This window comes from Microtus pennsylvanicus, chromosome X (assembly GCF_037038515.1).
Source record: "Microtus pennsylvanicus isolate mMicPen1 chromosome X, mMicPen1.hap1, whole genome shotgun sequence".
NCBI classification, from domain to species: Eukaryota; Metazoa; Chordata; class Mammalia; order Rodentia; family Cricetidae; genus Microtus; species Microtus pennsylvanicus.
In genome coordinates this window covers 119,973,280-120,045,368 of record NC_134601.1, presented here as the reverse complement: position 1 = coordinate 120,045,368, position 72,089 = coordinate 119,973,280, and the positions used below count along the sequence as shown (strand labels likewise).

Below are 72,089 nucleotides of genomic sequence, written 5' to 3'. Positions count from 1 at the left end.
TAATCTGTCCCACCAAAAATTAAAACCAGAAATCATAAGGCAAGGCTAAGTCAGGTTCCAAGACAGCCATCAGGCACTGGGCCTTGAAGGCAGAGCACCCTGGAGAGCTCCACAGGGCTCGCATGACCTCTTAACAGTGATGGAGAATCTCTGTACAAACTGTCAAGCTATCCAAGAGAAGTGGAGGGGTGTGCAGTGCCAAGCAGCTAACAAATTTCTTAGTTTTTATTTAACAGATGTGAAAGGAAAGGGGAGGTCAAGAGAGGAGAGAGAAAATTCTAGGGCATTAGTACAGAACGGGACTGTCTTTGTACATCACAAATAAGTGTTAATATTTATGCGCAAGATTCTATGTGAAGCATTTTACAATCATGCTATTTTTTCTGTTCACCAAAAGCAGCTTCTTTATTAACCAATAAAAGCAGAAGCAACATATATACAGAATGACTTGCCACACCAATATTCATTCTCTCTCTCTCTCTTTTCTAAACTGAACTCCAGGAATGTAACAGACCATTGGAGCAGAGATGAAGTAACCAAGCCGGGCCCATCCTAGACCAGCTAGCCCCTAGTCTTCTTGTACTCTGATCAGAGCTACATGGAAGAAGTCAGACAGTCCAGAAGAGCTTCTGCATTAATTTCAGACCAAACTGTCAACCCACAGAATTGTGTGCTGAATTCATAACTGTTGTTTCAAACCACAGATTTGAAAAGCTAGCTGATGATACGTGAATAACTTTACTGAAATCTTTTGGTTTGTTTCTAAGACAGGATCTCACTATCTAGCCCTGACTGTCCTGAAACTCACTACAAAGATGGCCTACAGAAACCTGCCTGCTTCTGCTTCCCAAGTGCTGGGATTAAAGGCATGACCCTCATCTGACTCGGCAAACGTTTTAATGAAGCTTTTTACTTGGGATGCTTTTGAGATACAACTAAAGAAAAAGTCAAAACTGACCGAGTTGAGCTATAAAAATAGCTATCATAGCCGGGCAGTTGTGGTGCACGCCTTTAATCCCAGCACTCGGGAGGCAGAGGCAGGCGGATCTCTGTGAGTTCGAGACCAGCCTGGTCTGCAAGAGCTAGTTCCAGGACAGGCTCCAAAGCTATAGAGAAACCCTGTCTTGAAAAACCAAAAAAAAAAAAAAAAAAAAACTATGAGTTCACAGGAACAAGATACCAGATACCATGATACATTAAATCAAAAGTTAATATAGAGGCTCTGTGTTATCAAAGACTCAATTCTCTTCCATCTTCCTGCTGTGCCACCTTCCCCATGTTGACTTTGATTCTGATGAAAAAGCTCCTATAATTGTCATAAGACGGCTGCACTGATTTCAGGTGTCACGTGCATAAATGGCAGTACCGAGGAGAAACCATTTCTTCTCACAAATCCTGTCCTTTCAGAAAATTTTTGAGTAAAGGAAGTATTTTAAGAGAACTAAAATAATTTGATATTAACCAAGATTTCCATTTGATTCATGATGAAGTGTGATAGATATCTAACTAGATCTGGTTCTGTCTTTTATATTCTTTGAAAATATTTCATACAAAATAATCTGATCACATTTTGCCCTCCAGCTCTTCCCAGATCCCCTGCCCACTTCCAACCCACCCAACTCCATGCCCTTTCTTTCTCTTTCTCTTTAGAAAACAAACAAACAAACAAGCAAATAAGACAGACAAACAAGCCAGATTTTAAAAAAACACAAGGAATACACATATATATAAAAAGATAACTCATAAAAACACAAAATCAGAAACCATGACATACAAGCAAAAAAAAAACAGTAAAACAAAAAAGGCCCAAACAAAGTAATATGAGATAAAAAAGTCTACAAACGTACCACTGAGTTCATTTTGTGTTGACCATATACTACTGGCCATGAGATCTACCCTCAAGTGTGCTTGCTATAACCAGTGAGACTCCACTGGGGGAAAAAATCTAATTTTTCCTTCGCAAACAAATGCCAGTTGGAGATAGTGTCTCCGTTCCAGGTGGGAGTAGTTCTTTTTTAATGTGTTTGTGTACCTGGATGGATTTATTTGTACCATGTGCATGAAGGTCTTGATGGAAATCAGGAAATGGTGTCAGATCCTCTGAAAGTGGAGCTGCAGGCAGCTGTGAGCTGCCAGATGGGTTCTGGGAACTGAACCCACATCCTCTTCAAGAGCAATAAGTGCTCTTAGCCACGGAGCCATCACTCCAGCCACAGCCTTGGCTCTGTCTTAAGGAAACAGAAAGGGATGTCTTTCATATAAAGTAGTATAAGGAATCAACTTCTTGCACCCACTGTATGAACATTCTGAGGAACCGCTTCTACAGAGACTATATCCCAAATTTGCTGTCAGGGTTCTGGAGAAGTTCAGACACACAAGGTAAAATGGGCATGATCAGGTCTGTGACTTTCACCCCCACCCCGGGGCTCTTCCGCCTTAGTTGCATCAGCATCATACTCAAGCCTCTGCGTGCTCACTGAATCTGATATAATCAAAAAAGAACCCGGTAAGACAAAGCTCTGGCTACAGAGCACCATCCAGTTGTTTCCCAGGTGTGCCAATCCCCCTTCCAGTGCGTGGATCAGCACTAATACTCGCAGTAGATAAGAGAAGAGAAAGCACACAGAACAAACTGATTCTGTTGTTGGAAGATTGCTTTCAGATGATGGAGATAAAACATGACGTGGCTGAGCTCCGATCTGTATAGTTACAAGACCTTCCCTGATAGAGTATCGGAAGAAGTTGAAGGAGTCAAATAGATTTTCCGAGGGAGATGAAGAGCTGAATCCCACAATCTGCTACTGCTGCTGCTGAGAACAGTAATGCCCAAAAGCCATTGAGTGCTTGCTTTGTGCCAGATCCTTTTACTGCTGTTTTAGTGTGTGTCAATCAATGATCCCTTCCTGAGTGCTCCAAACTGTATTTTAATGTTCGACATTTTGGTTAGTACCTCATCTGGGTGACCCGGCAGGGGAAATGAGCATCAACCTCTTCCTGTGGAAGGAGGTGAGAGACTCAAAAAAAATGAGTATGATTTTTGAAGGAGAAAATAAGTATAATTAAAAAAAATAGATGGAAATAGCATTGGACTTTTACTTTGGAGCTTGCTGACGTCAACACAGAAAAGACATTGACCAGATCCCGAAGCATCTCTGGAGACAAGAACAGGAGGAAATGACAGAGAGGACGCTGCACAAGCTCATGCTGAACCCTGAGGGAGACTCACTTGACAGCTGTAAACACTGATACACATTACTGAAGGAGGTCGTGGACACTGCCTTTCTGGGAGGTTCCATTGGATTGCTCCTTGGCTCAGAGGGTTTGAGTACAGCTCTCATTAGAGTGAGAGAACATGGAAGGCCAGAGTCCCAGATAAATAGTACTCTAATCTGAGCCCTGACAACAGTCAGCTCTGGCTTCCCCCCGACCCCCCCCCCCCCCCGCCTCATGTGCCTCTTCTATTGCTAGTATAAGGACATTAATTCCCCAGGCAACCAAGTCCACCCCCATTATAATCTATAACATGAGAAGAGTGAAAACCTCTGTCCCTGGCTCCCAGCCATCCCAGAGGGCAGGTTCCCTTAATCCTCTATCAGGTTACTTTAGAGTGGCTCAGTGAAGACAGTAACTGGGCACATGTTTGTTATACTGATGGTCTACCTTTACCCCGTGGGTCACCATGTTTGTGCTGTGGAGAGAAGAGTTTATAGGCATTCAGAACAGACAGTGTGGGACTTTCGCACCTTTGAGGTAATTGGGCTTCTTCCATGGGAGAAATAAATGGGGCATGTTTGAGAAAGGGAAACGACATGATCTAATTCTCGGTTTTAACAGGAAACAGGGGTTTTCTTCTTCTCAACTGGTCTTGGTTCCAGAATGAGGAGAGTTACACTTCTGGAGGTGGCTTTTCCAGATCCTCTGAGGCACACTCTGCACCAAGGACAAGAAAAGCCCAAGGGAAAAAGCCAGGACTCCACTGACTCACCGCACAGGAATTTGTAGCAGGCAGTTATCCACAGGGCTATCTAAATTCTCAAGCAAAACAAGCTACCCTTTCAACCTCTCCGGTTGTGAAACACACCCCAACTGTCGAAGATTCTGCATGTCCTCTGCACCACTGCCTGTGGTGTTCAGGGCTGAGCTTGGCTTGCCCCGGCCGTCATCCTGGCAACCACCCCAAACATTTTTCAGTCACCCCCTCCCGGGTCCTGCCCTGTCTAGAGTGCACACCTGGCATGATACGCTCCAATTATTCCAGGAAGTGAAGCTGATGATGAAGCATTTTGAACAGGAGTAAGATAAAGGGCGAACCAAAGTAATCAAAACAGAAACGAGACAGGACGAGGTGACTTAGCTTGCAATGTTAGCTATCGAGAGACAGGAGCAGGAAATTAGCAGTTCAAGGCTGGCCTCAGCTCACGTAGCAAGTTCAAGGTCAATTTGGACTACAGAGACTCCCATCTCAAAATAACAAAATGATAGTTGTTAAGATGGCTCAACAGATAAGGGCACTTGCTGCCAAGCGTTATGACCCAAGTTCAATGGTTCAACGCCTGAGACCCTCACTGTGATAAGAGAGAACTTGCTTCTGGAAATTGTCCTCTGATAATTACATCTGTTCTCTCTCTCTCTCTCTCTCTCTCTCTCTCTCTCTCTCTCTCACACACACACACACACACACACACACACACACACACACACACACACATACACACACATACACACACATACACATACACACACAAAATGGATGGAATTTTTAGATATTTATTTAATTTCTGTGTATAATTATATGCCTGAGTGTATTGCCTGGAACTGGAGTTACAGATAGTTGTGAGATACCATGTGGGTGCTGGCAACCAAATCCAGGTCCTCGGAAGAGTAAGTACTTTAACTGCTGAGCCATCCCTCTGGCCCTAATGGATGCAATTTTTAATGAAAAGCATGTATGTGGGGGTGGGGGGACTTGGAAGTTGGATGAGTGGATAAAGCGCTTGCCGCACAAGCATGACGACCTGAGTTCAGATGCCCAGCGCCCACATAAAAGCCACGTATAGCCATGTTCACCTGTAATCCCAATGCTGGGAGCAGAGGCAGGGATCCCTGGCGCTTAGGACCAGGCAGCCTAGCTTTAAAAACAGTGCTGAGTTCCAGGTCCGGTGAGAGGAACAGGGTAGAGAGTGATAGCACAGAAGCCCCCTATGTCCTCCCCTGGTCTCCACATGTGTGCATAGAGGCACAAGCACCTGCACACGCATGTGCTCTCCCATACATAACCCACATGTGACCAGTCACTATTAATCCTCCAACATAACCCATGAACGTGTTTTAATGCTATGTGATTTGGGGCAAGATACTTAAGTCCATAAACCTTTATTTCTCCCCTTTTGTTAAACAAAATCAGTTATATTTTTGCCTTATCCACCCAAAGGGCTCTTTTGTTAACTGGGTGAAAGAAATAAGGAAAAACAGTAAAACATGAGGGGGTCCTGAGGCTTTACTCTTAGCAGAGAGGTTATTAGCACTCGCTGTTTGCCGAGGGAGGGAGAGCCGCTCATCTTTAGATGGCAACATACCCGTGTCCATACGGGCAACACTGACCGGACTCAGGAGGTCCTTAGTGACAAATTAGAGAGAGGAGATAAAGTTGCGAGGGTGTGAGGTGGGAGCACTAGCTGGAGGAGGGTTAAGATTGGAATGATATGATCAAAATACATTGTATAAATATGTGAACTTTTCAAACACTAAAGTTTTTGAAACAAGGTCTCACTATGTAGCTCTGGCTAGCTTGGAACTCACTGTATAGACCAGGCTGGCCTCAAATTTACAGAGATCTTCCTGCCTCTGCTTCCCGAGTACTGAGATTAAAGGTGTGCACCGCGATACTCAGCCAGAAGAAATAAATATTATTAATTTTAAGAAGAACAGTAAAGGTCACCCTGGCCTAGTGAGTTCCAGGACAATCAGAGCTACATAGTGAGATCCTGTCTTGAAAACAAAACAAAACAAAGAACAGTGAAACTCGGTGAGCAAAATAAGAGCGTGAATAATATTTTTATATGAGATCTAAAAAGTGACATGGAAACCGTCCAACTTGAATCCACAAAGCAAAACAAGGAGGTGCTTGTTTAAGGAAAAATTTTATGAGACAGGTTAGTATTCATATCCTCAATGAGTAAAACTTTTCTATATACATTTATTTTTTATTTCTTTTACATCCTGGCCACAGTTTCTCTTCCCTCCCTCTCATCCCGGTTCCTCCCCCGACACCTCCTTCTGTTCCCACCCCCCAATCCACTCCTCCTCCATTTATGTTTAAGAAAGGACAGGTCTTCTTTGAGTATCAACAAAACAGGCCACATCAAGTTGCAATAAGACTAAGCACCTCCCTTGTGTTAAAGCTGGGCACAATGACCCAGTATGAGGAGCAGAGTTCCAAAGGCCTGTAAAAGATTCAGAGACCAAGGCCCTCCCCACTATATCCAGGCTGAGCAAGGTATCCAACCAGAGAGAATGAGTTCCAAAAAGCCAGTACAAGCAGCAGCGACAGATCCTAGCGCCACTTCCTTGGAGTAATGTGCCTTGCCCTCTCTGGGAAGTGGATGGGGGTGGGGTGGAAGGAATGGGAGGAGGGGAGGGAGTGGGAACTGGGATTGGTATGTAAAATGAAAAAGATGTTTGTTTTCTTTTTTAAAAAATGAAATAAAAAGTTACCCATAAAAAATTTTTAAAAAATGATTCAGAGATAACCCCTGTTCCCATTGTTAGGAGTCCCACAAGAGGACCAAGCAACACAATTGTCACATATATGCAGAGGGCCTAGGTCAGTCCCATGCAGGCTCCCTGATTGTTGGTTCAGTCTCTGTGAGCCCCTGTGAGCTCAGGTTAGTTAATTCTATGCATGTCCTTGTGGTATCCTTGACACCACTGGTTCCTACCATTCTTCCTCCCCCTCCTCTGCAGAATCCCCTGCAGAACTCCACCTACTGTTCGACTGTGGGTCTGCATCTGTTTCCAGCAATTGCTGCATGGAGCCTTTCTGATGACAGTTGGGCTAGGCAGCAATCTTATCACAGAAAATGGCCAGATCAGGCTACGCGTCTGCTCTTTCGAAGGGAGTCTTAACTGGGGTCATCCTTGTAGATTCAGATTCCTATCCTCATCTGTTCACAAAATCCCTTCGATTTCTCCTTCCCAGGAAGATCTAGATGTTCCCCTATAAATCCTCCTTGTTACCTAGTCTCTCTGGGTCTGTGTATTGTAGCATAGTTTTCCTTTATTTTATAGTTAATATCCACCTATGAGTAAGTACATACCATGTTTGTCTTTCTCAGTCTGGGTTACCTCACTCAGGATAATTTTTTTCTAGTTCCATCCATTTGCCTTCAAATGTCTTGATGCCCTTGTTTTTAACGCTGAGTAACATTCCATTGTGTAAATGTACCACATATTCTTTATCCATTCCTCAGGAGAAGGACATTTAGGTTGTTTCCAGGTTCTGTCTATTAGAAATAAAGCTGCTATGAGCATAGTTGAGCAAGTGTCCTTGTGATATGATTGAACATCCTTTGGGTATATGTCTAAGAGTGGTATTGCTGGGTCTCAGATAGATGGATTCCCAGTTTCCTGACAAACCGCCACACTGACTTCCAAAGTGGCTGTACAAGTTTGCACTCCCACCAGCGGTGGAAGAGTGTTCCCCTTGCTCCACATCCTTTCCAACATAGGCTGTCACTTGTGTTTTTGATCTTAGCCATTCTGACAGATGTAAGATAGCATAACAGAGTTGTTTTAATTTGCATTTCCCTGGTGGCTAAGGATGTTAAGTGTTTCTAGACCATTTGATATTCACAGTGAGTAAATCTTAGGGGTAAGATAAGTCACCGATTGGAAAGATAGGGAGGTCTGTCAGAAAGATGGTAGAAACAGATCGGAATCTATTTCGCTTCTCAATGCTTGCAAAAAAATTTCAAAACCCAGAAAAACTGCCAATACATTTCTGGCCCTTCATAAGACCTTCAATCCTCCTCCTACCCTGCAGAAACAAAGCTGTGTTCTATTCCTCAAAAAAGTTTCCAATGCAGTGTTTAATGCACTGGTTTATGAGAATGTTCATGTCCAGTTACTCCCTCCTGCAATTGTGGTACTTACATAAGTCTTGCTAGTCTCCCACTGTAGCTACATAGAGGATAATCCAATAAGCAAGCAAAATGGGTGATAGGAATTAAATGAAAGCCCCAGTCACTCAAAATGGATGTCAAAGTTATTAACATTTGGCCACCTTTTGCCACTTTTGAGCCAGTGGATTTTAGGTCCTCTACTCACTGGCTTAAATTTCATTTAGCTGTTGTTAAAAGAGCAAGTTAGACCTCCTGGAATTGTCCCTAAGGGAATCCCTAAAGGCTTATCATGAATGTAAAAACTGCTCCTCTTGTATAGCCCTGCCCTTCCCGGGACCTTTGAAACCTTGCTCATAGGAGGTACAATTGATGAAGCAGCAAGATAGGTGACTCATTCCCAGGTACCTGGCAAGCAAGTCAGTGCAAAAGAGTCAAAGTGTCATTAGCATTTGACCTGATGCAATGCTTGACTACTTAATAACAAAACGATTTGGCCAGCTTCTGAATAGAAGCTTCAAATTGGACTGGTGACTAGGAAGACAATTGATTCCTTAAATGTAAAAATGGAATGATGTGTATCAGAGGCTGGGATAATGAGAGTGGTAGAAATGGAAAGAAGAAATGGTAAAATAAATAAATAAACAAACAAACAAACAAATGTCAATGTAGCTAGGCACGATGATGCAGGCCTGTTATCCATGTCTTTCTGGAGATTGGCACAAATGAATCCCAAATACAAGGACTGCCTGGACTACAGAGTGAGTTCAAGGCCCATCTGAATGTCTCAGTGAGACCCTGTCTCAAATATACAGTAAAAAGAGAACTGAGGCCATACCTTAGTGGTGGAGAGGTTGACCAGCATGAGAGACGTGGTGGTGGGAGACAATCCTGAGCTATATCTACAGGGTACCAGTGCTGTAAAGTACTTCACAAGATGCAGGAGAGCTGAAGACTAAGAAGGCCATGACCTTAGCAAACGACACTTCAGTGACCTTTGAGGGTGCAGCTTTGCCAGGGTACAGAGTGGAAGCCAGCAAGAAGAGCTGCAGAGAAAGTGGAAGGCAATGAAGACAAATATGAACTGGCCTGGCTGGTTTTGCTAACAGGTCTTGCTGTGTTGCCTTAACTGATGTTGAACTCCTGGGCTCAAGTCATCCTCTCGCCTCAGCCTTCTGATTAAATGAGGCCACAGGCAGCCACCACTGCAGCTGACTGAGAGATCTCCTTTTTCATTTACCAAGGCCAGTGTCCGCTAAAGGTCTTCATAGCTCGCTCTGTTCATAGTTCTTGGATCTGGCAAGATTTCATGAATGGGGTGAAAAGCATCAAGTCTATTCTTTTTTTTTTTTTTTTTGGTTTTTCGAGACAGGGTTTCTCTGTGGCTTTGGAGCCTGTCCTGGAACTAGCTCTTGTAGACCAGGCTGGTCTCGAACTCACAGAGATCCTCCTGCCTCTGCCTCCCGAGTGCTGGGATTAAAGGCGTGCGCCACCATCGCCCGGCAAGTCTATTCTTGAGAATGGAAAAAGAATGAAGAAATGAGGAAGGAAAGAAGAGAAGAAGAAAACCAAAGCTTTGCATGTGCTCATCTAAGGGCGGGAAGAGACTATAAAATATAACACAATATGATTGTTAAGGAACCTCATGACTTTTCAAATAGAGCCTAGGAATTTGGAGGCTGAGTTTCTTTTTATCCTTTTTGTTTTCGAAGTTGTTCAAATCAACTACAGACTGCTCCAGCAACTTGCCAACTCCAGATGTTCCCTCAGAATCCATGTCCCGGGTTTCAGCACTAAATGAAGGGGAAAAAAGAAATAAAAAGGAAAGAGAGACTACTCCTAGGTATGGTGGAGGAGAAAGTTTAGTGCAGATACGGGAGAGTCCAGAGTTAACATGACCCTGAACCAGACTAGTGAAGAGAGGAGGAGGAAAGAAGGGAGAGGAGCCATGGACCAAGAGGGGTATCCTGTACCAAGCGACTAGCATAGCCATAATGACTGAGTTATATAGAAACCAGAGGAGCTGGGGATAGTGAAGCCTGGCTCAATACTTGGGCTGCAGAGTTCAGGGTAGGGGCTGGGATGTGACAGCCAGGAGTGCCCTATAACAGGTAGAGATTGAGGGATGCTAGGAGAACCTGGTCCCTGAACACCTCAGTTAGTCATCTGTCCCAGGTTTGAGACCTAACACTCTTTTCCCTAGGAATGACAGTAAATATTCCCAGTTCCCAGTATTCATATCTGGAACAAGACAATTATTCTAAGTGCATAAACTCACTGTCCCTTGCCCCGTGTGTGTTGTGTGTGGGTGTACGTATTTTGCTGCTGGAATCCAGAACTTCACACCTCCTACACAGTAGGCAAGCACCATATGACGGAGGTACACCCCAGCTCCACTTTTCCCGCTAGGATGCTTTATCTTAGTTACTTTTTATTGGAAGCCTGAATGCTAAAAGTTTAATTTCAAAGGCCAAGTTATCAGCATTTACATTTCTTCTATGAAATGGGTCTAGATATCACCATCTCTACTAATGACTCCTGGGTGGTGTTGGTTTTCGGTGTTCTCTTTTTCCCCTTTCAACGAGGAGTTTCCGCTAAAGACCCAGAGGTGGAAAAACAGCTCCATTTCCACGTGCTTGACAACATTTGGTTTCCAGTACATATCACCTCACAGTGATTTCCCTCATGGCACATTACATGATCATTACATTAAAAATGGGGAGTGTGGTTGATGATTGACCCCCTCTCTTACCCAGAGTGTTTGTCAAAGGCAGGAGGCATAAGCTCCATTTTGCTGTTAAAGTGATTGTCAAGGTTACGACACATTTCTGTGAGCATAAAAAAAAATCCTCAAAGAGTTTAGTGGAGCAGACCTTTCCCAGTGGGAGGAAACCCTTCCTGTCAGAATAAACAGTAAAGAAAATGAGCTAGTGACCAAATAAGCTCATCTCATACTTTCAACATAAAAGCCATAGTAGTAATGTTATTTAATCTTTCTCTGTAACTAAGACGTTTCCTAATAGCTGTCCCATAAAATTTTAACACTATATGTTTGTGTTTGTGTGTATGTGTATTCTGTATATATTATATTGTATAATCTTTTGGGGGCCACAAACCATTTTAATATTTCAAATTTCACTTTCCCCCATTAACGTACTTGTTGGGAACACATGTCTTGGATTCTGCTTACTAACACAGACTAAGTAAATTCAGGTGATGATTTATTGTTAAAGATTTCTATATATATAAAGCCACATTAGAGTTCTGCTAAAGTGTACAACTCAAGAGGGTGTAAGATATAAAATTGTTCTTTAGAGGGCAGGAGAGATGGCTCAGCACTGAAGAGCACTGGCTGCTCTTTCAGAGGGTCTGCTTTCATTCCCAGTACCACAATTTTCTGTAACTCTAGTTCTGGGGACCTGACATCCTCTTCTGGCCTCCTCAGGTACTGAAGGCAAGTGGCACACAGTCATGCAAGCAAAACACTGGTGTGGAGAATTGTCTATATTCTGTCAGTCATATTTTAAATAAATGCTGATTGGCCAGGCAGGAAATATAGGCAGGAAAACCAGACAGGAAGTAGAAATGATGTAATGAGAAGAGGAGAATTCTGAGAAGGAGGAAGTTGATTCCTACCACTCCTGCCTAGACCACCGAAGCAGCAGGATGTGATCTGCCCCACTGAAAAAAGATACTGAGCCACATGGCTAACATAGATCAGAAAAATGGGTTAATCAAGATGTGAGAGTTAGCTAGTGAGAGGCTAGAGGTAGTGGGCCAATCAGCTTTATAATTTATGGAGACCTATGTGTGATTTTCTCTGGGACTAGACAGCTGGGGGTACTGGGCAGGGCAAAAACAACAACAAACAAATAGGACCCCACCTCCATGTTACAAAACACCCATACACAGAAAATATAAATAAAGCTTTGAAAATTAAATAAAATCAAAATATAATTGTTCTTTGGTAAGTCGTATCTGGCTATCCAAAAGATCAACTCTCATTCTTCTCATAGCAGTTGAGAGCAGAAGGCTTTGGAAGAAGCTCAGTGGTATGGTGCTTGCCTAGTATGTACTAGACCCTGAATTCAATCCCTAGTATTGCATACAAAGAAGAAGTTGAGCACAGAATAATTATTACCAGAGTACAGAGAGGGAGGGAGGGAAGAGGTGATCAGTGGGGCTGAGTAATAGCTGGATAGGAACATGAAGTTCTGATTCACCATTGCACAATAGGGTGAATACAGACAATGACACTGCGTTGTGTGTTCTAAAAGCTTAGAAGAAAAGATTTTGAATGTTTTTACCATAAAGAAATGATGTTTGAGAAGATAGATATGTAAAATCTGAGTTAAACATTACATAGTTGTATACAGATAACAAAACATCATGCTAAGGCTGGGTGTTCTGATATATGCCTTTAATCCTGGCACTCTGAAGGCAGAGGGACACGGCGGACCTCTGTGAGTTTGAGGCCATCATGGTCTACACAGTTGAGGTATAAGCCATCCAGAGTTAAATAGTGAGATTCTGCCCCCAAAATAATGCTGTATGTGACATCTTATCATGAATATGTTGTAGATATGTAGTGCCATGCATATATTGGACATACATAAATATATAACAATTTGGGCTAGTAGATGATTTCGTGGGTAATGCTGCTTGCTGTAAACCCAGACAACCTGATTTCAATCCCTGGAGCCTATAAGGTAGAAGGAGAGAATGATTCTTCCAAAACTGTCCCCTGACCTCCACATACTACATATATGCCATGGCTTATGTGGGCATGTGCACATACACACACATAACACACATACATTATGTGCATTAAAATAAATGTTAAAAATTAACAATATACAATTATGTTTTATGTACAAGTTTAAAGGTTAGTTTAAATGTAAGAACTTCATTGTCTGCTATGTTCAGCGAGTCTGGTTTTATCCCAGGCTTTTTCAGGCCCAGTCCAACTGGCCTTGGTGAGTTCCCAATAGAACATCCCCATTGTCTCAGTGTGTGGGTGCACCCCTCTTGATCCTGAGTTCCTTGCTCGTGCTCTCTCTCCTTCTGCTCCTGATTTGGACCTTGGGATTTCAGTCCGGTGTTCCAATGTTGAACTCTGTCTCTGTCTCCTTTCATCACCTGATGAAGGTTAATATTCAGGAGGATGCCTATATGTTTTTCTTTGGGTTCTCCTTATTTAGCTTCTCTAGGATCACTAATTATAGGCTCAATGTCCTTTATTTATGGCTAGAAACCAAATATGAGTGAGTACATCCCATGTTCCTCTTTTTGGGTCTGGCTTACCTCACTCAGGATAGTGTTTTCTATTTCCATCCATTTGCATGCAAAATTCAAGAAGTCCTTGTTTTTCACTGCTGAGTAGTACTCTAATATGTATATATGGACTGCTGAGAAGTCAAGAACAGTGGCACTGGGTTTTGAACCTACTGCACGTACTGGCTTTTTGGGAGCCTAGGCTGTTTGGATGTTCACCTTCCTAGACCTGGAAGGAAGTGGGAGGTCCTTGGACTCCCCACAGGGCAGGGAACCCTGACTGCTCTTCAGGCTGACGAGGGAGGGGGAGTTGATTGGGGGAGAGGGAGGGAAATGGGAGGCGGTGGCGGGGAGGAGACAGAAATCTTTAATAAATAAATAAATAATAATAATAAATAAAAAATAAATGTAAGAACTTCTGCTGAAAAGTAAAAAATGTCCACAAGACTCACAATTGAGAATGAGAGACACTGAAGGCATCTATGATAACCTCGCCCCTGCCAAAAAGAAACAGTAATTTTCAAATAAAAAAAATACTATGCTGAAAAAGATAAAAATGTGAAGAATAAAAGTGTCTGCAAGCTAGGACGTACACAGAGCCAAGCATGGTGGCACACACCATCCCAGCACTCAGGAAGCAGAGGCAGGCGGATTTCTGTGAGTTCAAGGCCAGCCTGGTCTACAGAGTGAGCTCCAGGACTTCCAGGATTGTTATACAGAGAAATCCTGTCTCAAAACAAAAACAAACAAACAAACAAATAAAAAGGATGTATACAAATAAAATCAACATATATTTCCAGGGCCGTAGATCAAATTAAATATAACTAATAAAGTTAGACTCACTGTGTTCCATGGTGTGAAAACAAGTCTCAAAACAGAGTCAGTCACATAATCAAAATTAGATGCTTAGTGCTTTATTAAATTAGCATAGACAGGACTTGTACAAATTGCAAATAGTCAACAACAAATAAATCTGCTTGCCCCACCGAAAACTGATATGCAGAAAATATACAAGCAGCTATTGACGTGAGAACAGAATAAAATTCCATTTTTATCCATCCTATATTTCCTTTTTTCTCACTTCATCATATACAGAGTAATAGAAACAATATTTTTAGAAGATCCATTTTCAATGGTCTCTATGCCATTGTTACAGCTCTTCTCCACTGCGGGAAAATGATTTTTCCCCTTAGGTCTTCAAACTGTGAAATGCAATTATAGCCCTGACTTTATTTCTAGAAACGCTCAAATCACAAGCTACAAACACACACGACCACACTTACACACTCAGTTAGCAGGAAAAACGTCCTAGAATATTCTGAAAACTCAACACCTTATCATCTCAGTGGTCTTTGTGGGTATAATTCGTTGTCTACCACATTCAGGCATATTGAAAATTTCTTGCATAAAAAGAGGGGTGAAACCAAATAAATCTGCCAAGCAACTGCTACTCTCAGAGAGGAGTGAGGCGTTCATCCTCTGCCGAGAAGCCATCATTAATGTGCCCTCCCTTTGTGTCCAAGGGATCGCAGGGGATGCTATTTTCAATTGTGATTATGTTCTCACACTTGTCTTCTGCGTCTTCCACTCCAGGTGATCTTCTGCTGTTCCTAAAAGCACATTAAAAAAAAAAAAGGTGAGTGGGGTCTAGGATGAGAAAACTTTGGCTGAGTATGGTCTTGCTTACAAACGTGGAGAACAGAAAAGCACATAGGAAACTGAGAACTCAGAAATAATTGAGGGTGTGTACTTCAGAGGATCACAGCAGTTGATAAGGTAAAAAGACTACCAATAAGAAAATTATTGTGATTATCATGAGGGACTCTCCACTATGGCGGGAGAAACTCAGGTGAGTCTCTGACAGATGAGGAAGTGGTGAAGGTTATTTGATAACTTTCAAGATGGAATTTCCTGAAAAGCCCTACAGGAGAGTCGGCATTAATGTGATTTCAGGAATATTAGGTACACAAAAGGGGGGAGAAGAGAAAGCTCTTCTTTACAGAAGAATTCTAGTTAATAAAGAAAGGGTAAGGGAAAGTCGCCACTGCTATAATACTTGATTCTGCTTAGGCTCCTCATTGGGGTTAAGTCCGCTGAATACTACCCATAGTTAGACAAACTGACAACTGCCTTCAGATGAATACTGAGAAGAATCAAAATACTGAGTTTTTTGTATTCTTGTCCCCCGCCAAATTTTTCCATCTGAAACTCAGAATCAGAAAGATGCACATTTCAGGATACAACTGTCTTGGACTCACTCAAAGGTAAGCATTCAACTAGGGGGACAGCTAGATCATCCCCTGTATCCATCCACTGTAGAACAATGACTGGGTGGATAGACAGCAAATTATTGATGGCTAGATGGATGGATGGATGATTGAACAAACAAGTGGATGAGCAGATGCACAAAGTTACTCAAACATTAATCCAATGTAGATTTTGGATGGAATCTATTATAAGTAGAAGGGAGGGAGGGAGGGAAGTATAAAAGGGAAAAATGAGAAGAAAGGAGGGAAGACATCTATATTAAGAAATTTCATGAATCACTTGTATTTTCTTTTAGTGGATGAAGAAAATCCTCATATTCCTACCTTAGGAATTAGGAGTTAATATCAATTTTTCCAGTTTTTACTGAGGACTTGTTAAATGATTGTAAATAGCTGACATTCATAATGAAAAACAAAGTAGCATTCCAATCCTGTAGATCCCAGTGTCATCATTTGACAATGCATGCCATTGTCAAATTGCACAAGTGATCCTGTCGGCAATCGCTGAGCAAGACTCCTTGGATTGTAAACATTAACTCATAAAACTTTTGGCTTAATGCTGAGTTGGAAGTTTGGAGTTATCTTCAAAGACAGGTTATTATGCTGTCTCATCCTTAAGGTGAAGACACATCACTGGCCTTCCAAATCCCAACAGTCAGCACAGACTTGTGGACATGACACTGTCAAATGATGAGGGGATCCTCCCACCAGGTCAATTTCCTCACTGAAAGACCTGAAACATTTCAACACTTCCTTCTGTAGACAGGGATGCCATCATTTTCTATGTCTTCCAAAAAATCAAAAGTAACTGGCATTGGTAACAGCGAATCGCCTCACTTCCTTTCATAGTATTCAACAATTGCTGACAACTACAAGCTGCATTGGAAGACAACCCTTCACCTTAAAGCAAGGATTCAACAACGGGAAAAACTCCAGATTCACTCATCCCCCCCACCCCCCTTCACTTTTAATGCTTTATAAAAGAGAGAAGAGATTTTTTTCATAGGGATGAAATCCTATCAGAAAATGTGTATTTATAAATGATCCTCAAAAACTGTGTAGTTTGGGAGAGTAAGATGGCTCAGTGGGTAAAAGCACTTGCTGTGCACATCTAAAGGCCTGGGTGTGATCCCTGGAACCTACAGTAGAAGGAGAAGTTTGACTCTTGAAAGTTGCCCTCTGCGCTTCACACATATACTGTGGCCTGGACACACACACACACACACACACTAAATGAATAAAATTTTATTAGTCCAAATCCCCCTAAAATCGTTCCTTGGGCTTGGAGTGAATAACAACTTTCTATAACACTAGATTTTAAACAGTCAGAGCTTACTCAGAGTTATATGAGTCCATATGACAAAAATCTTGCCAGCATAGTGGTTCATATCATTACATATCAGTATTCAGCAGGCAGAGACAAATATTATCTATAAATTCAAGGCCAGCATGGACTATATAATGAGTTTGAGGCCAACCTGAGCCACATAGTAAAACTGTCTCAAAACAAAAAATTTTAGTATACTTTTGTAATATGGGATACACACACACACACCCACGGATATACTTACATACATATACACACTATCTGCGATATATGTATATATAAACATACTAAAATATGCAATGCAATAAAGCACGATTAATATAAAAACTCAGACAGAAAAATTAGGGTTCAATTTGAAGACCCGAAAAGCAAAGCAGCCAGCCACTGGCTCTTACCTTGACCTCAGTTCAAAAATGGCAATCCTGCCTCCAGGAATCTCAGCATGAGATGGAGACTGAGCGCTGTCTCCTCCCGTATTATAATGCTCTCTAGTTCTGGGATTAAAGGTGTGCACCACTGGGATTAAAGGCATGCACCGTCTGGTTTCTTTTTTTTTTCTTTTTTTTTTTGAGCTTAACTGTATTGGTAGGATTTTATTTTATTTTTTTTAATTTATTTATTTATTAAAGATTTCTGTCTCTTCCCCGCCACCGCCTCCCCTTTCCCTCCCCCTCCCCCAATTAAGTCCCCCCCTCCTCTGTCCGGTTTCTATGGTAACTAGTGTTGCTACTGAGATTAAAGGTGTGTGTCACCACTGCCTGGCCTATAAGGCTGACCAGCAGAACTGTTTTACTCTCTGGTCTCCAGGCAAGCTTTATTTATTAAAACACAAATGAAATGCCACTACAATTAAGGGTAACCTGAGGGAAAATGCCCATTGTTTACTAGACAGTGTCTTCTGTAAAATACAGTTTTGTGGGGTTGGAAGAATGACAGAGGGCTGAACATGTACAGATCAGTGCAAGGAACCTGGCCTTCCCCATTCCAAACACAAAGGACGAATAAGCCATCAGGCATCACAGTGCATGGGAAATAAGTCAAAGAAAGATGCAAACAAGGGAAGGTGACTTTCTCTCCTCTCAAAGAAGGATCATTTCCCACCCAGAAAGAGCCAGAGGGAAATCCTTACAGAAACCCGTAAAACTGAGCTGTGTTGGACCCAAATCAGGCACATCTGGTTTAGTAGGGTGACCTTGGGTCCAGTTGTTGAGAGGCTTGGTGCTGCTGGGCTTTAGAAACTGCGCTGTCAGGAACTTGCTAGTTGGCAGACAGGATAAGCAGCTCAAAGGTTATCTGACAACTTTATAGCCCTCTGTTACATTTCATAGTGTGTGCCATAAGAAACTGATCCAGTGGCTGGGAGCTGCTCTTAGTAAAGATAATAAAACTTAACTGTCTTTCTGGATTATTCTGATTTGATGTTCTGCTAAAATCATGAGTTCTTATTCCTGAAAAACAGAATTGAATGTTAGTGACTTCCACTGCCCCTGCAACAGCAGCTGATCCTCGAAAGGTATGAGAGGAAAGAAAGCTATGATGGAACTACCTCCTAGGAGCTTTGAGAGTGGCTGCCCCCTAGAAATTCAGAGAGAAGAGAGTCAAAAAGATGACACAAGAAACCTCGAGGCTCCGGTGTGTCATGGACCAGAATAGGTTCTGTTCTGAGATAGAGAAATAATGAGTAAATGCAGAAAGGGTATCCATGCCTCTCTTCAAACAAAATAGGGCCCAAGAGCCAAGTCCCAAGAATGGCCAGGAAAAGAACTAAAGATAGACGAAATACATTTCTTAAACAGGACAGAACTAATTATTGGCAATTGGAACAGTCCTGGTGGTCCATCTAAATAACATCTGATGGAGATGCCATTGCTCCTGGGTGATTTAGTGGACACTGCCGTATGGTGGAGTCAACAGGCTTTGGAATAAAGCTTCTCTGGCTACTTTCCAATCATGTGGCCCAGTAGGCAAGTTTTTTCATATTAGTCAACAGCAGGAATAATGGTGATAAGAGTCTCCTTCATGGCATGAGTCACACGAGATATCTTCTCGGCTGCTTTTATTTCATTCTCACTACAATCTAGTGCAGATTTTCTTCTTACTGTTGTTTTTCAGATGAGGAAAACTGGGTTTCAAATATATGTACCAACTTTTCTCTTGGAAAGGAAATGATTCATGAAAGGAGCTGGCCCAGAACTCCATTTTAGATGCACCAGGCTCTACCCAAAACACACTAATTTCCTACTACATGTATATTTTTTATTTCTTTATTGATCATCCATTCTATGATAGGAGCTTTCGTACAGCTCACAGAAGACATGAACACAGATAATACAGATGGCCCTACCTACAGGGCAATCATTGTCTTGTTCTTTGTAATGGAGCAAGGTCAAGGACTTATGACATAGAACCCTAGCTAATGTTCAGACATGAGCAGAGTCCTTACTATATTTGCTTATATGTTTCTAGTTACTCTTCTTTTCCTGTAAGCACAGTCGTAAATCAGAACGCATCTGGATTTCTAAAATTCCTCTTTCTTGTACAAAGCTGTAATCTTCTCACTAGTTTCTCATATTACAAGTTCACATTCAAGCTGGGCTTTGGTGGTTCACAACTTTAATACCAACAGAGGGAGACAGGCAGATCTCTGTGAGTCCAAGTCCAGCCTGGTCTACAGAGTGAGTTCCAGGACAGTCAGAGCTATATAGTGAAACCCTGTCTCAAAAATAAAAAAATAAACAAAAAACTTCACATTCTTATAAACTGTATTACAAATAAAATTATGAATCAAACGGGAAATTTCCATGCTAATTGTTTGCCCTTACTGTAATTAGAAATGTACCGATCTAAAGGGCCTCAGAAGGCCCCACTCCCTCTCTGAAGATTTACACACAGTTAAGGGTTGCTAGGTAAGGGAAAGATAATTTCCTCAGTGGTGTAGCCACTGGTAAGTTGCTGGTGCTCCTAAAAATAACTCATTACCCATACTTCTGTAAGCAACCCCAATGATACTCACTGGGTTACCACTCTCAACAAAACGACATCAAAGAAATGGGGGGACCAGTTGTTAGACATTACGTCCTTATTGTAGGAGAGAAAACTGAGACACATGGAAATTAGGTGACTTGATGAAGTTTATATATGTAAGTAACACAGCACGTGAGTTTACCTAGTTTGAACTCTAGTTCACCCAATCTAGCAGCTCTAAAGTCAGCATAATGCTGTCATTAACAAAACTCCAGCCTTGCTCCAGACAGTTCCTCCATCAGAAGTCTAGGTACACATTCATCTCAGACAACTTTACCATGCCTCTCCAGAGAAGCAGAATGGTAGCTTAAATGACCACACAGTCCCTTCAAGTCTTCCCGGTCTATGATTTTGGAACACAGCAACTGTGCATGCGCCATGGCATGAGTGTGGAGGTCAGAAGACAACTTGCAGGAGTCTGTTTGCTTCTGTTATGTGGGTCCCAGGGAACAAACTCAGGACATTTACCTTAACCTGCTGAGCCTTCTCTGCTGGGCCAAGCCCAACATTTCATTAGCTTTCTTCCTCAAGGCTGCAAAAAACAATCCCTACCTTTTCTATGATTAAAGCGGGTTTTCAGATCAGACACAGCCACATATACCTCTAATCTCAGTTTATGGGAGGCAAAGACGTGACAATCAGTTCAAGGTCATCCTCCATTATAGAATTAATTCCACACCAGCCTGGGCTACATGATAGCCTGCCTCAAGAAAATGGGCAGGCTGTCCCCAACTTCAAACTGGACCCTTTCCTCATCTTTGAAGCAGTATTTTACCAAAGAGAAAAATCACCACAGGTCATATCAAGCTTAAGACACACAAACAATTTCCCTCCAGGAGGTCACCGTAATTGTCCTGAATGTATCTGATAATCGTTGATCCTTTCCAGATTTACAGAAAAAATTTGTCCATCTGTTTTCCGAGTTTGGATGTGAAATGAATTTGTGAAAGCAGAGTTGTAACAGCAGCCTCGCTTCTCCCAGGTAACAGATTATGATGCTACGCAGCCAATTATTATATTACTGCAGAATCTGTTTGGAAGGAAATAGCTGATCCCATCACAAACTTAGCTGAAAGAGCAGCGAATGGAAAGACAATAAAATAACAGTAACGACTAACACTTGCGGAGCACTCATACGCCAGGACCCACCCTGAGCACTCTCCTGGACTAAAGTCTTTTATCCTGTCAAGTTCATTGGTTCCAGTACACTTCGCTTTTCAGATGAGGAAAGGTATCTACATGCAGCCAGCAAAAGTAAATTTAACCAGAATGACTCTAGGACCACAAAGTCATATTCTCCTCCCAAACTCAGTTTCCCTGCCTCCTTGTTTGTACTTGCATACAGCTAATGGGTTTGATGTGAGAGTGTAATATAAGAAATCAATACTTTAAACCTAAGCAGTTTATCTCCTGAGTCCATTTTTTTAACTCCTACATTATATCCTACAAGTAAGGCAATTGGGAATCAAGCAAATGATGTCAATTAGCAAAGGTTTCAAATGGCTTGAAATCACAGAAGTATACCATCTCAGAATGAACACAAACTTTAAAGTGCTGAATATCAACTTTCAAATATGGCAAGAGAATGTGTCTTGATATTCTAAAGCCCAAAACAAATGCATGCCCCATATCAAAGGAGTTGGCATTTCATGCCACAATCACCTAGAAAAGTCAAGCAAGTACTACCTGATCCTAATCTTTGGACATATACACATTTTTCTCATAGTGTTTCTTTTATCATTTGTGGGGGAACTGGAAATATCCGAAATTGAAAATGCTTCTGTTAGCAACTAGGAAAACACAGGGAAAGTAGTAAATGTGGGGAGAGGCATTTAATCCAACACATATTTGGTCAAACACACCCCACATGCCCCAGTTGTCTATCCTTTCACAAACCACGCCCCTGTGATTTTAGAATGTATGCATGTCCCCATGAGGGCCACTTTACAGAATTTTTGTCTCTGTATTAGAAAGGAAGTATTCAGACAGGTTTAGTGAAGAATTAAGGTTGGGGGCTGGAGAGATGCCTCAGCTTTTAAGGCTGTGCACTGCTTGAACACAGGACTGGAGTCGGAGTCCCAGCACCACATCAGGTGGTTCACAACCCCTTAGCACTCCAGCTTCAGGGGGATCTAACATCTCTGGGCTCTTCAGGCTTCTGCTCTCATGAGTACATACCCCGCAACACACACACACGCACAGAATTTACAAACATAAAAATATTTTTTAAGTTGAGGAAATTTCATCTTCCTCTCTAAATTAGAGATATTTATAACCGGAAATACATTCTCCTTTCTTCATGCTAAGAAATTCCATCTCCTCTACTTGCTGCTACATCAGTAACTGCCATGGATCTGAAATTCTGTTTTGAAGCAGTCTCAATAACTTAGACATTATACCTTGTCTTACTGAATGCAGGAAAATGAACTCTAGAAGCGGGACACTACGTGTAAAGTGGTAAATTGAATATGTGAAAATTAAATAAATTAGAACAACCTGGGCAGTATCAAACTGCATCTCATTCAAGTACTCTAATTTAGTGAAGCTGAGTCTGCCACAGAAACTGCACGTCAACCAAATGTTCCAGGTGATTCTGATTCAGGGCATTGGTCCCAACGCCACAAGCAGTAGGGCTCATTACAAACACGCGAGGGACCAGTAGCCATCAGTAGAAGAGCAGGCTGACGCAGCTAGAGCATCGAGAACAGGAGTTTGAGCTACCAGCCCTGGCTGAACAAAGGTAGGAAGTCGTTGAAACATCTGTGCAGCTGTGGGTACTTACACTCATACTGCTACCAAAAGATAACTCCTCCTACCCCAAAACTGTGTTTTTCTTTGTGTATCAAGCTTACAAAATTACAACCCAAACTTCAAACTGCGCAGAGTCATCTGAGAGGATAAGCCTCACTTGAGGAATTGCCTTTATCAGGTTTTTCTCTGGGTTTTCATGTCTGTGAGGCCTGTCTTGGTTATTAATTCACGTGGGAAGGCTCAGCCCACTCTGGCCAGCAACATTCCTCAGGCAAGTGGTTCTGGGCTGTGTAAGAAAGCTAGCTAAAAGCCAGATGCTTTACTCTGAGCACTCAGGAGGCAGAGGCAGGTCGATCTCTGCGAGTTCAAGGCCAGCCTGGTCTACAGAGCAAGTTCCCAGACAGTCAGTGCTACACAGAGAAGCCCTGTCTTGTGGGGTGGGTGGTGGGGGTGGAAGCTAGCTAAGCATAAGTCTATGAAAGAGGCTGAATGTGAACTAGCAAGCAACATTCCTCCACAGTTCCTGCCTGTGAGTTTCTGCCCTGACTTCTCTCCAGTGATGGACTATAATCTGAAAGAAGAAATGAACCCTTCTTCCCCTATATTGCTTTTGGTCAGTGTTTTATCATAGCAACAGAAAGGAAACCAGAACACAGATATTCGACTCAAGTCTGGATACAAGACAGTATATAGTACAGCATACAATAGAGGAAACCAGGGTGGTAGCTCCCTGGATAAAAGTGCTTGTAATGTAAACCTGATGACCTGAGTTTGATCGCTGGGGCTCACACACAGGGGTAAGGAGAAGACTGACAGAATAAATTGTCTTCTCTGACCTACACACACACAGACACACATACAGACAGACACACACACACACACACACACACAGGGGGGGGTCATACATGAACACATAATAATAAAGAGAACAGGATGGAATAAAGGAAGATAATAATGGAAGGAACCTCATTAAATTAGAGACACTGAAGTCTAAAAACATTGAAAGATAAGATTATGATTGTTATTTTGTAAGTCATGACTTTTGTAAGTTTTAGACATTACTTTAAATCAATCATGAGAAAATACACCAATATTCCTTAAATCGTCCCTCTAAACATCTTACCTCCGTCGTTGCCGGATTCCTGATAGAACCAGTAGTGCAATGGCAACTATGACAATGCAAAATATCACACCAAATACAATAATCCAGACGGGCACAGCTGGATCCGTGGGGGGTGCAAGAGTGGAAGGAATTTTTAAAAATTCCAGAGTATTGTCATCCAAAAAGAAGGCATTATTGATCCGGTTCCTATTCATTCTAAAAGGCAATGATCATTTTAAAATACCAATTAAATAAGACAGAAATAAATACATTAGAAACAAAGTACAGGCCCATTTCTCTACCGATATAAAATGACCTTTGAACTTTGTCCCCTCCCCATCCCCCGTTTTACTTCTTGAGAGATATCATCTAGATTTGAATGAATAACAAAACTCTAGTTAAGATGGCTTACATAAATACCAGACATTTCTTTAAATTAAAATATTTGTAAAAGTGCTTCTCTATGACTATACCCAATGGTCATTCAGTAGTCCGAAAGTCTAAAAGCATATGAAGGCAAATGTGTTTGTTTCCCTAGGGGGAGCGAAATCTGCACTTTGAGTGCTGACTACAGTCAGATTGGTAGTGAACATTTCTTTAGCTGAAAAAAAAAGTTCATTTCTATTCAGAATTTGCAAAACTAGTTCTTGAAGACATTTTATTTGTTGGTTGGTGGGTTGGTTTAATGTGTGTGGCAGGGAGGCTGAGTGTATTTATGTGTGCCACAGGAACCCTCAGAGGTCAGACAAAGGCATCAGGTCCCCTGGAACTGGAGTTGTAAATGTTTCTGAACTGCCATATGAGATCTTGAGGCCACATTCAGGTACTCTGCAAGAATAGTAAGTGCTTTTAACCACTGAGTCATCTCTCCGACCCTTTGGAGAGAATTTTATGACCTTTACTGAATACTCTTTACACAAGCAAACTTCATCTATACTTAAGAGTATCCCTGGGCTGGAGAGATGGCTCAGCGGCTAAGAGCACTGTCTGCTCTTCCAGAGGTCTTGAGTTCAATTCCCAGCAACCACATGGTGGTTCACAACTATTTGTAGTAAGATCTGGCACCCTCTTCTGGCCTGCAGGCATACATGCAAACAGAACACTGTGGAATAAATAAACTTTTTTTTTTAAAAAAAAAAGAGTATCACTGATGAATAGGAAACAGAACATGAGACTGTAGAATAAAATTTCCCAATAACTACATTTTTGTTGTTATTTTTCTTTGAGACAGGGTCTCATCATATAGCTATTGCTGGCCCAGAGCTCACTATATAGAGCAGACTGGCACTGAACTCAGACATCCACCTACCTCTGCTTCCCCAGAGCTGGGATTAAAGACATGAGCCACCACACCCAGCTCTAACAGCTGTTTTGTTTTGTTTTAAGTGTAAAGAAATAGGAAAACAAATTGTAACAATTGGACATATCCCATATATTAAATAAAATATAATTTCAATATACCAATATTCAGTTGATTTCAATTTTGTCTAATGCTATTTAATATTTTGTGTGCACCTCATTTTGGACTAGCTGTAATTCAAATGCTTGGTAGACATATTTATCTAGTAGCTTCAGGACTGGGCAATCCTGGTCTAAAGCAGTGACTTGCAGACCAAACAATGGATCATCAGGAAAGATTTCCATCAGCAAACTATGCCAAGGGTTGAGGATGTCGTTCAGTGGTACATAACAACTTAGTATGTGCAAAGCTGAGCTCCATCCCCAACCCACCAAAACTCACAAATCTATGTTCTGCCATGACCATTCATATATATGAAAGAGAACTCCAGTAGCAAGGTGGTAATTTAAATATCATTTTAGCAAATTATGGAATGTTTTCCTTTTCTAGTAATCTAATCTTTTAAAATCTTTGTGTGTGTGTGTGTGTGTGTGTGTGTGTGTGTGTGTGTGTGTGTGTGTTTAGCGTATGAGTGCCCCAGGTGTACCTGGAGATTATTGACAACAACCACAGATGCCAGTCCTCGCCGTCATCTTTGAAGCAGGTTCGCTTTGTTGTTCTCCATGAATATGCCCAGCCAGCTGCCCCAAGAGTTTCCCCAGATTCCCTCGCTTCTGCCTCCCATCTTGATATAGGATCCCTAAGATGACTGACATGGGCCACTGTGCTGGTTTTGTGTTGATTTGGGATCCACATTTGGGTACTCATGCTTCGTGGCAAGTGCTTTATTTGCTGAAGCATCTCCCCAGCTCTCGTAATCCAATCTTGATTATGAGAAGGCAAACCTTTTCCCAAAATAATGAGCATCATTGCTGAGCTATAACTGGAAGGAATATGAAAAGTTTCTCCGCACCCTTGCTCCATCTTTCTGCTTGATTAACTCTTTGTTGCTATCTTGGTCCACACCAAGCAGTGACTTGCAGACCAAACAATGGGTCATCAGGAAAGATTTCCATCAGCAAACTATGCCAAGGGTTGAGGATGTTGCTCTGTCTCCTCAGGTAGACTGGAAGTTCTATCCAGGTACAGATAATATCACCTCCACCACTGGAATCCTTCCCTAGGGATCAGACACCCTAGATATCTTTTTACCCAAGACCCGGGATGAATTACTCCAGTCCTCACAGAGAGCTATAACAGACACTTTTGAACTGGTTGTTCATGTCCACACATCATTCCATACATGTGACTACGCTAACCCAGATTTTAAAATTATCATGAAAATGGCAACAAGTAGAATGAATATGATCATGGCATGTCATATTCATGTATAAAAATGTCCAGTGAAACCCAGTACTTTGTACAATTAATATATGCAAATAAAGTTTAAGTCAATTAAAAAAAACCACTATAGATATGATAGCAACATATTTGGAGTTGGCTCTTCACTCTTAGTTAAGATTTAGACAAGAGTTTCTAAACCACAGCACAATTGACATTTGAGGTCAAGTAATTTTTGAGGGAGGTGCTGTCCTGTACATAGGGTGGATAGCAACATCCCTAGCTTCCGTCTGCTTAGTATGGGTGGTGCCTCCTTCTCCTCCAGTTGTGACAAGAAAGATGTGTCCAAACATTACCAACCATTTGTTTCCTTGGAGGCAAATCGCTACTGAATAAAAATTACTCATCTCCACTAATCTCCGATGAAAATGAACTGAATGGAACACTTGACACTTTAATCAATGCCTCATGTATGGAGTGGAGTGAGATTTCTTCAGTGCCCATGTAAACAGTGGAGCTCGTCAGCGAGATGATGGATCAGTAGACAGCATATGTGGGTATGCTTACCTTATGGCTGACTGTACTTCAGCTGCAGGAAGAGTATGGTTTTTGGAAGGGTCTGTCACCACAAACCAGAATGATACCCTCTGGGTTATGTTGCAAAGCAGGACATGGGAAATTCTGCAGAAATGAGGGAGATGTGTTACAAGAACATCATCACAAAGGTAGAGAAACTATTCACACTCTGATGTGATTTCCAGTTCATGAGGGACCAGACGTGTGGTGAGAAGATGTTTTTACCATTGGAAAGAATGTCTTAAGAAGATAGAAATTTCACCAGGTGGTGGTGGTGCACGCCTTTGATCCCAGCACTCGGGAGGCAGCTGGATCCCTGAGTTCGAGACAAACCTGGTCTACAGAGTGAATTCCAGGATAGCCAGGGCTACACAGAGAAACTCTGTCTCTTGGGGGGGAAAAGAAGAAGATAAAATTTCACTTTCTGGTTGGATTTAAGGTCTGCTCCACAGGAGGAAGCACAGGCCTAGTACTGCAAATCTGGCCAAGAACCCACGGTTAGGGAGCTCCTAAGCCCCGAGATGAAGCTACTACTATTATCTTGCTAAGTGGACACGGCACCTATTGCTCTCTAAATTTGTATCCGTATATACCCATAGATGAGTGCAGCTCTCAGACCTCACCAGACAAGTTTCTTTATGCAGTGGATGGCCGCTGATGCAGAAGCCCACAATTGATGGAAGCACAGAGAAAAAATGTCAGTGAAATGCTTAGCCTCGAGGGGGGCACCTGTATCACCCTCACCCAAAGACTCAGGGACTATAGAGGAAGAGGGGGCAGAAAGAATGCAAGAGACAGAAGTAAGGGAAGACTGGAGCAAAACAGTGTCTTCTGGATGTGACAGGACTCCTGTAGGCACGAACTCACAATATGTTTGCCAGCACAAGGAGCACACAAGATTAGGCCAATCAGCCTTCTAGCATGGAGCAGGGAGGAGCTGACAAGCCCCCACCTCCAACTGAAGAGTTATTGACAAGTTGATGGCTTTGTTGGGGGGGGAGGGTCAGTTTTCTTTAAGGCCCTGGAAGTTTGATCACACAGCCGTGGATGCCTCTGTGTCCATGAGTGTACAAGCAATACAGACTGGGTTAGGAGTGGTTTTTAAGAGGACACTAACTTGGGATGGGGTGGGGATGTGGGGGTAGGTCTGGGAGGAGCTAGAGGGAGAAGTAGGCCTGGGGTGGGGGGTGACAGTAATCAAAATACATTGTATAAATTCGACACGAGGCCAGGTATGATGGCACACGCCTTCAATCCTAGCTCTCAGGAGGCAGAGACAGGTAGATCTCTGAGTCTGAGGCCAGCCTGGTCTACATAGTGAGTTCCAGGACAGCTAGGGCTACATAAATAAAATGACCTTCTCTCAATGCCATCCCCCAAAAAACTCAAAAAATTAATAAAAATATTATATTAAGAATACAAATTGTAGCCTGGTGGTAGCAGCACATGCCTTTAATCCCAGCACTTGGGAGGCAGAGGCAGGTGGATCTCTGAGTTCAAGACCAGCCTGGTCTACAGAACAAGTTCTAGGACAGGCACCAAAGCTATTCAGAGAAACCCTGTCTCACAAAAAAGTGAAAATTGTATAGAAGATCTAATTATTTCAAAATCATATGCTCAGGGATCATGCCTTAAAGGATCTGCCAAAAAAAATGGTGTGATTTGGCAATAAGATGAGCAGAGATCATTGTTCATCACCAAGTAGCTGACAGTCTCCCTGCTTCCTCAGCACAGGGCCTCTGTCTCAATCACAGAAGCCTCTGTGTTTTCTCATCAAGTCTACAGATGTTCTGTCCAGTCACCTGCCCAATAAAAGCTGTTGTCAACTCTTCATTCTCCACCTGTCTTTCCCTATACCGTTGGGACCATTAAGCAGGGCCTTCCCAATGGAGTTCCGTGGGTAAGTTCACAAGGAGAACAGTTTGCTTTATGCCACCCTGAACAGGCCTCCAAACAAATCACTCTTGACCCTGTGGTCTTTCAACCGCAACTTGGAAATGTGATACCCTCTGTTCTCTACATATGGGTTACCCATAAAAGTGAAAAGAAAAACGAAGTCAGTGTTCAAAGAAATGAAAATCTTTACGAGGGTGGATGAAAGCTGAAAATTATAGGAGGAGCCACAGTAAACAAAGCTAGCATTAAAACGTAAGTCTTGCATGTTGTTCGCCATCTCCTAGAAGACAACTACAACAGCATGACCCTGAGGCATGATCATCCGGCCCACAAGAATGAGACACATTAATGACCTCCACGGAAGAGACCAGGACAGTGCTTTTCCTTACAAGACTATTCAAGCCTATATTGTTGAAAGCTAGAAATCCTTCTGCCAGTAGCTACGTGTGAGAAGTTGTCTCTTTTCTTCCTTTCTGTGTCAGGCGCAAAAGTAGAAGCAAGTGCCCTCCACCCAGAGCTAAGTGTCTGGGACCAGCAATGGGAAGCATGGGGGATTAACTTGTCTTCCAGGCAGCATCTCTTCCAGCCGCTGCTACCAACAGGCATTAAACTGGAGGGCGGGGGGGCTGAGGGCAGAGGTTCAAAGTGGGCCCTTTGACAGTCAGAGAGCAGTAGCCTGGTATCAGCTAGCTCAGGTGTGGCCCATGCAGCTCCTAATAGTACAGGTTTATTTGTGCCCTTTAGAAGCTAAGCCAGTAGTTCTCAACCTGTGGGTCATGACCCCTTTGGGAGTCAAATGACCTTTTCACACTGTCCACGTATCAGATATCCTGCATATCAGATATTTACATTACAACTCATAGCTGTAGCAAAACCACAGTTATGAAGTAACAATGGAAATAGTTTTATGGTTGGGGTCATCACAACATAAGGAACTATATGAAAGGGTTGCAGCATTAGGAAGGTTGAGAACCACTGCTCTAAACAGTAGCAGCTCCTGATGACACTGTGTCTGTGGTCACCAACCTGGCCGGTCAGGTAGGCAGAGGGTCCCTGGCCTCCTTCGTGTTTTGCTTGTGCCCTAAGCCCAACTACCAGTCCCTCCAGTCCTGTGTGTTTTGCTGGCCAAGCCCTCAGATGTCGGGAGGGAAACCACCCTCTCAAAAGCTACTAAACCACCTGCTCCCTCCTGAGATGGGCAACTGAGCAGGTACCAGCTCAGGTACCTGGACATAAAGCAGGTGGGCAGAGGATCTTGCAGGGGCACTTTGCCAGAAAGCAGGGACCCCCTCTGGCCCCGACCAGGCCCTCTGATCCCAGGGTCACATGCTTCAGCTTCACCAGAGTGCTCAGAAAGCCACCTCCTCTGCTCCAAGTCCAAGCCGTGGTCCCCAGAGGCTGCCCCTGCGGCTTCACTAAAGGACTGGTCATGCTTGCCTTCTGAGAAGGAAGCAGAGCCTCAAGACCAGGCCATCTGCCTTCAAGCTGCTCACCAGAAATAGAGTACCCTTCCTGCCTAGGCCCAGGCCTCTGTACATAAGTCCTGCTTCAGGACAAGCATCTCTGTGAGTCCTTCCTTCAGCCTTCACTCAGCTGTCCAACCAGCTGCAATCCAGGATACCTTCTTCTCAGAACTTCTACGGGACAGCTAAAAGCAGATTCAGTGTTGCCAGGGATCTGGGGACTTAAAGGGGGGGGGGGTCACTGTACTCTGAGCATACCCACCATACTGGCCTCCTTGGCCTAAGAGAGAATTACTTTCCTGCCTCTTCATACTCAAGGCCCCAGCCCTTGTATCCTACCCTAACTCTAGGGTTGGTGGGCCTCACAGGTAACCTTCCCTTGCCCCGAGGAACCCACAGTAGAGACCTTGCTGGTATCAAAACCTTCCCTTTCCCTTGCCAACCTACTCCTTTCATCTGCCCAAAACCAAAGACCTATTATGCCCACCTTGTGTAATTAATAGTTTGTCCTTATAGAGTAATAAAAGTCTAACTATCCTCAAGTTTATCATCTTGTTTTTGAGATTATCATTTTTCCCTCCAGGATTATACCATGGTTTCTGTTAGTGGCACTGTTGAGGCTTGGGACCAGATTATTTATTGTCCCTTAAGGGAAGCAGCATCCTTGGGCTCTCAAGCAGTAGGAAACGGTAGAGACAACCAACAGCGTCTCCAGGCATTTCAAAATCATGGGGATAAGAAGTCAAAAATAAATAAATAAGGAAGCAAGCAAGCACTGAGAACCATAAAACAATTCTGACCTCTGCTGGCAAGAAACTGTCAAGCTCAGTATTCCAAAATGTGTGGCTCTATAGAATAAGTACCAAATATGATCAAAATGAAGTAAAGTATGCTTGCCAAAAAATATTTCCACTTTAGGGAAGTGAAGACTAAGGAAATGTAGTTCTACCTTTTCTTTGCTTTTTCTTTCTTTGCTTTTCTTTCTTTTTTCTTTTTTCAGGTTGTATTAGGCTAAGAATAATTCTGTTATTTGCCCTCACTAACAATCAAAACATGTAAAATGATTTTTAAATGAGCTATTTTAAACTTTTCAAATTTCCAAACATTTTTAAAACATGTGTTTAAATTGTATTTAGATGTCTGTATGAGTGTATTCACTTGTGAGCGGGTTAGGGTTAAGGTTAGGGTTGGGTGCCTTTGAAGGCCACAAGATGCTGTCCAAGCAACTGGAGCTGCAGTTTCAGATGCTTGTGAGCTGCTGGGAAACCCAGTTCAGGTCCTCCAGAAGAACAGAAAATGCTCATAACTGCTCAACCATCTCTCCATCCCCATCCCCAAATTTAAATTTAAATAATACCAAGGACTGGCATAGAAATGAAATCCCAAGAAGCTACAAAAAAGACAATGGGTCGAGCCACTCTGGATCGTTAATTGAAAGTCTTTTCTAGAAGACATAGTGTAGCTACCAAAAATTCTTATGTGCACACACAGTAAATAGGAACACTGATGAGGACAGTCCTTGTAGCCCTCTTCATTGAAGCAGAGAATCGGAACAATGTAAACGTTTATCAATAAAGAGGAATGCATAACATAAATATGACACATTCTACCAAAGGAATATTATCCCATATACTACTAGAAAGAAAGAACTCAGCACGATTAAGCCAGATAATTCTATTAGAGGGAAGGGGTGCATATTCTCTAACCACATAGTAGAAGCTGCTAAAATAAGAACTACATATTTTTAACAAACGGATAGAGGTTAGAGAAGTGGATCAGTGGTTACTGACACTTGTAGCTCTAGCAAAGGCCTGAAGATCACTTCCTAGAATCTAAACCAGGCAGCTCATAACCACCTATGACACCAGCTCCAAGGAATCTAGCGCCCTCTTCCGGCCACTGAGGACACACACACACACACACACACACACACAGAGAGAAAACAAAATTTTAAAGATGCTGTGGCGCTGCACGCCTTCTTTAACCCTAGCACTCAGGAGGCAGAGGCAGAGGCAGGGGGTTTTCTGAGTTTGAGGCCAGCCTGGTCTACAGAGTGAATTCCAGAACAGGCTGCAAAAAAGATACACAGATAAACCCTGTCTAGAAAAGCAAACAAAAAAATGAATACTTTTATCACAACTAAATATAAATTCTATAATTCCCACAATTTAAGTATGGATTGGTCTAATGAAACTATTAGAGTTTATTTTAGCAATCATTCTAAACAATGACTGATTGATGATTTTCTTTTAAGTGTTTTGCCAGTGTGTATGTATATGTGTACTGAAGAACCAGCCTGCCTCCATCTTAGGCTTAAAAGCCATCTTATAGTAAAGACAAACTAGGTTCATTCCTGTTTATGATTAAACCTCTGTTTCTCAAGGATTGGGCTTCAGTACAAATAATTCTGTACTGCCTGTTCCAGGAATGACAACCATGCCTTTGCTTCAAAAGGTTATACGATGACCTATGTCTACCTTGTTACGACTACCTATTGTTATGACTACCTTGTTATGCCCACCTTGCAACCATCTCATTGTTTCAGGAGCTCATTGGGACTAACTTGTCATGCTTATGTTCTGCTCCTCTAGCCCCACCACTTTTGCCCATCAAATCCTCCACCTGGAATTCCCCTACCCCCGAGCTATAACAGCCTTGTCTTCCTTACATCCAATGCTGACCTCTGGAACCCTGCCTTAGGGGGAGGCAGCCCATGCACAAGAATTTAAAAAATAAACTTGCTTTAATTAATTTGGCCATGATGAGTTGGGTTACTGGTCTTTTTCTTTCCACCTTTCCCCACCCATGCACGTCCTGGTGCCCATGGAGGTCAGAAGAGGGCATCGGATTCCTGGAACTGTAGTTATGAATAGTTGTGAACCATCGTGTGGGTGCTGGAAACTAAAACTGGGTCCCCTACAAGAGCAGTAACTGCTCTTGACCACTGAGTCATCTCTCCAGCCCCTGGCCAGTGACATCTACATGAATTGCTTCTTTTAGCAACTCACCAAAAAGAAGCCACCAATGTTCCTCTGTCCCCTTAAATGTATGAAACACTGACCTGAAAGTAATTCTCTGCAAATTGGCTCCATAGCTACTTTTCATCAATGAGACCAGACGAAGCCAACAGGTGGTAAGAATTAGGCTATTGTTTCTGAAAATCAGGACTAAAAGTGAGCTGGGCTGCAAGCACGAGACAGGTAATCCCCTTGCCTTTCCATGGATACAAGAACGCATTATTCCTTTTTAGGTCACAAGACTTATCCTTGGATAGTTAAGTAGAGCACAAAATTTGTTACATGCTCTATGCTTCTTATAAAGAGAAAGCAATGCCTGCAATAGACTTATACCTATCTTGCTAAAAGTGACAAATTATCTTAAAAGCCTTGTTTGTGTAATAAGTAGTTAAATATCTGTTTGCCTGAAAACTAGACTAAATTTCTAACTAAATTACAGTTTTCTTGAAAACAACTTAGAACACTTTGGAATTCCTGTTGCGTAAATCCTGCTTAAATGATATTGGAAACGGAGTCAGAACCTATGCCCCAAGTCAAGCCCAAATACCCATCCTTGAAAAATCAATTAAAAGAGTCAAATTAAAAGAAGAAAGGAGAAAGGGGGATTTTTTTTAACATGGTCACATTGAAAAAGAGACAAAGAGATCCAAGGAAGCCCCAAAGTCCATCTTGGGGTCCTAAAGTGAGATCAATAGTTTAATAGGAGGGCCAAGGATAGGCACATCTAACAGCCACTGCTATGGTGTGGTCCTGCCTATTACTGGCCCATCCTTATCTGGGCTTCAGTCTCATCCTCTAAGATGGTCAGACAAATAGTTAAAAACTATGTGAAATCTCTTTCCAGAAGACAAGCTCCCCACTCGGCTAGTGCCTTTTCCTTTGCCCATCATGAGATTCCTAGGGAAATTCCCATTTCTTTTCCTTCTTTTTTTGAAGGGGGGGGGGGTGTCAAGACAGAGTTTCTCTGTGTAGCCCTGGCTATCCTGAACTTTCTCTCTAGACCAGGTTGGTTTTGAACTCACAGAGATCCACCTGCTTCTGCTGGGATTAAAGGCCTGCACTATCACCAACCAGCCCAAAATTCCCATTTCTTTGGTGGGTGGGGGCTTTGTTTCGATAGTCAGGTAGTCAAATTGAGAGGCATAGGTATCTCTTGAGAATATTGTTACTTCTGTCGGACCTATTACAAGCAGACAGCGGGCTTTCAGGACAAGGCACTCCTGTGACTGCCACTACAGCAATGTGCTTCCTTAGGCTGATCCCACAGACCAAATGAAGGAAAACGTATTCCTCACACTGTCACCTTTGCCCTTCACAGAAAAACTTTCAGTGGTCTTGTTTGATATTTTGAGGAATTTATGATGAGCAATAAAAACTTCTATGTAGCCTGGGTGTTCATTGAAAACCGAATCACCTTTCAAATAAGCTACAGACCACCACAATATCCCAGGTCCTGAAGGAAAACTTTCTAAAGGCGAATTCCTCAAATTCTGAAATGTTCTGTAGCTCATCACTTTTGCCCAACAACAGAATCATTTAGTTGAACAAAGTCATGAAGCAGATGAAATGTAGGCATGTAAAGGGAGTTGCAGTGCCAGGACACAATAAAGTGCAGAACTTGCTGCAAAGAGAGCTAGCCAAGAAGAGACACTCCACTTAGCCCTGTGACACAGTAAGTGCTTTCTTTCCCTTTAACCTTTTGCAATGTTAGCACCTTCTTTTATTTAGATGGATTTATTTTTAATTGTGTATATGTACATATGTGGGTGTGATTGTTGTTCACATGCATGCAGGTGCCCCCAAAGAAGCCAGAAGAGGGCAGCAGATCCTCTAGAGCTGGAGTTACAGGAAGTTGTGGGCTGCCCTTTGTGGGAGCTAGGAATGGAACTGATGTATTCTGCAAGAACAATGTACACTTTTCACTGCTGAGCCCTCTACCCACCTCCATTATTTTTATTTTTAAAAATTTTAATGCTAGCGGAAATGTGAGGGAGGGAATGATGGATAGATATGATCAAAATACAGTGCATAAATGTGTGAAATTTTCAAAGAATAAATTTAAAATGCATTAAATAAATTTTTCTTTATAATTTGATAATGCATGAAGAGAATTTAGGGGAAATTTTTGTCTTTTTATATACTTTCTTTACAAAAAGCTTTTGAGAATGTATTGCTTTCAAGTATACACATGTGGGAATTGGGAAGCTAGCTTAGTTCTTAAAGTGTTTGCCACAAGATCATGGGAACCTGAGTTTGGCACCCATGGTAAAGCTGGGCGGTCCAGGCCAAGCAAGATTACATAGAGATTCTCAAAGCAAAGCAAGGGCTGGAGAGATGGCACAGTTGGTAAAGACACTTGCTGCCAAGTCTGTGGTTCTAAATTTGACCCCCTGAACCCACACCATAGAAGGGGAGGACCAACTCCCACAAGATGTCCTTCGGGGGTTACTAAATTATTCTCAAGCTAGAAAATTAAAATAATGCATTATCTCAAACTTGAGATGTCATGCTGTTGGCTTACTCTGTTGTTTCCCTGTTGGGAACTTTTCTCATGGCGAATGCTACCATTGCTTTGAAGAGATATTCTTCATCTGTGCCCCAGACATACTGAAAGAAAAGGGAAAAGGAGAATATAAGTGAAGGGGGGGGGCTGTGCAGTGCGTCCCATCACCCTCTTTCTTGTTTTCTTTCTCCCCCACCTCCATCTGTTTCTCATGCACTGGAGATCCAGGGAACTCACATTCTTAGACATTCTATAGTGCCAAGTTTGGTATGTTTCCTGCTGCACTCTCTTTTCTTGACCCTGTACTGCCACTAATATGTCAACAAATTTGATAATTCTACAACTCATCCTGATATATCATGAGAATATTGTTAAGATCTGGGTTCATACTGAGACAGAAAATCATATTTTATCATTGCTGCTCTTGCCATCTTCTGAAGGAAGGAACTGTAAATAAAATGAGATGACCCCTAAGCAACAGCAGGAAATGTATCCCCTGATTACCATCTCTAGACAAGAAGGGTATATTCTTTTTTTCCTAAATGTAATGATCTGTCCTGTTCCTTTAAGAGACAGGCTACATCCCCCCCTCCCCCAGGCAAACTGATCAGGTTTTAGCCTGAGTCCCTTCCTTCCCCCCTCTCTCCCTCTCCCCCTCTCTCTGCTCTTCTCCTCCTCTTTCCCTTCCATAATCCACTAAATAAATATCCAACCTCACTCTGCATGGCATGCCCATCTGTCTTCATGGCCTGCTGCAGCCATTTGGGGATTCACAGCATTTTATTTTTACCTTTATACTAAATACCTTCATAATGTCTGTATACCTTGTACTCTTTTTAAATTTTTAACTTAATTTTATTTGTGTGGATCCATGGGTGGTGTATGTGAATGCATGTTCGTGTTTGTGCATGCATGTATGCAGGTATACTTGCCCATACATGCAAATAAGGCCAGAGGTTGCAGATGTTGAGTGTCTTCTTTATTATTCTCCACATTTTTTGTTTGTTTATTTTCAGACACAGTCTTGATATGTAGCCCTGGCTGGCCTGGAACTAGGCATGTAGACCAGGCTACTCTCAAACTCAGGAATGTGCCTACTTTTGTCTCCCAGGTTCTGGAATTAAAGCTTTGTGCCTCCACACCTGACTCCACCTTATTTTGAGATGTGGTCTCTCTCTGAACCTGGAGCTTCCTGTTTTGACTGACTAGAAAGCCCCAAGGGCCTCCTGTCTTTGTCCTCAGTCCCAGCCCTGAAGTTAGAGACACCTACCACAACACTAAGCTTTTCTTGTTTGGAGATGGGGCACAGCTGGGGATCTGAACTCAGCTGTTCATGGTTGCACAGTAGGTTCTTTACTCACAGAGCCATCTCCCTCATCCCATAAATTCCGCGGTAGTACTGAAACTTTCTTCACTCACTTCTATTTAAGCCCTTTCTCTCAGTCCTGTCTAACATTGCTGCAGCAGAATGCCATCAAGAAGAAAACTTCGTCTCCCTTTAGGTCACATGCAAACACTAAATGTTGTATTTTAATACCAACCTCAGACATTATCTGAAATAGTCTTTCAATCTGGTTTCCCTTTTTCTGAAACAGGGTCTCACTCTATAGCCAGGCTGGTTCTGAACTTGAAGACTTAAGCAATCCACCCACCCAACCCCCCAAGGGCTGGAACTACAGATGCATATCATTATGCCCAGTTACTTCCTTCAATCTTTTAAAATATTTTTATTATATTTGTACTTATTTACTTTGTGTGTGTTTTTTGTGTGCACGCACACATGTGTAGAAGTCAGATAATGTGGGGTGATTTGGGATAACTTGAGGCATCAGTTCTCTTCTTGCACCGTGTGGGCGGGTCCTGAGGATTAAACTCTGATTATTTGGCTTGATGTCAAGTGCCTTTGCCTATTGAGCCATCTACCTGGCCCCTCCTTCGATATTTTAAAGTGAACTTGAAAAAACATTATTTGAGAAGCTTGTACAAGAGTGTAAGGCGTTTTAATTAAATCTACCCTACCTTCCTTCCAACTCCTCAAATATCCCCACTTTTTCCTACTTCATATTAACTTTTTATTTTATATCATACCATGAAAGTTTAAAAAGTATTAAATATTTCAGGGCAAAGATATTACTTTTTTTCTTTTTTTTTTCTTTTTTTTGTGATAAGGTTTCTCCGTGTAGTACTGGCTTTCCTGGAACTCACTCTGTAGACCCAGCTGGCCTCAAACTCACAGAGATCCACCTACCTCTGCCTCTCCAGTGCTGGGATAAAAAGCGTTAGCCACCATCACCTGGCAATAGATCTTACTTTTTAATGATATAGTCTAATAAAATAATTGAGCACAAAATATAAATAAAAAGTGATCCAGTTAAAATAGCAAACAAACATCACTCGGGGCTAGCTACGGAAATAGCTTGGTTGGTATAATGCTTGCCTTGCATTTATGAGGTCCTGAATTTGACCTCTGGCATCACAAAAACAAAATAGCGTCCACAAAAACCCTGTCCACTTGCCGAGCAGTGGCTTACAATAATCTTAGGACCCAGGAGGGAGAGGGCCCTAGAAGAATCACTGTAAGCTCAAGGGCAGCCTAGTCTACATAAAGAGTTCCCGGCCAGCCCAAACTGCATATTGAGACCTTGTCTAATAAAAATTACACATATAAGGCTAGAGAGATGATGGCTTAGGAGCTAAGTGTACATACTGTTATTCCAGAGGACCTGAGTTCAGTGCCAAGAACCACATCAGGTGCCTCATAATCACCTGTAACTCCCGCTCTGGGGGATCTGACACACTCTTCTGATCTCCATGGACACCCACATACACACAAACACACACAGAAACACACATAAATAAAACAGAATCTTAACTTTTAAAAAATAAATATACATATATATTGCATATGTATATAATTATATATACAATATTACAAGTGTGCATACATTTATACACACACGGGAGGCTTTCTTGTGAGGAAGTAGAGATGGGGAAGGAGCTTGGTCAAGTATAAAGGAGAATGTGTACCAGACAGAAATTAAGGCGCTAGTCAGAACTTGCCAGAACATGGCTTTAAACTGCGTTTTGGATCTCAGAGAGGATTCCTTAGTGTCCCTTACAAAGTGCGCATGAGCTCCATCAGCAGGAGTGCAGTTTAAGTCGTAGAGTAGAGCTCACAGCTATTGGCATCAGGAGGGGACAAACTAGGGCTCCTTTGTGTCAGGTATTGAGCCCGCAGAAGCAGCTCGAGCGGAGGAAAAGACTCAAAGCCTGTGTATTGCCCGTGTCACATTTCTGCTATGCCTTTCAGAGTGCGTCAGAGACGGTTTCCAGGCAAAGCAAGCAACACATAACGGTAATTAACAAAAATGTCCAACTGAAGAAAGGATAAGGAAAGAGTTACTAAGCCTTACAGTCCAGAGACCAAACTAGCACTCAGAGACGTACAAGAAGGCTTGTATAGCCTTATGTGCTTTCTGCCTACATCTAAGGATGCTGAAGCTTCACATTTTAGTTGAATGATTAAAAGTAATAAGAAAGCCACAAAACAAGGTTTGTTGTTTAATTATAAATTCACGGTGCCCTACCCCCAAATTACCTGCTCACCTCTTAGAGTTCTCCTAAGTTCTTTATCTCAAGACAATTGTCTGTCCCAAGACCGCTCCAAACCTCCTATTCCCCTCCCGCAAGCAAACACTTTCCCTGCTCCCTCGACTCTCACTGGATGCTTTGGGTTTTAGAGCCCCTCCAACCCCTGAGCTGAAGACTGAACCTGGGGCCTCTCACTTGCTTGGCCAGCACTCTACCACCGGGCTAAATCCCTGACCCCTGCCCTTGTCATTTAAAGACACTGTCTCCGCTTGTCAATTTAAACTCCCTCCTCCTCCTAAAACAAAGAAACAAAACTTCCACCACCAACACACTTCCCAGCCACTTCCTCTCCTCAAGTGCCAGACATTTCTCTCCTGATAATGGCTAATCTCCACGGGCTGGCGCGCTAGGAATGCTTCTCTCCTCCTCCCTTCTCTGGCTTCTCGGGCTTGAAGCAGTTTCTTCTGTGTACTCAAGTCCAGCTGGAGCCTGTCCACTGACTTTACTCCTGCTCAACTTGTTCCCACTGAACCAACAGCAAAACCTATGGCTCTGCTTGATCTTCTCTCCAACCTTTCCTGGCCAGAATTCTTTTGTACTCTTTCTTTTGACATGGGGTTTCACACATCTCAAGCTCTGTGTAATGAAGAATGACTGTGAACTTCTGAGCCTTCTGCCTCCACCTCCTGAGTGCTAGCAGGCCTGGTTTACGGGATGACAGAGATGGAACCCAGAGCCTCACACACGCTAGGCAAGCACTTTAGCAACTGAAGTACAACCCCAGCTTCCTGCCCCGCCAAATTTCTATACTTTCCTGCATGTTCACCCCCAACTTACCCTATTTATTTTAACCCCTCCAATATCTGCCTTTCAGTGCCACCACTTTACAGACAGCTCTCTCGAAATTCCTCACCAACCTTCATATTGTTTCACACAGTGAACTTGGCCTCTCAACAGCATTTTCTAAGTTCCTCTGTCTTGAACCCCCCCCAGCCGACCCCCACGTGCACCGCCATAGCACATATTTCCCTTCAAGGTCCTCAAATGCCATGTTCTTCCTCCCAGCTTCAGTTCCAGACATCGTCCTCCCATCCTTCGTGCTCACTAAGCTCCTCCTTGTGATAATTGCTGTGTTCAGACGTGATGGCCCTCTGCCATTCCTTCTTCTCTCCCCGCGGGTCTGTTCATGGTCACTTTAGACATTGCAGAAGTATCTGGTACTGAGGTTCCTGCTAAGGACAGAGCCCCTGTATATCTCTCCTTCCCATAATACTTGTCAAGATGGCACATTAGCATTGGGTTTACTGAGTATTTAATGGACAAGTGATTCTCTCACTATTGTAAGCTCCGCAGGGCACAGACGAGCCCAGTGTTCGCTGCCATTGCATCCCCAGCATCCAGCCAACTCCAAGGATCCTGGGCTAAGAAATCTTATACACTGGTAGGGAGCAAGGTCTGGATTTGAATCTCACTTCTGCCATTTACTGGCTTGAAATCTTCAAAGAGTCACATTATGTCTTTGGACCTGTGTTTTCTCACTCATCGCATGAGAATGGGCATACCTGAACTCAAGAGGGTAAGGGCTCAATAGGCTCATAGGAGTCAAGCACTTCTAATAGTCCGCACTAGAAATGTTTAATAAATGTCTTAAATGTTTGCTATTATAACAACTCTTACCTATCAGACGAATAACGAAAAATAAGGCAATTTGTTGGTCAGCAAATAGAATATCTCCGAATTCCTTTGGCAATCTGGGTTTTGTTTGTTTATAGTGTGAGGCATCAACATCACCCACTAGTTTAAAATAAAATGCAGGGCACACTGGGAAGCCGACACTAGAATAGACAATGCCATCTTCTTAATCCAATGATCTTTACTATTCTTCCAGCCCTTACAGGCTCTGTGAGGATTTTTAACTTCTAGGATTTCATAAGCACAATTTCCATATTGTCACTTTCAGAGTTGGGAAGAATTGAATGCTTTGCATAGAACTGGAAAATTTTGTACTGTAAAATATTTTTATGTTGGTAGCACCAGTCTTTCTTTTTGATGACTAGAACACAGGCTGACAAGATTTAAACCTCCACAATAGTGAAGAGCAGATTCAACCTGGACATCAGACCAGACAGACTCCTTTGCTCCATGTTACTGGATTGAGAGGTTTAAGTATTCAAAACTGTTTTATGCAACACAATTTTTCCCTCCTGTTTTCAATCACTCACTACCGATCAAGTACTAGAAGTAAGCCCCTTCTATTGGGGAGTCCCATTTTACTGTGATCGAGCTTTGAGAAAAGATTAGACTTGAAGACGCAAGAGAAGGTCACTATGTGGACGTGCTATCTATTAGAGAAAGCCTGGGGCTCAAGGAACACAGAACCTGAAATGAGCAGTCAGGTGTGTCACTTACTGCTTTATCTCCAAGAGCACTTCTGATGCTAAGTCTCACTTTAAAGGCATTTTCTGCATCTGCCAGAGAGAAACAACAACAAAGTGCAGTAAGTTAGGATGAACGGAGAGAAGAAAGCCCAGTAAATCTGACCGTTTAACATAGCCCAGATGACCATAACAAAGAACTACAGTTGATCTGCCCTGGTACCTCTACAGCTTTAATGGAAATCATATTAAATCATTTACACTTTTCTTTCCAACTCCTAAGAGCCATAGGTTCAACTTTCAATCCACATGTCTGCAGACTTAGAAAAACAATCGCTTTGGTTGTTTTTCACTCAGTGAGCTCGCAAGCACTTAGGAAGCTGTTAATTTACGTTTTAAATTCCAAGGCTACATACCTGGACGACAGAGTTCAGCATGAATAGCAGTCACCAGGAACAAGAGCGACCACAGCATTCTTTCAGAGTCAAAAACAGAGGACAAACTGGGGGAAAAAAATCCCCTCTCCACCTAAAGCTGCTTTAACTATTCTGTGAACCGGATTAGGGTATCAGAGAAATCAGCGAGCCACCATCTAAAAGGTTTAATAATTAACACTCAGCAGTTGAGTTAATACTTCCATAGAAGCGGGCCATCTCCTGTCAGTCATTTACGAAAACCTATCTGGGAAACAGGTTAGTTGTTTTTTTTTTCCCCAAACTCTACCTCAGAAGAATGTTTCCTCAGCTGACATCATCAGAATCCTCCCCGACGCCTCCTGCAGTTAAGCTCGTGGTGGAGAGCACCGAGTCCTCTCTGGAGGTTTTCTGTGGCATAAACTGTGTCCTTTCACTGATAGGCTATCATAGTAGGGAAACAAATATAACTCCTTTTCATCTCTGGTTAGAAAGGGGAACACTTCCTAGAATGTTGGTTGATAAACAGTCTCCACCACCCCCCCCCCCCCACAACAAGGAGCCGGTTCTGTTGAAGCCGAAGGTCTGGCTGTTGTCTTAAGCTCAGCGTTAATGATATGAAGCCTTGCTGTCCAATACGATGATTACTAGATGGTGATGATGCCACCATGGACAATGCTCTGTCCTGGTGCCACTAGGTAACCTCTTAAAGGGGGCGCGAACTGCAACGAAAACTGTAATTTAATTTAGTTTAAGTTGCCACGTGTTGCTAGCTACTGCATTGTTTGGTGCAACTATTTAACAGTGGCTAAGAACTGCTTACTGTGAACTAGGCTCCCTGCACTATTTCTCAAATCCTCACAGTGGTTACAATTATCTCACATATGAGGTACCAACGAAACTGGGTGTTAAAGTCACTGGCAGCAAATGGAATGAGAGCAATGGCTGTCCCTTTCCCAGCTACCCTGACCTACCTTGAATCCTGTCACCATCATACTGAACCAGTGTCCTAATAGGTCAAATCCTATTGGAAGATCTAGACCTAATAGGCCAAAACTGAAATTACAACCAGGCCCTGAGATACTCTGAGGATTGAGATACTAGGGATGAAAAGCTCTCCCCAGGTGGGCATCCCACCAACAGTGCCAATAAAAATCTGCAGGGTTCTATGCCTGGGCTTTCCCCTCTCCCCTTATGGTACTTCCTTCACGGAAGGTCAGGAATGGGAAGATTAGCTTGCATGGCTCTGATGTCAAGTGGGGCATCTGGGTTTTAAAGCATCAGAGTGGAAGCTATGAACAGAAACACTTCTGTAGCACTTGGAGAGACATAGTAAGGGGGGATTTGGTTGGAGAAGGCCCCTTTCTGTTAGCTCAACCCACCGAGGAAGGCTGTAACCATCTTCTCCACCTTGGCACCGAGGGCACTGAGAGAGGAAAAGCTGTCCCAGAGGAAGAGGCAGCCAGCCCAGCCATTCTAGCAATGGCCCTGTTAGATGCCATGGAAATTTCCCTAAGCAAAGAGCTGACCTAACTACTCCCACCCTGAAAAAAGTCGATAAAGTTATCTTGAGAAGGAAAAGTCAATCCACACATGGACAGAGACTTAACAAAGATTTCAGTCAGGGCACAAAGGCCTGTTTGACACAGATATCTGATTCGATTTGCTTTTAGTCCTGCATTTCATAAAGTAGTAAGTTCCCATATGCTCTTACTTACATGGATGTGACTAGGATTGCAGTAACACTAAAATACTGCATCTTAGCCAGTGTGCGACATTCATTTCCAACGAGGAAAAAAGTCTTCTCTGAACAATTACTGTTTCTCAGTGATCTTTTTGTCTTAGGTACATATATACCTACGGGCACTGCACACACATGGTGTACAGACATACACACAGGCAAAACACTCATACACATAAAATAATTGAAAGAAAAAATATGGAGAAACAAAAAGTTTTTAAGTACACCTAATACCACCAGCATGAACGACTAATGATGATGTATTTTAATAAGTGGCACACGTTTTACTTAGTTTTAAACTTTGTTTTTTCTTTTCTTTTTTTGAGACAGGCTGTCATATAGCCCAGGTTGTCCTCAAACTCATTGAATAGCCAAGTATGACCTTGAACTCTTGATTCTCTGGCTTCCAACTCCCAAGCACTGCAATTATAAGCATGCATGACCATACCTGACGGTTGTGGGTCTTCTTGTGTGTTCTGAGGAAATGTTGTTTTCACTCATTATAGTGGCGCAATCAGAACAAGGTGGCATGATGTTGAAACTTGAACATGGACCTTGTCTTCTTCTATCCGTGGAGGAATGGTGCTATTCTACAGAATCTGACGAGTTGCATTAAAAATGATGCTTCCTAGAATAATGGTAACTTTTAACTCTAGACACCAATGAATATTTTTCCTTTCTTTTTATATTTTGTATGTCTGTGGTATATGTACATGTATGAGTGGGTTCACATGTGTGAGTGGGTGTATGTGTGTGGTTTCATGAATTCCAGGGAAGAAAGAATGTAGGTATCCTTCTCTATCACTCTGTCTTTACTATAGGAGGCAGGGGCTCTCTCTGGCCCACGAGACAGGCTGCTAGTCAGGAAAGCCCATGAGCCTCCTGTCTTTGCCCCACCACAGTGCTGGGCACACAGATTTGAGTGTACAACCATGCCAGGCTTTTTAGATAGATTCTGGGGATTTGAACCTAAGTCTGAATACTCAGATAATAAGTCCTCTAACCTACCAAGCAATCTACTCAGCCTCCAAAATTATTGTAATTATATGATGATGATGATGATGATGATGATGATGATGATGATGATGATGGGAAATTGTATGGTGACACACATGTACAGTGCCATGGTATACATGTCAAGGTGAGAGAATAACTTTGCGGAGTTAATTCTCTCCTTCAACCTTTACATGGATTCTGGGGATAAAACCCAGGAAGTGCCTTTACCTGCTGAGAGCCATTTTACTGGTCGCCAAAGATTTGTTTGTTGTTGTTTTCTTTTCTTTTTACTTTTTTATTATTTGTGTGTGTGTGTAGGCAGGGGGAGGGGACAGGATTGGGAGCCCATGGCCTTAGCTCTTGTGTGGAGATGAGAGAAAAACTTTCAGTATCCAATTACTTCCACCCAAGGACCAAATTCAGGTCTTCAGCCTTGCCCAACAGCCACCTTTTCCTACAGTGCCATCTTGCATTACATTACATAGTAATCAGCTGCCTTTTCATTATCTATCAGCCCAATATGATCATAGGATTGAATCAGCTGCTGTATAAATAAGCTTGTTTGCATTGTTTAAACTCTCTTTTGTTTGGTTGGTTTTTTTGTTGTTGTTGTTGTTTTGAGACAGGGTCTCAATATGAAGCCCTGGCTGTCTTGGAACTTGCTCTGCAGACCAGGCTGGCCTCAAACTCACAGAGATCCACCCGACTCTGCTTCCTGAGTGCTGGGATTAAAGGCAGAAAGGTGTGTGCTGTCACACTCAGCTAAATGAAAGTCTTTTTTTTTTTTTGAGACAGGGTTTCTCTATATAGCCCTAGCTGCCTTGGAACTCACTATGTAGACCAGGTGATCTTGAACTCACAGACGTCCACCTACCTCTGCCTCCCAAATACTGGAATTAAAGAAGCCACCACACCACCACACCACCACACCACCACACCTGGAAAATTATTTAAACTCTTAAACAAACTGTGCTTTCAACTTTAATTCTAGCACTGTTAATTTGTCCTACAGTGCTTTTAAAAATATCTATTTTAGGCCAGGCAGTGGTGGCACACACCTTTAATCCCAGCACTCGGGAGGCAGAGGCGTGCGGATCTCTGTGAGTTCGAGGCCAGCCTGGTCTACAAGAGCTAGTTCCAGGACAGGCTTTTTTATTTGTAATGATGTTTCCTGCATGTTCCAGGCCTGAAGAGCACAAATTAGAGCTTCCTTGGAACTGGAATGACAGGCAGTGTTAAGCAACCTGATCTGGGTGCTGGAACCTGACTCTGATCCTCCGCAAGAACAGCAAGCACTCTTAACCACTAAGCGCCCTCTCTAGTCCCTCTCCCCGGTAGGGTTTGTTTTGTTTTGTTTTTAATTTATCTTCTTTGTAGAATATCATGTTCTCAAGTACCAAGGCTTGAAATACTTTCCCCCTTGCCCTTACAGAATCATCTTGAAAATGATAAGAAACACTTCCAACACTTTCTGTGTTTCAGCCACGGAGCTCTATTCTATCTCTTCTGTTCTTTTTTTTCCCCAATATTATTTTTATTATCTACATATCTATCTATTTATTTATTCATAGGAACAGGGTCTCCCTATGTAGCTCTGGCTGTCCTGGAACTCACTATGTGAACCAAGAGGGTCTTGAACTCACAGAAATCCATCTGCCTTTACCTCTTGGGTGCTAGTATTAAAAGTGAATGGCTTCTCTTTCCCTTTTTTTATAAATTTATTTTTAATTTGACACAGAGTCTCTCTAACTTGTTCAGGCTGGCCTTGTACTCATTATGTAAACCAGTCAGCCCTTGAACTTTGATTCCTCCTGCCTCAGCCACCTAAGTAGCTAGACTTACAGATCAGCACCACCAGGGCTAGGTAATTTTCAGTGTGTGCATCAATTTCTCTCATTTTCCATTACACTTCACAGAGATTTACCTATTCATGTTGTAACTGAGAAAGAGCAAGATCATGGGTCTAGTTTTCAATTCCATTTTGATTTCTGATTTATTAGTAGTTTATAATTTGATAAGTCTTTATTTCTATGATCATTATATGTTTATTTTTCTTTCTAATTCTTGAATTGGTTAATAAGTTCATTTATTTTTATCTTTCTCATAATGATTGCAAAAATATAAGATTATCAAATTTTATATATATATGTATGTGTGTATGTGTGTGTGTGTGTGTGTGTGTGTGTGTTTTGTATGAATGCATGTTTGTGTGCCGTGTGCAGGCAGTGCTGTAGAGGCCAAAAGAAGGTAGCTATCTCCTGGAACTGGTGCTACAGGCTTTTGTGGCACAGGGGTTCTCTGGAAGAGCAGACTGTGCTCTTAACTGCTGAGGTATTTCTCCAGTCTCTACTGATCAATTTTTATTTTCTAAAAGTTTAAAGTTGGGGCTGGAAAGATGCCTCATCAATTAAGAACACTGGCTGCAGCTGGGCGCGCTGGTGAACACCTTTAATCCCAGCACTGGGAGGCAGAGGTAGGCAGATCTCTTGAGCACCCAGGTTCAGCTACCAGCACCCACATAGTAGCTCACACCCATCTTTAAATCAAGTTTCAGGAGTTCCAGTGCTTTCTCCTGGCCTTCTCAGATACTGTATACACATGGTACACTTACAGACAGATATGTATTGAGGCACATTAAATAAAAATGAATATTTTTAAGTTTACAAGTACAGTTTTACGTTTTCTCTCTATCCCAATAATTATCTAAAAAGTATCTTCTACAGCAAGTCAGAAACAACAATCTGCTGTAGGATATTTGATCACAGTCTGGGAAGCTGTGTTTCTGTTCTACCTCACCTGCCTAAGGCACTGTAGCTGAACAGCCAATAACTAGGCAGTATAGGATAGGCTAGACTTCCAGGCAGGGATAGGCACTCTAGAAAGAATCTGAGGCACCACAGATTAGCCGTTGAGATGAGGAGGAAGTCAGATGTGCTGTACTGAGGAGAGGGAATACACCATGTGCCAGGATGTAAATTAATATAAATGGGTTAAGTTTTAAGAGCTACTTGGGAACAAGCCTAAGCTAAGGCCAAGCTTTCATAATTAATAAAAAGTGTCCCTATCATGATTTGGGAGCTGGCAGTTCAAGGAAATACCCATCTGCAGCAATCCAAAATGGAATCGTTTATAATATCAACTTTTATAGGTTCTTTCTCAGTTTGCTGCCAATAATCTGAGGAGCCATAAGTTAGTTGTCACAATGAAAGTGCTAAAAGCAAACTGGTTGTTAAGTAGATTGATAAAGATCCCAGTAAAATACAGGGGACGCAGAGTTAGATAGCTGGGCTCTTCTTTCTCAATATACCTTTTGCACAGATTTGCTGTTCATTTCGATTACAATTATTCTATTTGTTACATTTGTTTACATAATTTGTGCATATGTGTACACGTGTGCACAGGCCAGTGCATATGGAGGTCAGAAAACAACTTTTAAAAGTCGGTTGTCCTCTTCTGCTATGCACAGGCTCCAGGGATCAAACTTAAATCATTAGGCTAGGCAGCAGTTACTTTACCTGCTTGTCATCTCACCTCCTCTTGATAATCTGTCTTTCTGTCTGTCTGTCTATTTTGCAATGCTGGGATCGAACCCAGGAACTCATACGTGCTAGGCAAATGCTCTGCCACTTATATACCCAATTTTGAAACAGAGCTTATTAAGTTGCCCAGGCTGACTTTGAACTTGCTCTATAGCCAAGCAGTCCTTAAACTTTGATCTAAACTCCTGACTAGCTAAGATACCAGGCCTGCACCACCCGATGCAGATCAATGTACAAAATCTAATTAGCAAATTTCCAGAGGCTGTCTTGCTTTATGAACTGCTCATGTAGGCAGCTTCAATAACTTCTTAGTCGTTGTGCTAATGATGACAAAAATTTCAATCATGGCATATCAAATTTATTTCTAAACACTGAGAATATAGAGAACATCAAGAAAATTTTTAGATTATTGTTGCTGGAAGCTTTCAAAGGGCAGTCATTATCCTGAGACAGGAAAGATACATTAATCTCACCATGTTTTTAATACCATAGCAGTTTCTGGGCACATGATTATTGATCTCATGTGCAGAAGAAAATAAAATATGAGGTGACACAAAATAGAAATGTGTCTGTTGCCTTTCTGACTCATGTAGAATGCTGTTTTATTCTTTGTTTTGAGACAGGGTCTCTCTACATAGCACTGGCTGTCCTGGAACTTGCTATATAGACTAGACTGGCCCCAGACTCACAGAGATTCAACTGCCTCTACTTCCTGAGTGCTGGGATTAAAGGTGTCTACCACCACTCGTGGCATAAAATGTTTTTAAAGCTCAGTAAAGTTATAAAAAACATGTGGGTATGGAGGGCTCCATTTATCCACAATAAAGCAAGAGATATCCCTTTAAAATCTGAATCTATTTTGTTTCATTGCCACAACTGGAATGATTTTATTCGCTTTAAATTAAGACACACAGGGAACCAAGATATTTCTGTCCATTCTGCAAAATATTCTATTTTGACTTAGTCATTTTCTCTTTCTTTTCTTTTTGAGCAGGGTCTCACTATGTAGCCCTGGCTGGCCTGGAACTTACTGTGCAGACCAGGGCTGGCCTCTAACCCAGAGATCAGCCTGCCTCTGCCTCCAGAGTGCTGGGATTAAAGGGGTGTGCCACTAGGCAAGTCACTCATTTTCAAACAGTACTATTTTCTCCTCTGTAGGATATTGGCAGTTCATGAAGACATTTTTTTTGTCAGAATGAGACTGAGCCTGAGAGCTGTCTTCTCCCATTTTATATTCCTCTCTAATGCTGGGATTAAAGGTGTGCACCATAACCGCCAGGTTTCTATGCCAAACTAGTATGGCTACTGGAATTAAAGGTATATGTCACCACTGCCTGGTCTGTAAGGCTGACCAGGGCGACTGTTTTGCTCTGATGTTCAGGCAAGCTTTATTTATTAAAATACAAATGAAATATCATTATAGAAATAGGCAAACAAAACAAACAAACCAGATGTCTTCGTTAGGGTTTTTAGTGCTGTGAAGAGACACCAACCACAGCAACTCTTATGAGGAAAATGTTTATTTGGGGTGGCTTGCTTACAGTTTCAGAGGTTAGCCCATTATCATCATGGTGAGGAGCATGGCACTGTGAAGGTAGATGTGGTGCTGGGTCTGAGAGTCCTACATCTTGTAGGAATAGCCCTTTCGAATAAGCCAATCAGAATAGTCAAAGAACAGCCCCCCCCCCTTGCTTCTGTGGCCCCTTTAAAAGTTGACTATACCAGCTATTCGGGGTCCCTCGGCTTCCCGAATGCTGGGGGACCCTGTCATGACAGAATTAATAAAATCCTCATGCTTTTGCATTGGCTGTGGTGTGTGAGATGGTCTCTGGGGGCGACTCCTTCTCCGTGTTTGGACGCTAGAGTCCAACACTAACATGAGTGAGAAGAAAGTGTGGTTTCCTGGTTATTGGAGCCCTGAGCATACATGGATTCAAAAGCCCATGGGTAGTACGCGCACACTGGAACCCAACATCCTGAAAAGCCCTTCCTGCCTTCCTTTGTCCTTGTCGTTTATACTCATACCATTTCGACATCCAAATACTCCTAAGCATTCCCGTGTGCGTGTGAGAGAATCTCAACTCTCTGAGCCCTAAAGTCTGAACAAGCCTGGCTTTCTCAGAAGCATCTACACCAATCCACACCCCCATTCTCTTCTGAGAGTTCTCCCAGTTGTTCCTGCTACTTGCTAATGCTCTCGCAGACCTCTGTCCTTGTGTGTTTCTCCACACAAGATCTCCTGAAATGGAACCTGAGAGGTTTTATTTGCCTTTACACATCCCAGCCATTGTTCCAAGTCTGCCTCATTACCATCTCTTTTGAGGAGTCTTTCCTTTGCTTTTTTGGTACAGATTTGTAAGTGGCTCATGTAACCATTGTTCTCAAAGCACTTCTCTCCCACAAGTACATCCATTTCTTTTCCACATAATTTAATTCCCAGTTCTACAAAGTCAACCTCCCCTAGCACAGGCTCAGTTTTGCATGTCATACCCCAAAAGTGTTTCAAAGTTGCACAAAACTAAACTGACTAATTTAAGCCAAAAAGTGAATTTCTAGTAGCTTGACACCTCGGAGGTGAAGGACAGTCCCGTGAATGACATTGTCAGTTCATTCTTCACATCACTGCTCAGAGTAAAACAGTTTCCAATATCCTTGATCAACAAGGAATGCTACAATTTTGATGTCTCCACCTCACCCATGCTCACTTTTTTTATTCAAAATTTTTATACAGTTTTAAGGGGTGTTGGTTTTTGAGACAAGATTTCTATATGTAGCTTTAGCTGTCCTGGAGCTAGCTGCGAAGACCAGGCTGGCCTCAAACTCACAGATCTACCTGCCTCTGCCTCTCAAGTGCTGGAATTAAAGGCGTGCGCCACCATTGCCTAGTTATCTAATATTTTTTATCATATTCTTTCTCGTCCCCCCAACTCCTCCTAGATTCTCCCCACTTCCCTAACCATCCAACTTTGTTTTTTCTCTCTCCCTGTCTTTCTTTTTCTGTCTTCCTGTCTCTCTCTTTATCGATCTATCTACAAATATTAAACTCAAAACAAAGCCGGATGATAGTGTTACACGCCATTAATCCCAGCACTTACTTGGGAGGCAGAGGCAGGTGGATCTCTGTGAGTTTGAGACCAGCCTGGTCTACAGTAGCTAGTTGCAGGACAGGCTCCAAAGCTACAGAAAAACCCTGTCTCAAAAAACCAAAAAGAGCCGGGCGATGGTGGCGCACGCCTTTAATCCCAGCACTCGGGAGGCAGAGGCAAGCAGATCTCTGTGAGTTCAAGACCAGCCTGGTCTACAAGAGCTAGTTCCAGGACAGGCTCCAAAACCACAGAGAAACCCTGGCTCGAAAAAAAAAACCCAAATAAAACCAAAAAGAAAAAAATCAAAACAAACAAACACACACATTCAATCCATTTTGGTTTGGCCAATTATTCCTGGGTATGGGGCCTGCCTGGCATTTCATTCCATGCTCATTTTAGGTGAGGAAATCACATACAGGGATATTAAAAAAGCTCATCAAATTTTGTAAGTTAATCAATAGCTATAATCGTGATGAACTTTGTCTTATTTTTCACAGGTTAACATTTTTGTTAGTCACAGAAAGTTAATCACTACTGCTTGGAAATAAAAATTAATTCAGAGAAACCAGGTAAATGAAAGTCCGCCAACTTTTCTAAGGTAGGATTTTTTTAAAGCAAGTTCTGACTGGGCAGTGGTGGCGCACGCCTTTAATCCCAGCATTTGGGAGGCAGAGGCAGGCGGATCTCTGTGAGTTTGAAGCCAGTCAGATGTACTGAGCTAGTTCCACAACAGCTAGGCTACAAAAGAAACCCTGTCTTGGAAAACAACCAAATAAATCAATAACTGCAAGATCTCTCTATGTAGCCTTGGTTGTCCTGGAACTGACTACGTAGGTGAGGCTGGCCTCCCAAGTGCTGGAAGTCAAGGTGTGTGCCACCATGCCCAGCTTTCAGACAAGAACTGAATGGTCAGTTTCTTCAATGAGCTGTGTCTCATCTTGGGAATGGAAATGCTATAATGAATTTCATCTACTAGAAGCCTAAAAGCAAGACTTAGCTGACATTTTGTCCAATATGTGCATGTTTCCACTGTTGCCCGGGTTTGTTAAGTAAGGATTATAGAGGGCCGCTGTTTTGGATTTAGAACCTGCATGAGGTCTCAGGAAACATGCCATAGCAAAATGCAATCACTCTTTCAAAATGTCTCAACTGAGTGGAAATTTTAAGGAAGCAGATAGATCTCAACAACCCAGCTTTTCCAGAAAATCCGGGGTTCCCGTTGACTTGAGTCATTCAAGATAAGGAAATCTCTTCTACTTATTAACTCTTACTAAGACTACACTAAAGGCACTTGATGTTAGCCAACTCTGTGTGTGTGTATGTGAATGCACATGTGTGTTTATATGTGTATATTAATCTGGTCTCAATTTCCATCTTACAAAACCCAATGTTCTGCTATTGCACAGTGCAAACTTTAATGCTATTTTGTAGAAGAGAAGCTGCCCCATTTCATGAATCACAAATAAAAGTCAATTATATCGATTACTGCATCTATTGCTTTTGCCTCTGGGCAGTTCTAAGAATTTTGTCATGACATTTTTTTCTAGCATGAATTTATTGCAACCATGCTCTATGGAGTAGTATTATTCAGCCTTAATTCTCAATTTTGCTGCTAGTTGGGCAGTCAGGTTTAGGCCTCTTTGTACAGATTTCTTATGCAAACCTCTACAAATGTGGGTGGGAGGTATCAGGTGATATAACCTTTAAATTATATAGTCTCGGCTTCCTAACAGCATCTTAAGCATACCCTCATTCTCACTGATGCAAAAGGCAAATGAATTACCCAACGCCTCAGAGTTTCCAATGCAGAGACCTGGCCAACAATAATGAACTTGAACCCTCTACTATCTGAATTTCATCTCAACAGCCTTACAATGAGAAATAATTGTGTGGACTGCAGATGCATGTGCACACGTGCGCACACATACATTTGACTCCCATCACTATAAATCAGAGATGTAAAATCTTATTTTCAGACACTTGCCTTTCTTTTGCCCATGTCAGACATGATCAATTGATCATGGATTTTTTTTCTTTTGGGTGTAAAGGAAACATTACTTCCCATATTAAGTTATTTAGCCAACCAACACAGATGAAATTCTTTTGTAGTGACAGACAGGGAAAGATAATCGAAATGCAACTTTGAATTAAGCCAGGCTATTGAGGGTCTAGGCACTCAGCTGAAGTGGAAAGTTTGGACAGTTCCTGAATTTCATTTATTGCAATTGTGGCAACAATTTACATTAAGGGGGCCCGGGGATCACTATCTGTGGCCCCTTCTTTCCACTTACCTCGCATCGTCATCATGAGTTATGGTCTAGAGGTCTTGAATGGCTTTGTTTTCTCTGCCAGTTAAGGAGTTAAAAGGAGCGAAAATCTCCAGGGCATTGGGAGAAGACAGCAGCAGACAGAAGCAGCTGGTGAAGAAAAGGTTTTTTTATTGGAGATGAAGAAGTACACACACACACACACACACACACAGCACAGCACACACACAATGCACAACTGCAAAGCAATGGGGAGACTTGGGAAGCTGAAGCCCAGTCTCTATTTCAGGGGTGGGATTTTTAACGGTCAGAAGAAGGCACCAGATCTCATTACAGGAATCACCAAGTGGTTCCTGGGAATTGAACTCAGGACCTCTAGAAGGACAGTCAGTGTTCTTAACCTCTGAGCCACCTCTCCAACACCTTTCAAGGGGTTTTTGAGTGGGCCTTTCTTTCCCAGTTTAGGAATGGTCAGTTTGCACAAAGGCAGGGAGGCTGGGGTCCACAAGGCTGGGGTAGGTTCTGGTTTGTCCTTAATCTTGTTGGACTGGAAGGGGGGCCTTACCAGACCTTTTTGTTCTCCAAACAGGGTCTCTCTATGTAGTCTGGGCTGGCCTGGGGCTCGCTATGTAGACCAGGTTGGCCCCAAACTCACAGAAATCCACCTCGGGCCTTTGTTTTAAGGTGCCAGTCTTTTGTCTCTGGTGAGGAAGAAGGTGAGGAAGAAGTCAGACAGGGAATGGGTCTAGCTCCTGAGCCCCAGCAAGGAATCGGAAGTTTCCCTCAGGGTATGAGTTAAGAAGTGTTTTTCAAAACCCAAATCTCGATTGGTTTTTATGAATATTATAAAATCGTAAAATAATTTTCATTTCCTCCATTCTGTGGCCCTTTAGAAGCTTAGATCCTCACCTACTTTCCACCTTCCGATACTGTTCTATATCTGATGGTTTGCCGTTAGATGTCTTATTCACCCTCAATAAACTTTTCCTCCAATTCTTAATATTTCTCTTGCAGAATGTTGTGTATATTTTAGTAAGTTGCTTCAAATCATCTCTGGAAGATGAAGGATAACTAATGTTATCAAAACTAAAGCAGCCGGGCGATGGTGGCTCACGCCTTTAATCCCAGCACTCGGGAGGCAGAGGCAGGCGGATCTCTGTGAGTTCGAGACCAGCCTGGTCTACAGAGCTAGTTCCAGGACAGGCTCCAAAGCCACAGAGAAACCCTGTCTCGAAAAACCAAAAAAAAAAAAAAAAAACTAAAGCAGTAACTTATATAGGGTGAGGAACTTAGGAGGTGCCCCAAGAGGTAACACAGGCCAGTACGCATGCATGGTAAGAGGGTTCTAAAAGAGAACCCTTCAGTTTGAGAGAACCGCTCTGATAGGCCAGCAGGAGTGTCTAAAGCGGAGGTGGGGGGGGGAGCGATGTAAACCCGCCAAGTTTGGGTACCATGGAAACGGCCCCACCAGTAAGGGGAGGTAGATGGTGCAGCCCAGAGGAAGAGGCGTGGCCTAGGCGTCAATTGAACCATGAGGACGTGGTTACGGATGGAGGCGGACTGGTGGAGTGGGCGGGGAGCAGAATTAGCTCGAGTGTCAGAGAGTGGCCGCTGCCGGAGGACGAGGGCGTGAACAATTCAGTTCCTGGCTGTGGTCAGAGTCCCGTCATAGGTATACCTGCGGAACAACGGCGGAAAGAAGGCGCCCAGACGGCCGGATCGCTAGGGCGAGCGCTGCCGCAGGGCGGGACTTCCGGTTATCAAGCGTGCTGGTCAGAAGTCATGAACTCACGTAGTGTTGTGACGTGAGGGGGTGTATCCAACATGGCTGCGCGCACGAAACAGTGTGCCGGGAGTCCTCGCGGACTCGATCCCGGTAAGTGCGGGCAACTCTGTGTAGCATTAGCAACAGTGTAACATGGCCTTCTGAGAGGACAAGCCCTTGGCCCTTACACTATCGCGCTCTATCGTGGATCGGGGAGACCTCTAAGATGTAGGACCCCGAGTCTAGCGGAGGTCCTGCCGAGCAAGGAAGGTGTGGGGTGTCGATTGGCCGGTTACTGAAAGACCCCTACCTAGCAGCATTAAGTTAACAGCAGCAATAACGCTATTTTACAAGGCTTGAATTTTTGAGCAATATAATTAGAAGCTAGGACAGGGGAGTTTAACTTAGAGATAAGGGCTGTGGTCAGCTTAGGGGCAGGGGCGCTGAGCAAGGCAAGATATCTCTGGTCAACCATCCGGACTGTCAGCAGGGGACTTGGGGTCCAAAGGAAGAATGACACCCTAGATAGGCCAGAATAGCATGTATATCTGATTTCTTGGAAACCACGAAATTGTACTCAGTTTGAACCCGAGCCTTGTTTGAATTGCCCAATCAGAACCCTGTAACTATGCATCTCGCTTCTGTTCCCACGCTTCTGCTTCCCTACCCTATAAAAAACCCACTGTTCCAACCTGAAGGTGCGCAAGTCCTCCGAAAGACTTGTTGCCCGCAGGTACCTGTGTTAACTCAATAAACCTCTTGCTGTTGCAGCCGTATGAGTGGCCTCGCTGTTCTTTGGGAGGGTCTCCCCAGACTGAAAGGCAGCCCACCTTGGGGGTCTTTCAGTTACCAGTGCTCTCTCTTCTATAAAGGGTCACCAGATGACCTCTGAAGATGGTTTCCACTTGGGAGGTGACGAGACTGTGTTGGACTCTTGCATCCAAACACCGAGAAGGAGTCGCCCCCAGAGACCATCTCACACACCACAGCCAATGCAAAAGCATGAGGATTTTATTAAAAGCATGAGGATTTTATTAATTCTGTCATGATAGGGTCCCCCAGCATTCGGGAAGCTGAGGGACCTCGAATAGCTGGTACAGTCTACTTTTAAAGGGGCCACAGAAGCAAGGGAGGTTGTTCTTTGACTATTCTGATTGGCTTATTTGAAAGGGCTATTACCAGTAATTGACTGGAGAGCTGTTGCCAGATCAGATGAGCTAAGAGGTCATTTTGACCCCATTTCCCAGGGGACCGAACCAAAGCATACGTATATGGGTAATTGTTCAGAAACTGAGTACGTGCGAGTGTAGCTGTTAGGTCCTTGGTTCCCAGAGGAGGAGGGGAAGCACTATGGCACAGAGGCTGAGAGGATTCAGAATTGTCAAAAATGGCTTCAGGATTGTCTTAAAGTCTTACAACTGCATCTCTCGAAACCGAGGCTGAAGAAGCTGGAACTTCTCCGGATCGGCGTTATTGATATCCCGACTGTGATACTCACCACCATCTCCAGGGTAGGCATCGGCAGCACACTATGTCTGAAACACAATTCTGAGCCTTTCCACGCCTCGGTTTCTTACGTCCTTTTCCTTTTGTGCTCTGCCCCAGATCGAGAGAAGAGGAACTTCCAAAATAATGGGTCACTGGGATCCGTGTGACAGCCGGAGTTAAAAGTTACTGGGCTGAAGCTGCTGGAAACTCGTGACTGTACTCTTCCTCGTTTATTTATAACAGAGAGGGGGGGGGGAGAGAGAGAACGCTTGAGAAATACTTAGCTGTGTACACCTTCATTGGGATAATCTCTTCCGTGTCACTCCCGAAGGCCTCTATTGCTTTTTCTCCTGCTTTCTTTGCTGTCACTCTGCCGGCCTCCCTTCTAGTCAAAGGTTTTGCTGATGTGTGTAGAACAATCTGAAATCCCTAGTGAGCAAAGCAGTCCTGTGCATCTCTCGGGGCAAATGCACACAGGCTGCTTGGGAGCCCCCTGTGAACCCAACTTCACCCCACTCCCTATAGCTGTTCTTCAGTATTTTGGAAACGAAAACTTCCCCCATTGTTTTTCTCCTTTCCTTCAGGTATTTTAAAGTTCAAATTTCGGGATTCACCAAAAGCAACAAGGTCCCGGGTCTCTGCCTTTCCACACCTGTGTTGCTTTCTGGAGCCGGACCACCATTGCTTAGAACTGGACCGCAAGTGCGGTCAAGTGCATTGCAAGTGGAAGTAAGTGTGAGGGAAATGATGGCCGAGGCCGTCCTCTGCCACGGGTCAGACATCTGCCAGCGGGAATGCGGAGTGGGGCTCCTCTGAATTGTTAGTGGGCAAGGCGAAGACAGCGCTTGCTCTTACAGCTCCAGATGAACTTAAGTTTGTCCTCCCTGGACAGGTCCACATAAGTTTCAACTTCTGTTGTTGACAGTTATTATTTTTCTGCCCTTGGTGTTTTAGGTCCCTGCATGTTATTTGGTATCCCTCTGCAAATTATTGTGAAGATGGAGTCTGGTCCAGAGGTCCTTGCCAGCAGGGCTCTTGAAGCCTGTGAGTACTGTAGTTCCCTTAGCAGAGCCAAAAGGCTTGTTGGGTTTAGAAAAGTCTCATGCTAAGCATGTATACTTAGGGTGATGTTGACACTCCAGCGGGGGATTATATGCCTGAAGAGCTGTGAGCATGACTAGGGTGCACACAAAAGCACCCCCCTTTTATAAAGTTGTAGCATACTATAATTATGCCATGAAGAAAGCGGACAAGAACTGTGAGCAGTTTCAAGTATCTCAGAGTCTAGTCTATCCTGTTGGAAGTTATCATTTTTGGTAAGGTCACTCCATATACTGCAACTTTTTTTCTATGGATCTCAACTTGTCCAGAGTTTGGATTTTAACGTTGGCAAGCAGTTCAGGGTTAATTCTAGCTGGCCAATTTGTACTTGTGTGCCCTACTTTAAACATGGAAAGCCGGGGGAATTAGAAGATGTTTCTTCACATCCCTCCATGTTCTTTTCTTGGAAATTAAATTCAGGTCATGCTAATGCCACACAATAGACAGTAATTACGTATAGGAAGTAATCATTTTCTTATATATCTATTTTGAATTAAGTGTATATGCCTGCCTGTCTGCCTGTGTGCTTCTGCTTGTGGACACTAAGGTCAGAAGAGGGCATTACATCACCGGGAGCTGGAGTCACGCACAGTTGTGAGCAGCCTGGTGTATACTGAGACTCGAACTTAGCTCTTTCTTGACCTTGGAGCCATCTCAGCCCCAGGAGGTTATTATTCTCAATTGGATGCTGCCCTGAGCACTGAGATGTTGAAGGGCATTTCTGACCTATGGGTAGCACCTTCCCCAAAACGACCACATTCAGAATTGTCTGAAGACATTTCTGAATTTCCCCTGCGCAGGAGAACAAAATAATGTTAAAAAACAAAACAAGACGCCGAGACAAGGATAAGCGGATACACACTTAAACTTGTATGTGTGTGAATGCTGATGAGTTTAATGAAATGGTTAACAGCTTTCAAGCAGTTAATATATTTCTAGTATTAACAATGAATTTGTATTTTCAAACATTGCTTTATGAGTTCTTGTTTTACCTCTTTGCAGCTTATTAATGTAGGAAAATGAGTTCATTACCAATTCTAGTTACACTTGATCCTTGAGAACTGTATCATGAACATACTGCTCCTGTCAGTTTATTTTCTTCAGCGTTGATTGTGGTCTCATTCAATGAATGAGCCTTGACCAAAACAATCTCTGGCTGCTGTTTATGCTTTTATTCTACCTAGATTGTTTAGAACACTGGTACTTCATGTTCTTAGGCTTAAAATAGAAAAAGTCATGTTTATCTAATTACTACTGGTTTATATGACTGAGAAATTCTTTTGCTCTGATTTTTTTGTTTATTATTTGTTTTTATTTATGGAAGTTGAAAGCTGAAGGCCGAAGTCAGTATGCTCATATTAGGATTGCTTGCTGGGTTCAGTCCCAACCAAGAAAACAAAAAGTAGTGGCCCATGGAATTACTTGATTAACTCTCCATATTGTATGTCATGTTCACGTTTCTAAGTTGTTTTTAAAATTAGGGCACAATTGCCTTGATTTGGCTTTTAGAATGTTACACTGTCTAACCTGATCCGGTTTTTGCTACTCTACTGAGCATATGTCCTCTTGTGATTACCCACCCCTCACCTGCTTAGTTACAAAAACGATATTCATTGTTTCTGGCAGTTTCATGGGCAGGGGAAGACCTGGTGGATGCTCAAGACCAAGAATGCCCAAGATTGCTGAGCCTTAAATAAAGGTAAAATGCAAACTCCTTTGCTAGTTCCTACAATACAGAACTGATCATGGACTGCTGTGTCTAGTAAGAGGGCTGCCACCCTGTCTTTAACATTCTCCTTCAGGTGTTTAAATCTGATCTGTTGGAGGCTGCATCACTGAGAGGTGTAGCTTTTTCAGAAACAGCATTTCAGGACTCCCTTGAGCTCTGTGTTTGTGTCTTTGCTGGCTGGAAGTCATCTTTGGCTGTGAACTAAGATTGCTGTCTGCTGTTTTCTTAGACAGTAGGATGTAACTGTTGACCATTCTGACTCGTAGTTTAACAGCTTGTACATGTTAGTTACTTAAGATGAAAGCAGCCAAAGAGAGCCATTTAGTGTAATATCTAATGAAATTGCCTAGTCACCTAGAAAAGAAAGGAGACATGAGGTCCTAAGTTATACAGGTGGAATTTTGTTTTGCTAATTCTTAATGAGATGAATTATTAATTCATCTCATTAAGAATTAATGATTCTTAATGAGATGAACAGATGTGAGCTAGAATGGAAATAGCACAAATATAATGTTATTGCAGTAATTCTTAATGCTCATGGCCTCTGTACCTTTAGAAAGATGTGAACCATGGCTCATACTTGGTGCCTGCAGTACCAAGGCAGGAGTTCCAAGACATTCTGGGCTGCGTAGCTATGAGACCCTGCCTCACACAAAGGAAAATAGAGAGATGTGAGTGGGACTCTGAAATACAGCAGCCACAAGTCACTTGTTTGCAAATAAACTTTAATAACTGACTGTGCCTACTCCTTGCCATATTTCTATTGCACGTTTTTAATCTTCAGAGAAGGTTGTATCAGACAACACTGCCCAGTGTTATGACTGTATTGCTGAGTCTCCCAGTTTTCCAGTTAATTTGGAAGGCCATCAGACATGGAGAACTATAGTATTAACAGACTTGTTTTCCTAAGTCTTCACAAAGAATTTTCATGGAGGACAGGATGCCCAGAGTCTTCTTTCATTAACTTTCCAATAACCTTAAACGGTGGCTAGATAGGAACCCCCTGGATTTGTTGAGTATAAGGCTATCTCAGCTCCCTGGGACTAACAAGAAGCCCTGGAGCTAAACACAGAAAATGTAGGCTTCATTCCCTGTACGAATCATGGCTTGTGATTCCACTGTTAGTCAGTTCAGCCTCAGCATTTCCCCCACAACCCTGATAGTCCAGCAGGTCAAACTGTGCTCCTATGACTGTCATTAACACCTTAAGGAGAGCCTGTCTGTGCATCCCTGCATAAGGCCCTGTGGAGAGCCTGTCTGTGCATCCCTGCATAAGGCCCTATGGAGAGCCTGTCTGTGCATCCCTGCATAAGGCCCTGTGGAGAGCCTGTCTGTGCATCCCTGCATAAGGCCCTATGGAGAGCCTGTCTGTGCATCCCTGCATAAGGCCCTATGGAGAGCCTGTCTGTGCATCCCTGCATAAGGCCCTATGGAGAGCCTGTCTGTGCATCCCTGCATAAGGCCCTATGGAGAGCCTGTCTGTGCATCCCTGCATAAGGCCCTGTGGAGAGCCTGTCTGTGCATCCCTGCATAAGGCCCTATGGAGAGCCTGTCTGTGCATCCCTGCATAAGGCCCTGTGGAGAGCCTGTCTGTGCATCCCTGCATAAGGCCCTATGGAGAGCCTGTCTGTGTATCCCTGCATAAGGCCCTATGGAGAGCCTGTCTGTGCATCCCTGCATAAGGCCCTGTGGAGAGCCTGTCTGTGCATCCCTGCATAAGGCCCTGTGGAGAGCCTGTCTGTGCATCCCTGCATAAGGCCCCGTGGAGAGCCTGTCTGTGCATCCCTGCATAAGGCCCCGTGGAGAGCCTGTCTGTGCATCCCTGCATAAGGCCCTATGGAGAGCCTGTCTGTGCATCCCTGCATAAGGCCCTGTGGAGAGCCTGTCTGTGCATCCCTGCATAAGGCCCTGTGGAGAGCCTGTCTGTGCATCCCTGCATAAGGCCCCGTGGAGAGCCTGTCTGTGCATCCCTGCATAAGGCCCTATGGAGAGCCTGTCTGTGCATCCCTGCATAAGGCCCTGTGGAGAGCCTGTCTGTGCATCCCTGCATAAGGCCCTGTGGAGAGCCTGTCTGTGCATCCCTGCATAAGGCCCTGTGGAGAGCCTGTCTGTGCATCCCTGCATAAGGCCCTGTGGAGAGCCTGTCTGTGCATCCCTGCATAAGGCCCTATGGAGAGCCTGTCTCTCTATCCCTGCATAAGGCCCTATGGAGAGCTTGTATCCCTGCATAAGGCCAAAGCCTTAGAAGATGGTCTTTGGTTCTGTAGGAAAAGCACAGCCCTCATGACAAAGACAGGCTAGAAAGCCAGTGAGGGTGGAGAGCAGTGCTGCCCGGCAGGTCGGGGAAAAGCCACAAGGATCATTCTCCGTTTTCTAATGGGTTAAGAAAGGGAAAAGGAAACTAATTTTAGTGATTGTTTTTAATAATTCATTTATTATTATTTTATGTGCATTGGTGTTTTGCCTACAGGTATATCCTTGTGAGGGAGCAAGATTCCCTAGAACTGGAGTTACAGACAGTTGTGAGCTGTCATGTGGGTGCTGGGAATTGAACCCAGGTCCCCTGGAATGGCAACCAATGGTCTTAACCACAAAGCCATCTCTCCAGCACCCTAATTTTAGTGATTTTGTTGTTGTTGTTATTTGTCTATTTTGGTTTTTTGCTTTTCTGAGACAGAGTCTCTCTGTGTAACAACTCCGGCTGTTCTGTAACTGGCTCTGCAAACCAGGCTGGCCTCAAACTCACAGAAATCTGCCACCCAAGTGCTGGAATTAAAGGCATACACCACTATCACCTAACTCAGCTCTCTTTGCCAGTTTTAACAGAGACCTTACTCATTGGCTTTGAATTCTGCAGCTAGCAGTTACAGTATGCCAGAGGGGAGGATGTATCATCTCTGTGGCGGGCGTCTTTGAAACAAAATCAGGAGCTGGATGTAGTGGCATTGGAGAGGCTGAGCGAGGGGTTTAGGGTTCAAGGCCAGCCTGGGATACGGAACAAGACCCTCTCTCAAAAAAGAATCAGAGTCATTTGAGGAATTTCTGAAAAGATGTCCATTCTGATCAGATTATACTATTAAAGACAGAATGCCCTTTAAAATCTGTGTTCCAGTTGGTTTCTGAAATACAAAGCTCTCTGAAGAGCAAGTTATTGTATACTGAAAAAAATGAAAGCAGTGGCTTCAGGTCTGTTGAGAGATAAAAAGAACACCGTGTCAGACGGTGGTAATAAAAGTCTGTTTTCAGAAGCTGCCTCCAGAGCATCCCTGTGCCTGCTTTGCCAAGTTCTAACTCAAAAAGTAGCTTTTCCTTTCAGTCTTTTTTTTTTTTTTTTGGATGCCGCCCAAAAGCCTGGGCATGCTTTCCCTGCTCCTTTGGGCTTTCTTACTCTTTCTCGGAAGGCTCCGCCCCACTTTCTAATAGGAACATACTGCTCCTAGTCTAACAGTTCAGTGGTGCCCCATTTTCAGCGATTGGCTTCTGCTATTTAGTAGTTCTGCCTTCTTTCTTTTATGCTCCCATATATAATCCTACAATAAAACTTTCTAAATTAAAAAAAAAGACCTCACTTTTCATAGATCAAGATTTCTCAACTGTGGGACTTAAAATTTTGGCCTGGAAAATTATGGGACTGCTCTGGTCTGTGTTAAGGTATTGAACAGCATCTCTCGCCATCTGTCCACTAGATGGCACTGGTACACCTTTATTTGTAATAATCCAAATGTTCTCTGAAGGCAAGATAGCCTTTTCTGTGGAGAACCACTTTTCTGAGAGGGTTCAGTGTCGGTGTTGCCCGGATACTTGTATCCACCTCCACCTCCCAACACACACACACAAAGAAAAATAAGGGTTTGATTTTGAATTTATACTTGGAGCAACTAAAGCAAGAGAATCATTTCTTCTTTGAAGATGAATGAGAATAAGCAATTTTCTGTTTTTATGGAAATAGGAGCTTTCCAGGCTCTTCATCTTAGTTTACCTGTATTTCAAAAGAAATCAGGAAACAAATTGATGGGAAAAAAGAATCTATTTGTAGTTTGGGCAAGTGTTGACTTGTAGGCTTATTTTAAGCGCTTTTGCAACCCAGAAGACAGATTCTTGGGAGTGGCAATTTTATTCAACTCTAGGCTTGGGAAAATGGGGTAGAGACCACATGCTTCACAGAAAAACAGTCCCCGTTTTCCTAGGGAGCCACAGATGCTGGGTTTTTCTAGGGCAGTGGGTGGAAAACTTGCTCTTAATGCCTTTTGTTCTCCCATAGAGAGATTTGTTCCTCCTCTTCTGCAGTCTGGCAGGCTCCAGGGACTTCCTGCAGTCCTATTAACATACTAATAGGTGAAGGAAAACTGCTGGAAGTTAGGGCCCAAGTGGGCAGGATTAGTTTGCTAGTGAACCACGGTGATAATCAAGGCTTGCAGGCTTTGTTTACTTTGCATATTAATGCATACTTTTTAGTCTATTCTGTTACCTACTAGTTTAATTTCCTTCCTGCAGCCATCTTAACAGTTTTACCATTTTCTCTATTCTGTGTGTTTTATATCATCTGTCTTGACCCCATGCACTTATCTGTCCCTTTGAATCCACTTTCCGCCCCTGCACATCCCCCAAATAAAACAAAATTTAAGGGGAAAAGGAAAGAGAAATAAAAGGTGGAGAACTTAAAAATCCTGGCTATGCTGTTGTTGTCCTGCGCTGTGGGGAGCCTGCACCTTTGCGATTTATAGCAAGCCAGGAGACATAGGCTAGGACATAGACACGCGCTAGCTCTCAGGTGCCTTATCCGGTCCATGCCTGGGTGGGTAAAAAAAGAAATAAAAGGAAAGGACATGACTGCAGCTAGGTTTGGTGGAGGAGAAAGTTTACTGTAGATCTACATAGGGGAGAGCATAGTCAGAGGCAGGGGTATCTGGGAGAGTTCAAAGTGAACATTACCAGACTGAGCTGGGCCATGTGGGACAGGGGGAGCGGGGAGGGGTGGTTGAAGGATTGGGGGGACCAGGTGCAGCAGCCAGGAGGCCAAAGGTTAAAAAAGGGTGGGTAGCCAAATGTCTGGATTGAAGAGCCTCTGGGGGAAGAGCAGCCCAGAGATCAGGGTAGAGGGTGGGGTATGCCAGCCATACTCTATAACAGGTAGGGACCAAGGGATGCTGGGAGAACCTGGCTGCCAGGTCCGCTTTGATATGTTTGAAACAACCCTGGGTGGAAGGGAACTGGACCTCAGGTTGCTTCTGTTCTGTTATAGAGATAATTTTTTCTTTAAATCTGAACTGAGGAAAACCGAGTCTGAATGATATTGCCCTCCCCTCCTCCATTTTTAAAGGAGAAAAGTCTAGCTTTTTTGTGAGGGGTGGTGTATAAGATCCCCATCCATTAGAGGCCTTGCCAAGTTCTTAGGGCCTAGGTGTTTTGGCTTTGGAGGCCAGCTTCCTTGTGAACTCCTGTTTGCCTGTAAAGGTTCCGCTTCTCCAAGTGAGAAAAGATTAATCTAATAGCAGGGCCCACTGTCTCTCTTTTAGACCCGTGATGCTCAGCCTGTGAGTTGTGACCCCTCTTGGGGGTCACCTGAGACCACTGGAAAACAAATATTTACATTACGATTCATAGCAGTAGCAAAATATAGTTATGAAGTAGCAACAGAAATAATTGAATGGTTGGAGATCACCAAACACAAGGAGCTGTATTAAGACTAGCTCTTCTACACACACACACACACACACACACACACACACACCTGCCGCAAGGCTTCAGCAGAGAAACACTGTTCTAGGGATTTGACTTTGTCACAGCTGCATTTTACTGGGTAAAATCCGTAGACTCGGTGGTGGGACATAATACATAGCTCTGGTCATGGTCAATAACTTCCGGCCATTTATGTCTCCTACTTTTACTCTTATCCCTGATTCTACCCTCCGTAATATTTCTAAAAGGTAAAGAACTGGACCTTTGTGGTAAGGAAATTGAGGCAGAGAGGAGAGTCAAGGAAAAGACAGGCTCTTTTGGAACAGTGAGGGACCACAGCCTTCCTGTGGGCTGGAGGTTGTTCACTCAGGAGCTGAAGATAGCAAAGTTGCAGGTCTTGACTCTGGGCTGACTGCAGGTTTTCTGAGAGCATAAAAGGAGGGTAGGGCTCTCCAGGAGGCTCTGAGCAAGCGGAATGGCCCTGACCAGGGTTGGGGATGACCTGTGTCTGTCTGTCTCTCTCTCACTCACTCTGTGTGTGTGTGTGTTTCAATCTTCAGCCCCTTGCCCAACTCACAAACTGTTGCGTGGTAGATGGGCGGTACTGTAAACTAAAAAATATCTACAAATACCAGTAAGTACTGTGTCTTCTTGCTGGAGCAAATCTGCCAGTCTAGGGTAGTGACTGGCCTCTTATTTGCTGAGATGGAAGTTGTGGAATGGGGAGGGGCGAAGGTTGAAGTTAGGCTTGTCTTTCTTTTGGCAAGTCTCACAAGAGTCAAGTTTTTGTTTGTTTGTTTGGGTTTTTCAAGACAGGGTTTCTCGGCTGACTGTCCTGGAACTCACTCTGTAGACCAGGTTGACCACGAATTCAAAGAGATCCCTGCCTCTGCCTCCTGAATAGGAGTCAGCTTTTTAAGGAATCGCTTATTAGTGGATGTGAAGGGTGAATAAAAAGAAGAGGGAGTAGAGTCTGACTGGAAGGGTGAAGTGGGGACTATAGGTAGGTCGGGGTGTCAGCTGCTGCGGAGGGGGTAGTTCGTGGTGAAGTGGGGACTGTAGGTATGTCGGGGTGTCAGCTGCTGGGGAGGGGTAGTTCGTGGTGAAGTGGGGACTATAGGTAGGTCGGGGTGTCAGCTGCTGGGGAGGGGTAGTTCATGGTGAAGTGGGGACTGTAGGTAGGTCGGGGTGTCAGCTGCTGGGGAGGGGGTAGTTCGTGGTGAAGTGGGGACTATAGGTAGGTCGGGGTATCAGCTGCTGGGGAGGGGGTAGTTTGTGGTGAAGTGGGGACTATAGGTAGGTCGGGGTATCAGCTGCTGGGGAGGGGGTAGTTTGTGGTGAAGTGGGGACTGTAGGTAGGTCAGGGTGTCAGCTGCTGGGGAGGGGGTAGTTTGTGGATCCAAGATTGGCTCTGGGGATGATATTTTTGTTGTTAGGGCTTGATCTGGATATAACAGGATGGTCTGTTGAGGCAGTTGGTCAGTCTGGTTGTCAAGAAGAGAGATATTACTTGTGTTTTCATGTACCCTGTAGTGAAGGATGGCCCCTTGGTGGGGAGGAAACTGCTTCAAGGAGATCCTGTATTGCAAGAGAGTTAATAATTGGTCTTCCCTTTGCATCAAGAAGGCCCTTTCTCTCCATGTTAAGTTTTTAGAGTATATTATATTGTAGACATAGCCAGAGTGCGTGTATGTGTTGACCGTGAGGTTAGAAGCAAGTGTGAGAAGCTTGGGTGGAAACTGTCGGGAAGATATAAGGGAGTAGGGGTTTGACTTTTACTATGTGTGTGCTTGTGGGAGTCGCCAGGTTTCCTTAAAGAATGCTGTATCCTGCCATGTGACTTGTTTTGGGGTGCCCTCTAGTAGCCATTGACCTCTGCCCTAAATTCCTGAAAGATGAGTTCCTAGCGATCTGTGCCCTCCTCAAAATGGTGCAACTGGCTTGATGTAATAGTGTAAATGAATCACTTGCTCTGACTTATGGGGGAGGGCGAACGTTCCTTTATTGCTGTATGCAGGGGGAGGAGACAGCGGCTCACATAGCTGAGGGGGGTAAAGAGCTGCAAGTTCCACAGAAACAAGATAATTATGCTCTCCACATAAAAAAAAACACCCTTTAGCCCCTTCTGGGTGGCACACTTTTGATTTGGCTTTAAGGCTGTCCTCGCAGCTAGCAGTTTTTAATAAATTCGACTAATTACAATTTGAATTGAGTCTGCTTTGTTTTTCTTGGTGTCTTGAACTCCATAATGATGGAGGAAGGTCATTGGTTAAATTAAAAGAAACTGCTTGGTTCTCCTTGGTTAGGAGATAGGTGGGAGGAGTAAACAGAACAGAACTCTGGGAGGAAGAGGAAGTGAGGTCAGACTCTGCAGCTCTCCTCTCCGGAGCAGACACCTCAGAGAGAGACGCCATGCTACCTGCTCCAGGGAAGACGCATGCTATGAAGCTCCGACCCAGGATGGACTTAGGCTAGAATCTTCCCGGTAAGACCGGAGCTACACAGATGATAAGAAATTGGCTAGTCCAGGTGCGAGAATTGGCCTAGAAGAGGCTAGATAGGAATGGGCCAAAGCAGTGTTTAAAAGAATACAGTGTCTGTGTAATTATTTCGGGGCTTAAGCTAGCCGAGCCAGGCAGCTGGGGTTTTGGGGACGCAGCCCCGCCGCCGTTCATATTACTACACCATAACATTTCTGGAGGCTCCAGGATGGGTCCCAAGTGAGAGCAAGTCTGAGGTGGAGTTGGAAGCCTGGGGAGCCCGACTAGAGCTGCCACAAATTTGCTGGTCAGGAATATGCCCCAGACTGGAGCAAGTTCATAACTCGGAGGCCCAGGGCATGTAGCCCTAGACGGGTGAGCACACTTGCAAACTTGAGAGGCCTGGGGAGCCCAGACTGACTACCACAAATTTGCAAGTCGAAAACAAACCACAAGTAAGAATTGCCGATCAACATGCTCTGAAACTCGGACAGATTGATGAGTTGTTCTGTTTTGGAGTTTGGACCTTGGAGAGACATAGAGGAGATTGGGTGCAATGGTAGAGCCACTCTCTGGGACAGAAAACACATGCTTCTGCCCTGCTTCTGGTGTTTGAGTGACAGCGACCACTACCTCTGAATTTGTCTGATCTTCTCTGTGTTGACGGTCTGTCTTTTTGTTTCTTTTGCCTGGTGGGCTCGTGTTTCCAGTTTTGTTGTAGGGGTGGGAGTTGGACTGAGCACAGCCAAACTCCCCTTCGCTGCCTGCTGCAGCATTGCAGGGCTTCTGGGAGGCAGACTTTGGGACTAAACTCACCGTAGGAGCCCTACACTGTCTAAAGCAGAACGGCCCACTTTTGATACAGAATGGCCAGATGCAGGGTCATTTGACCCTCAGACTGCCAAAAAGAGTCTGGCAAGTGGTCACCGAATCAATCCTGGCCACCCCAATCAGTTTCCTTACATTGACCACTGACTTCCCCTCCTCCAGCCCCCTCTGTGACTGAAATGTGCCCTTGAACAGAGCTCCTCTTGTTTTATTTTTTATTTTTATTTTTTTTGGTTTTTTTCGAGATAAGGTTTCTCTGTGGTTTTGGAGCCTGTCCTGGAACTAGCTCTTGTAGACCAGGCTGGTCTCGAACTCAAAGAGATCCGCCTGCCTCTGCCTCCCAAGTGCTGGGATTAAAGGCGTGCGCCACCACCGCCCGGCCGCTCCTCTTGTTTTAGACAAAGTCAGTGAGCGAGAGACTGAGTAAGAACCTTAGTAAAACGTTGGTGCTCTCTGTCTTAGCGCCTGCAGAGGAGGAGGCTAGTTCCCCACCTTGAAATCCACATTCAGCAAGCCCAGGACCTGACTGTCTGAAGGGGACTCCACCCGCAGTCCTAAGAATTTAGCCTGATTTGCTCTCACCTTCGCCTGGTTTTGCCCTCAGCTCCACCTGACTGGCAGGCAGGATGATGCTGCACTCCAGCTGAGGCAGAACCCAGCTGTTCTCCTTCACAGGCCACTGCCAACCCTACCCAGGGAATGGGCCAACGGGAGACAGGCTTGCTTCGGACCTTTCCTAGTCTATGTACCTGTTTCAACCAATGATCTCTGTAAGTGGACGCCACACAAACCTCTTAGAAACCTCAGGCCCTCATCAGTCTGTTAGAAGCCATTTGTTTTCCTTACCCATCACCCCACCTGGCCTGATGGTTTGTTTGCAAGCCGCTTTTAGGTTACGCCTTTTACTTTAAGGAAAGGGACTGGCTCATAATTGAAACTAGGAAGGCGACAATGGACCCAGGGGCCACAGAGCTTGATACAAAACAAAAACCTGCCCTCAACCTTACTAAACACTGACCAAGGTAAGGCGGCAAACCTCTGGTCAGGCTTTAGTGTCCAGAATGAGAGCAGCTGCTAGAAAGGCAGCTAATCCCTCAGAGGTATCTGAAGTAATTCAGAGAAACCAGGAATCTCCTGCTGGGTTCCTGGAGTGTCGCTGAGATGTTTGCCAGGAGTTCACTCCCATTGCTCCTGGCTTCCCAGAAAGACTGCGGGCTATTAATACTGCTTTTGTCACCCAGCCAGCCCCAAACAGTCACAGAAAGTTACAGAAACTAGAAGGGTTTGAAGGAATGAATAGGTCCCAACTGTTAGAGGAAACTCAGAAGACTAACCAACACAGGAGTTGGTTCAGAGAAGGGTCCGAGGGAGGCCAAACGTACCTCAGGCAACCAAATCAGCTCTGAGCAAGCACGGAGGAGGGCTGATGTAGAGAGAAAGGGCACTGGAAAAAAAGAATGCCTAAAGATTCATAAAGAAATAGAAAACTGGTCCTCAGTCTGACAGGATCAGATTGATGGGGTTGGGCATCATACCAACGAGCCCCCAGGAATGAGCACAGGAAAATTAGGGGGCAGAACTCCCCAGTTCCTGGTAGATGTGGGTGCAGTCCATTCAGTGCTGACCCGACCTCTAGGCCCTGTCACTGAGAACCACTATCTAAGGGGTCACAGGAGTTGACACCTATGCTTGGACCACCACATGAGTAGTGAACCGTGGACGAGGTACTGTGACTCTTTTTGTTTGCCAGATTGTCCGAACCCCTGACTGGTAGACACTTGTAAGAAAACTTGGTGCTACCGTCATATTACCTGGGAATAAAGGCTCTCTGGACCTGGGGAGTCCACACTCAGAAATCCTGGTAACTTACCCTCTAGAAGAATATAAAATGATAGAAAGAAATACAAAACAAACAACAAACCTGATGGATGAGCCTCTCCTAGCTAAAGTTCCCTGGAGTGTAGACAGAGACCAATTCCCCAGGTCTGGCCTTACTTATATTGCCTACTGATTATTGTTCAACTCTTGAGATCAGCCTTGCCTGTAGGAGTAAAACAATACCCCATCTCGAGAGCAGCTAAGACAGGCATTGGAAAGAATCAGCGGCCTTAGAGATGCAGGAAGTTTGGTTCCCTGCCACTTGCCCTAAAACACTCCACTACTCCCGTTGTTAAGCCAGGCACCAAAGACTGTTGTCCTGTTCAAGATTTAAGGGACGTAAATAAGAGTGAAATTATCCACTCTTTGTACCAAAATCTTATACTTTTATCAGCCTACTGGGGCCAGGAAAAACTGTCTTAGACCTAAAAGATGCCTTTTTCTCTTTGCCTCTGGCACCTGTGAGCCAAAATCTATATTTGCATTTGAATGGACAGACCCTGAGTCAGGGTTCAAATTGACCTGGATTTGACTATTGTATCCCCACTCTAAGGAAACTCAGCGTGGACCTACTTGAATACTGCCACCAGCACTCAGAGGGCACCCTCTAGCAGTGTGTGGACGATCTCCTCACTGCACATACTCTGAAAGAGTGGCTACCAAGGAACTGCTTGGACCGCTCCAAGTATTTGCCCAAAAGACAAGCTTGTGCTCCAGTAAGGTAACTTATCTGGGGGCTTGCTTAGAGGACAGCCCCCTGTCCTTGGGCAGAATCCAAGCTACCCTGAAAATCCATGAGCCACAGGATAAAAAGGCAGGTAAGAGAATTCTTGGGTACAGTTGGATACTGCAAACTGCAGATAGCCAACTTTATTGAAATACCGAAGTCTAGGAAATAAAGAAATACCAGCGCCTAGAAGGAAATGGCCCTCACTGAGCAGGAAGAACAAAGAAAAGGAGGCATTGCAAAAACTCAAGGAAGCTTGGTGTCAGCACCAGGGCTTGGGCTATCTGACACTGCTAAACTTTTCCATTTATTTGTGGATGAATGACTTGAAGTGACTTTGGGACCCTGGAAAAGACCTATTTGTCTAAATGCCTAGACCAGTGAGTGGTTCCCCACCTGTGGGTTGTGA

The 72,089-nt window shown here is 43.5% G+C and overlaps 1 protein-coding gene across 3 annotated transcripts; it reads right to left on the bottom strand.

Annotated features, from left to right (window-relative positions):
* Positions 1 to 14,318: 14,318 nt before the first annotated feature.
* Positions 14,319 to 54,138, bottom strand: Cltrn (collectrin, amino acid transport regulator). 3 transcript variants are annotated; one of them, XM_075957418.1, is made up of 7 exons: positions 54,030 to 54,138; positions 42,687 to 42,820; positions 41,998 to 42,056; positions 36,016 to 36,101; positions 27,110 to 27,223; positions 23,884 to 24,078; positions 14,319 to 15,001 (listed from the first exon to the last, which is right to left on the bottom strand). In XM_075957418.1, the coding sequence occupies exons 4-7, from the start codon at positions 36,060 to 36,062 to the stop codon at positions 14,845 to 14,847; spliced, it is 513 nt and encodes a 170-aa protein (XP_075813533.1). In that variant the 5' UTR covers positions 36,063 to 36,101; positions 41,998 to 42,056; positions 42,687 to 42,820; positions 54,030 to 54,138; the 3' UTR covers positions 14,319 to 14,844. The 3 variants fall into 3 exon arrangements, with proteins under 3 accessions (XP_075813533.1, XP_075813534.1, XP_075813532.1); XM_075957419.1 differs by lacking the exons at positions 42,687 to 42,820; positions 54,030 to 54,138 and adding an exon at positions 44,566 to 44,683; XM_075957417.1 differs by lacking the exons at positions 42,687 to 42,820; positions 54,030 to 54,138 and adding an exon at positions 42,380 to 42,618.
* Positions 54,139 to 72,089: the final 17,951 nt, after the last annotated feature.

Excerpts from the sequence above, each read along its gene's own strand:
- Cltrn (XM_075957417.1), bottom strand. The coding sequence starts at position 42,437 with ATGCTGTGGTCGCTCTTGTTCCTGGTGACTGCTATTCATGCTGAACTC. Across the intron at positions 24,079-27,109 it reads GAAGTACAGTCAGCCATAAG|AATGAATAGGAACCGGATCA; the intron begins GTAAGCATACCC and ends ATTGCCTTTTAG. Across the intron at positions 15,002-23,883 it reads GGAATCCGGCAACGACGGAG|GAACAGCAGAAGATCACCTG; the intron begins GTAAGATGTTTA and ends ATGTGCTTTTAG.